The sequence below is a fragment of the Oreochromis niloticus genome, linkage group LG13, assembly GCF_001858045.2.
Source record: "Oreochromis niloticus isolate F11D_XX linkage group LG13, O_niloticus_UMD_NMBU, whole genome shotgun sequence".
NCBI classification, from domain to species: domain Eukaryota; kingdom Metazoa; phylum Chordata; class Actinopteri; order Cichliformes; family Cichlidae; genus Oreochromis; species Oreochromis niloticus.
In genome coordinates, this window is record NC_031978.2 from 23,848,792 (window position 1) to 23,908,910 (window position 60,119).

A 60,119-nucleotide genomic window follows, 5' to 3' on the forward strand; every position below is an offset into this window, starting at 1 on the left:
TGAAATCCACAATTAGACTATTTAAATGTGATACTATATATTTGTGTATACAGTGACATAAAATCTATTTATATGATGCATCAAATGAATATTTTGTGAATACGACTAAATCAGGAAACACGTAGCATATGGTTGTGGTTATGTATGAAATCAAAGTTGGATGTAAACGTGTAAAGGTTTGATGTAAAAGTAAAAACGTGTACACACACTTTTGGGAAATGTAAAGAAAAAAAGTTGCTTCTTAACTTATTGTAGTTGATAAACTAATATATTATATCTGTGTGAAGTCTGACATCTGCTGGTCAAAGTCAGCAACACAGCTACGGCACTGTAAAAATGCATTTGATGGATGCATTGAATGCATAGCTGATGAAGGGAAAGAGCAAGCTAAACCTAACAGAGCAGGAACTAATGTGCTATTAGTCAACAACTACGTGTTTATCCTTTGATTAATTCATCTTTTATCCTTGCAATCACTCTTTTCCTGACTGCTTAATTATTTCATAAATGCCCTCATACATAGAACAGATGTGATTACATCATTTTTATACGTTTCATCTGCTCCCTCATAGACACCGTGTGTAATTTTAGCATCTTCTTTCTGGGTTTTTCACATAATATGGTGTTTCTTATGTCTTAAAACAAGTCATCACAAATGTGCCCTGTCCTTTTAGATGCAGTGGCACAGAGGTAAGCCAAAAACTAAAACTTGAGAGGTTAGTCAAAGGGCTTCTCCTGGAAACCAGCCAGCCTGTGGGGCAGTGCGCTGATGTCAAAAATGCATTAAGGGCCTCTAATCTTTAACAGAGAGCAGGTGATGGCACTCTGCATGCCAGGCGACGTGTTTCATCCCTGCTCTTACCCTAGCTGCGTGTAAGTCCTGCATTCTGTCTGTAGAACAGAGCTTTTTGTCTCTGAGTATTGTTCATGAGCCAGGCGAGCTGAATGAAAGGAGAACTGGGATGAGTGGTGTGTGAAGGGGTGGATGAAAAGACTGCGCTATGTGAGGTCTAGGGTTTGGTGCTCACTGCCGAAAGAAAGAAACACATTAAGATGTGTAAGGGAGTAAAGACCTGCTATACTGTGATTTAAATGACTGAATCACACGCTTCCTGTGTGTATAAATTTGAACTTAATAGTATTTGTGACTTAATAGTAGAGAGGTGTTTTTTCCCCCCATAAATTTCCTCCACAATCTTCAGTGACACTAAAATACAGCACATATAAACATAAAGATAAACAACAGCGTTGTTTAATCCGGTTCCGTGTCCGCTGCTACTTCCACAGTGTGCCCGCTGTGGTTATGAGGCGGTCTGAAGGAGTCTGGAGTCAAATTCCTGAACACGTAAGAGCTCCAACGCGACGCATGACGCAAGGGCGCAGCGACTAACGGATTACTGATCAACTGATCGATGTGTCGACTAACAGACAGATTTGCCTGGGCTCTGTACTTCTGCCACTGCACACCACCGCTGGTTGTGTTTTCCATACTTTTCCCACAAGGAACAGCACGACGTGAAGTCCATCTTCTTTCTCCAGACCGTCAGTTCAGGCGCAGCGGGACCCACTTTTTTCCAACAGGGGGGAGAAATGTAAGAATCTGATGTACCATAAATGTTTGTGTCAAGAAATTTTCATCAGGGACAAAACAGCGCGCTGGGAAGCCGTTTTCACCCGTCACTCACTGTGTGCAGTGAAAATATAGCAGCCCGGGTTCACTTTTCCATAACGGAAATGAGATCAGTCCCTTTGCCTGGCTCCACTTCTTCTAAAACATGGTCGATGTAACTCTATGCAGGCTTGTGCCACCGGGGTCTGACTTTCTTTGACTTTTCAACACAAACAGCCTTTTTTTTAATGGAAAAATGTTCGCTGGACTGATGGGACTGGAATGCCACAGCAACTCTCTACTTCACCGCCGCGAAGCCATTCAAGGTAAAACACAAGATTTTTAACTATCAGCTGATGTTCTCACACTAACACTGGTCTTTTACAGGATATATATACCCCCCAGGAACTACATACAACTTTAATACACCGAAATTGGATAAAATAGTAATATTAGGATGTACTAAGCCGGCAGTTTTTAGGGAGGGATAATCATCAGATGATTAAACAAAAGCAGAACAGCCGCAGTGAAGACTCATAGCCTGTTTAATAATGCATTGCCCGGAATGTGTATGAAAGTTCACAGTTCCCTGGATCATAAAGGTTTAAAGTCTCCCTACCAGTCACTCTTGGATGAGTAATGATAGATGATGAGTTGGAAATGATTAAATACTTAAATAATATGTTCCTCACCTCTTTAGACAAAGTAGAGAAGCATTTTCCTGGATATTGTCTCTATTTGGGTCTTTTAACATGTTTTACACAAATAAAATGGGCTTAACTAATAAATAGAAATGTGATCCAAGTCTGTTCATGCAGGATGCCGGTAATCAGACCTCCATTAGACCCATTTATCAGACTGTTATGATCTCGCTACATGCAACAGGGTAACTGCTGCAGTTAAAAGGCTGCTAGATGTGGCAAACCTTAGATAAAAATCTATTTCCCAAAGTGCTTTCGAAACAGCTTCTGCTGTGAGTAGATTTTTCCCTGGTCTCTGGTTTCTGTTGTGTGACATTTTTGAATGAATCTAATCTACAAAAAATATCAAAATGTCTATTAAAGAGTACGTGCAGTGTGTAAATGAATCTCTATAACACAGACTCAACTGATCCTCATGTGATTACAGTCTGACAAGAGCATAGCAGAGACGCAATCCTTGGAATATCCCCACCCTTTAACCTACCGTGCAAAATGGAGAGATAAGGGCCAAGATTTAGGACCAAAGATAGGACTTGGCATTGGAGCATACTGTATTGTTGGGTTTTCATCCACTTATGTAGTCATTTCTTTAGTAAGATGAATAGATATCACTGCTAACTTTCACTTCCCCTTTTTGTGACGCTCTGTTTGGTCACAAGTGGCGAGGTTTCGCACATCTGCCGAGCAGTGCTGCTTCTCAGGAGGTTGCTGACATGCAGATCCGCTTGTGTGTGTGTGTGTTGTGTGTGTGTGTGTGTGTCAGAGGGTGCTGAGCTTGTTCCTCAAATGTTTGTGTTTTTATGAGATCCCCTGCATTCCTCTCTGTCTTTGGCTCAAGCACTTTCAGTGCCCAACTGGATGCAGTGTTTAACCTAAGGGTGCTGAGGAGGGCCTCTTTAATCTCCAAAGGTAAATAATCTCGCCTCTTCTGGCTGACATGCTTCTTTTTCTCAGGCTCTCTGCACAGTTTCTTCAGCACTGATAACATGCTACAGTGAGAATGCTGTCATTGTGGCAGAGGGACTGTTTTATCTTTGGTGTTGAACCACAGAACGTCACTGCTTGCTTGTTTGTATTTTCTGCCTGAATTCCTGGCGAACTATTTTAGCTCAAAGCCCGACAGGAAGTAGAAAATACCTCTGAGGGGGTTCAGCCAAAAAATAGATGCCCCTCTGACACACACACAAGCCAGCAGACACAAAACAATAGGCCCCGAGGCATTTCCTTCCCCTTAAACCGGGAAGAGCTCTCTTTGTGTAATCGAAGTATGGCGAGGATACAGTAACGTCCCTCTTCTTTTGACTGCTTAGTTCTTGATAGAAGGCTTAGTATAACATCTAGCCACACCAGATGGTAGACAGTGTGCGGTTGTAGCTGTAACCCACAGATAGTGTTGGGTTTCTTACATCAGTTATGGACCAGTGGCCACGTCTGCAAGGACCCTCTAATGGACCTGTGTGTAACCCAAGCTTCGGTCCCAGTGGACAGAAAGCTCTAAGTGGCACACACACACACGCACAAACAGAAAAACACTGTGTCTACAATGGGAGCATCCCTGTGTTACTCTCACTTGAAATACTGCTATCACTGGTCTCTATTTGAGTCTCTTACAGTCTCATGGGATAGTTTAGGAGTGGCATCGTCGAGGTTACTGGGTGTTGGGAAGTGGGCTGTGGTTTGCTCATCGGTCATGCTTTGTTCAATGCCCCGCATTCCTGTCTTGATAATTGTGCTCCCACTGCAAAAAACACATTATTTGTAGAGGTTTACAGTTGTGTAAGATGTTGTTTTTATGTGTTTGTTTGCGTTTTCTACTTTTGGATTTGTTTTTATCGTAGTTAAAGCGTTTAACAGGCTTTTACACTGACAATAGTACAACTGATCCCAGTGTTTTCAGCACTGTCAGTGTGCCTCTGTGTGACTTCAGTGTTCGTGAGTGGGAGGAGAAAGCAAGAGCCAGAAGTGAAAGAAGGAGCAGCGCAGCTGTACACAAAGGGGCTGTTGATCCCCAGCGTTTGAGCGCGCCTCCTCGTCTGAATCCTAAACATGATATGTATTAATCACGTGGCCCTGCAGCAGGTGTCTGACTCCCATCACAATCTGGTCTTTATCATTACGCTCCACTTTCAGACCAAACGCTGTTTGCATGCATGTTTGTATCACTTCTTGATACTAAGATTGGCAGTGTCTGTGCTTCACAAGCTATTTCGGTTACGCCCCCTTTACAAAAAACATGGATTTCGTAATAACTGAAAAGTTTTGAGACAAGCCACCTCTTCTGTGAGTGCAGTCCAAGTGGGTTTGATAAAGCGAGGCTAATCAGTATTGTTTTAAACAAAGGTGTTTTCCACATCCTTCAGTTCATTGCTTTGGCTGGAAGACTCACAGGTTTTAGCACCCCGTCAGAAATAGATCTCAGTTAAACTCTATCAGCCTTATTGCTTTAAGAAAAAGAGAGAAGCTGAATGGTTATAAAAACAATAGCATCATCAGTGCCGGTTTGTTAGTGGACCAACATGAATCAGACATTGCCTGTGTGCCCTTTGCCCTATATTTCAGTGAAATAGACCGATTTAAGGCTCCAGATCCAGGTGTGAGCCCCCTGCTATGCTTTGAGAACCTGCCCTCTGAAGAATTTTGCTATTTGCAAAAATAAAAAAATGCAAATCTAACCTCAGAATATATTGTTCATGCATCTGGTATCCCACAGAGAGGAATGTCTTAACTTATAAATGACTGTGCAGCTTTGGTATTTCCCAACAGCTGGAGCAGAACCCTGGGAAATGTCACACATCTGCCCAACTTTTTTAATTCAGTCCATTAGGCACTATCTTTAAAGAACAAGGTCATTTTGCTGGATCACAGCTGCTTCGGGTACTTGTGTAATTAGCACATGTAGCATTACATCTTCCTGCTGTAGCTGATGATTACATGGTTAATCCTACCAGTTCTATGAGGTCATGCGTTATCTTCCTCATGGCCATGTTGTCAAGCTTAATGGTTAATCTCTGCATCGACAGGTGGCAGAGCATCAGGGACAGCTGGCAGCTCCAGCCGTAAGAGGCTCCACCGAAGACCAGGGTACATGAGAGGAGAGCAGTGCAGACTGCAGAGCGCCACTCAGGAAGAGGAGGAGGATGTTGGGACAGCCACTTTTATTACCAATGGAAAATCAGGATGTGACGCTGATATAGATGATGCAACTAATGCTCAAAGGCCAAGTCCAGCTGCTGCAGACAGTGTGTCTTTAATAAATCATCAACAGCCTGATAAACACACGTGTAGCTCCTGGAAGACTCAGAGCTTTGTCTGCTCTGTTACCCACCCTCCTTCCCCTGTGAACTGCAATTCTAAGAGTACATCCAGCCATCTGGGCCAGTCCTCACTGCCCCACAATGAACTCAGGTTAAGTTCGAGCCTGGACACTCATTCAGAGCCAGAGGACTCTTTTAACTCCAGCTTCAGTTTCATCCAACAGTCACTTACCTCCAGCCAGAAAACAACCGCCACACCCACACAAGAACAAGAACTAAGTTCATCAACAAAAGCATCTGACCTGCCTCAGACAAAACCTGAAACCTTACCTGTCGAGCACAATTTCCCTAAGCAGTCGTCTCCTGCTCAAACACTACCTGGAGGAAAGTTTTGGCGAGAATGCCTGTTTGCCGCCCACGTAGAAAGATCCCACGTGCCCGACTGTGAGGCCCAGTCTGTTGATATAGAGGTCACCTCCTCACTCTCCCTGGACTCGGACAGTACCTCCGCCTCCTCTGTCACCTCAGGCTACGAGAGCGCTACACCTGCCTTGGAGCAAGGCTGGGACAACCTGCTGAAGAAGTACGAGGGCGTGCTGCAAGACTGCCTCCAAAACAACCGCACTCACACCAAGGTGGGCATGACAGACTCATGAAATTCACATATCAGTCATTTAAATTAATCTCCCAACAAGGTCTAGAGCAGCGATGTCAAACTCATTTAACACTGTGGGCCACATACAGCCCACTTTGATTTTAAGTGTGGCGGCAAACTAGTGAAACTCCACTTTCTGTCTGTGTAAAGTTTAACTAAACATTTTTCCCAGCAACATCTTAATATAAGAAGAAATTTCAACAGTATGTCTGTTCTATATGATAAATATGTAAAATAACAGAAAAAGTTCTGGTACCCCTCACTGTCCTATATTTATAATAATGTTCTTTTATTTCTATAGTAGAAATTTTCTATGATGGACATAGTCGATACAGGAACTTCTCTGTCATTTAATTGTTTTTCTGTTATTTCTGACTATTTGGTGTAGTATAGATTGCAATGGGGGGTGGTCTTGGTCAATGGAAAAAGCTGTAAAACTTAGGAAAATACAGTGAAAAGTTCAAAATCTATTCAGTCCTTGACATTTTCCAAATTCTTCCAGTGGGCCAGATTGGAGTTTTTGCCGGGCCTTAGGTTTGACACCATGGTCTACAGTCAAGATGAGACTAAACTACAGAGAGATGAATACTATATTAAATCAGGAAACCCGTATTTGCTTTCCTTACTAGTTCCAGCTCATACCTTGTTGGTAGATATGAAACTACAGCTAGCAGCTACTTAGCTTAGCAAAAAAAAGGGGAAAGAGTTAGCGTTGTTTTGAGTTAGTTGAGTAACTGTGAAACTCACTAATCATCTGTTTAATCTATACTAAGTATCAGAACTAAGTAGCGCTTTAAGACCTGGTTGAGACCTGGTTAAGTATGTGTCTTTTTGTTTACACTTATTTTAGACGTTCAAGCTAACCAGCTAGCTTTTTCTGCAGAACATTGTACTTACAGACTCATCAGAGTGATGCTATATTGATGCTTTCTTATTTTATTAAGAAAGGCAAAAGCGAGTAGGTTTAGATTTTTCTGAAAGAGAAAACTAATGAAGTAATGTTAATGCTTGTTAGTTATCCAGCATAAATCTACAGCTCCATGTCTAAGCATTCAACTCACCTACTTAACAAAATTTTTGGTTAACACTTTGTAATACTGCACGGACATAATTCCCCTGTAATTAAATGAAATTTAAATATAGTTTATTTGAAAAATACAAAGTCATTAAATTTACAAGGAAATACTTAAAGATAGGTACACTAGAATAAGGGAGTAAAAGGGAATAACTGTAGGTATTTTACAGAAAAGAAGATAAATTATTCTGTAATTAATATTAAGTACTACCTAAGTACTTTTAATTAGTGCATAATTTATGCATTTTGCAAGAAATTAGAAATAATTGCATTGTGAGTATTTTACAAAAAAGCAAACAATATTTCCCTATCTTACATTCTAAGCTTGAAAGTGATAAAAATGATAAAAACAGATTTGAAACATTTTTCAGTATTTGCTTTAGTGTTTTACATCTCATCGAATCTTTCAGGTCCTCATCAAAAAAAATTAAAGTCAAAGTAAAACGCTGAAGTACTGTAGTCAAGTTATTGTTAACGCCCTTTCCTCAGCTTGCTGACCCAGTATCACTTTGACCTGACAGTCATTGCACCCACCTTTTTTTTGCATGTATTGACTCTTTAAAAGGCGATGAACTCTGGAGTTACTGTTGTGTAACCTGTTCTGTCTTCTGTTTGCTGTCTCTCAGATTGAATCCATGATGTTGAAGCTGCAGAGGCTCCAGCAGAAAGCAATTCTGGACGACGATTATGACGCAGGTAAACCAGTTTAGCCATTTCAGTTAAGGTTGACAAGATAAAGTCTTTATGAATGATTTGATAAGATTCTATTTATCTTTTTACTATTTGTTTTTAAGAAGTTAAAGTTTTATATTACTAAACATAATAACTTAAAGTTATAGAAAAGCGCACTGTTCAAAGTGAAAATATTCTGACTCCGTGACCAGAAAGCCACAGGAGCTTAACACGTGTTGTCCTTCTAACTCATGAGTGAGCTCTCACTCACATGTTTGGATGACATCATTTATCACTTTGATGTCAGCCTCTTTATTAAATTTCTTGCTAATTTGCTGTTCACCATACTGACATGACCTGTTTGAAAGAACATGTGAGAGATGAGGCACAGAGCTTTTTAGCGCTGACTGTTTCGTACATACCTCCGAAAACTTTACATGGTTGACTTACCTTTTTTTTTATCCTGTAATGGTAGTAACTAGAAAATCTTCAATTTATGTGGTTTAAAACAGAAAGTAGCACAGTTATTACGTCGACCCAAATGAAAATAAAGGGTATTTACAGTGAAATAAGGGAAGGTTTTACAGAAAAGTTTACAGGAAGGGGTTCCACGTGATTATTGCAACGAAACAACAAAGCCTCAAACCTAACAAATATCATTTGTACTTGTACCTGACCTAGATATTGCAAAAAAATATAAACAATCAAACCAAAAACTGCATTTTAACCCATTTCTTTTATTTTGTGATAGAACAAATACATAAGATACATCTGCTTCTGTGGTTAACACATTTGCATTACACACAGAAGATCCCTGGTTTGATACCAGGAGACAGAAATCCCTGGGAGGGTTTTGTCAAGAAAGGCATCCAGCCTAAAAACCCACCATATTAAAACCATGTGTGTCTATCTGCATGTGGTGACCCCTGTGAATAAGGGAGAAGCTTAAAAAAAGGTTTAAATACACATGTTTCTGAATCCTGTAGATCTGTTCGAACGTGCTTATTATTTGGGTCAGTGTTGTTTGCCTTGGCTGGTGTTCTCCTCGTCTATTCATTCTCTGACTTATATGTTTAGTTTTCTGTTTTTCCACTTACACAGTGTTGGATTAAATAGCTGATGAGATGGGCTCTGTAAATTCTGTCTGTGTATGTTGTGCCTCGCCTCTGTCACTGCGCCCCAGGGCAGCTGTGGCTACAATGTAGCTTGCCATTACCAGTGTGTGAATGTGTGTGTGAATGGGTGGATGACTGAATGTAGTGTAAAGCGCTTTGGGGTCCTTAGGGACTAAGTAAAGCGCTATACAAATACAGGCCATTTTAATTTAGCTATGAACCCGCCAGACTGGGATAATTCTAGTTTTAGGGTCATATGTGTTTAAAGAACCAAGAAATGCAGATTTTTATTCAGGATTCATAAATACAGCAAGTTCAGAACTGTTGTCAGAAATGTGCCCCCTTTAAATGACTTCTAGTAAAGGGCTAGAACACAACACCACTTGCTGATAACTGGACTCCTCTAGCTGATGTTTTCTGCATGTTATTGAGCATGTGTGTATGTGTGTTCACAGCTGAGCGCTTTGGGAAAAAGTTAGAGGAGCTGTCTAGAGAACGAAGCACTCTGAAGCTGGGTTTACCCTCCCAACAGCCCAGTGTGGCGTTGTTCCTGGAGAGGCTCAGACAGGCGGTGGACAGCGCCCTCCAGAGGGCAGACTGCAGTCAGCACAGGTCAGTGCTGGTTTGATCATGTTAACTGAAACACTATATTTAAAACTTTAACTGCATACAGTATATAAGTGGAATATGATATGAAATGTGGTTACACTGAAAATTACTTTTCCTGTTTTGTTTAGGACCTCATTTTATATTGTGTGTCACTTAAAAAACAGATCTACTTTTATTGCAATAAACTCCCTTTGTTCAGGATATAATGGGGTTTATTTGAGTTCATAAGCTCATTCACTCTCTTTTGTTGCAATATTGTAGCACAGATCAAAGAGGGAGAGCTCTCCAAAATAGCTCTCGCGACAGGAAGGAAATCAGGTGGGGCCTCTTCAGAGAGTATCCCAAACAAATATAAGCAAAAGGATTTTAGGTCACCTCAGATAAACAGTAGATTTTCCACTGTCACAGAGTTATTTGATGAGAATCAGTGGGAAAAAGTGATTACGCATAACCATACTGTATGTTACCCATCTTCAGCTCTCTTTAGCTTTCTCTTACAGAGATTGAAAACAACATTAAATGTGGATTAACCTCCTGAAAATGTTAATCAAAGCTGTTGAAAATGGTGTCATTTTGTGGCAGAGAGTGTGCAGAGCCTGTTGCAGGGGAGCAATCCGGCTCATCACAGGGTCCACTGCAACGAAGAGAACGTCTGATACGAGAGAGACGGCTTGTCGAGGTAAATTCGGCTCACGTCGTTCCGCTTTGTACGTCAGGCTGGTCTGAGTTAGGCTCCTCTGAGAATTTAATAAAACAGCTTCTTTCCTTTCTCACAAAAGTGAATGAAATTTGTAAAATATGCATAGCTGTCAGCAGTATTTACACTGACAGTGAATGAGTGTGAACAAGATTAGCTAATCTCGCTGCTACTTTAATATCAAACAAACTATTGATTAACAATTCTGATAAAAGCTAATAACTCACCAGTCAAGTTTCTTTCTGTTTCAGATTAGGTATTTGAATTTTTCATTTAATCTGCTGGCTTGAAAAACTGAAGTACTACTTCACTGTTACTGATTACCTTCATAGAAACTATGTTATTTCTAACATACATGTAAAATGAATAAAATGAACATTGCTCCACCTCTGCAGGAGGAGATCGCAGAGCTGCAGCAGAGACTGGTGGAGCTGAAGGACCGGAGCCGGTGTCTGGAGCAGCAGATCCAGCAGGAAGAGCAGCAGGTGGAGGCTGAGGAGCTGGAGGGCTCCGTGCTGAGGAGCTGCAGCACGGCTCAGCTTCGCGACATGAGCCGAACCCTCCAGGACCTCGTCGCTTCTGAAAATCGCACACAAATCTCAGTCTCTCGTCCTCCCTCCATGCTCAGGTCAGCGCCATATATGTGATGATGTGACTTTTGTGACATGAAAGGCTGTGTTTGCATGAGCCAGAAAAAAAGGAAGTGGAAAAAGTGCAAGTGGAAAAATAGAGAACTAAACAGTTGTGTCTTTTTGAGCATATTTAATAATAATGCTTTCATCTTATCCGAGTGATTGCATGAAATAATTTCAAATTTAGAGCCTCCTTTAGCCTCCCTTACAAAGCTGCAGGTAATGAATGAATCAAATATGCTGTTCCCAGGAACAGAAATTTTACAGATGAGGATAAAATTATTTGCCTCTACCACAAATCTGTCATGCGCAATGACATGCTTTAACTCTGTATTCCTCAAAGCTTGCAAAAAGCAAGTTAAAAATGAGAGTTATCCCCCAATGTACACACAGTATATACATCTTCTCTGCCTCTGAAAAAGCACTGAGAAAGACCGGAACGAGAACTAGTCAGAGATGAGTCTAAAGAGCCCAGAACAGCTGCCATGCTGAAATGTGCTAAGGATAACCTAGAGAAAGATTATTCATACTGGAAGTGCATCCTTTGGTGAGATGAGATGAAACTAGAGCTCTTTGGTCACAGAGAGAAGGGAGAGGCGTATAACCCAAACAGCACCGTCCCCACAGTGAAACACAGTGGTGGGAGTGTTATGATGTGGGGATGATTCAACGTTTCTGGAACTGGTAATCTCCTCAAAAGCATTTCATCACTAGTAATTCTGTCCTCATCTGTATTTAGGGAAAAACTTCAAACGAGAGAATCAAAGCTTTCACTGCAGATCTTTGGACGTATTAAAGGCGTTTTGCTGTCCAGGATCTGCTTCTGCTGGGAAGCAGAATAGTTAAGAAAATGTGCAAATGTATGTGAAAAATGGAAATTGAGGTCTTGAGCATTGAGAAAACATTTTCACACCTTTTGAATTTTGCACGTCGGTATGACAGTTTCTCCTGTCGGTCGTTGGACTCTCAGTTTGATTGGTCGAGCCGGATCTAACACCTAAACTGTGAAAAGTGTCCGCTGATTGGGCCTTTACATGCATAACCTTTACTCACAACTAGTTTGAAGGTAACATAATTTGTGTTGTTGTGTTAATTTGATGTATTTCTACATACACATTTATATACAATAGAGGAATCGGCACAGCCTATGTCAGGGATGAGGAAAACAAGCCCTGAAGCTGAGCTCCATGACAGCATCCTCCATGACAGCCATTTGTTTATCCACTTTATGATGGTTTCCTCCTCTGACAGCAGGAGGACTGGAGTTTTAAACATAATTCTTTACTGTAAATGTAGAAGAAGTATTTTTGGTACCTGACACCAGCTTAATAGACAGGTAACATTTATCCAGTGCAGTCAAAAGGTTTTGTACTCTTTCATTTTTCATCAAAACTCCAGGAGATGCATCTCCTTATTTAATCCTACTCAAAATGTGCAATAAAAGCCAGATTTTGTATTTAATATTACTTTGATAAAAATATCAAAACATCAATTAATTTGGGCAAAATTAGCCACAGTAATGATAATTTAACCTTGTGCAAGATCTTGGTGTGGTTACTATGCATAAAGCATTTGTTTAGTACAGTCTGTCAGATGTGCTCACTTCTTATGCAGTGGTTAGTATTTGTATCTGTGCAATACCTGGAGTGGCCAGGTGGGGCTGCTGTAGAGCTGCAAATGCTGGTGACCATGCAACAGTCTGTCCATAGGGTTTTTTTTTTCTTTCCTCATGTTACATGCATTTAATTAGCCCATTTTGAAGTTGATGTGTCAGGGGCGATCTGCTGTTTCTAAGTCGTCGCCTCCCAGCTTCATCCATCCTCAGACAAAGTGGCACTTTGAATAAATCTTTCAGCAGAATTGTCAAAATCACACCATCACGTTTCAACCAAATCAACACCTCCAGTAACAGCACAGAAGACACCTAGCCTTGCATTTACATGAATCATTACCCTTTTTATCAGCTTACAGGCAAAATTGCTCACTTTGTTCGGTGATCGACAGGTCTGCCCATGCAGCACTGGATGCCTATTGTTCCTGGAGAGGTTCAGCTCATGTATTTCAGGTCTCTATAAACAAAAGCCACTGACAAATGGATGTAATGTAAAGCAGTTTGCAGCCCTTTAGGAGTAACTTGTTTCTTAGATTTAGAGAGGACAGCTACTTTCCCCCCTCTTATCCCACGTGCCTTCAGTCTTCTTCTCTCACACCTGCTTGAACCTGCTTTGAATTTTAATGGCTTTTTTCTTAGATGCTAATGATTACTTTGCATCATATCCTCTGAAGTTAATAGCTTGCAAGGGAGCACTGTGGAAAGCCTCTCCGTCTTGCCACTCGTTAGAAAGACATGTAAATTGTACTTATCGCCTTCTTGGCGGCGTGACCCACCACCACTGGCATAATTTGATATCTGGCTTATTCTCACCCCGGCTGAAACGCATTTATTCTTGTTGCTGATTGAAATTGCGACCTCAGATTGGATATTCAGCTGCACATCTGTGGGTGGCTTGCCACGGGTCACCGTGATGATTGTGTTGCAGTCCCCCTTTTCCAAACAACACAGGATATTTCTGTCTCGTATCAAGTTTTTTTCCACACGAATACTGAATTAAAGAAATCCACTCGGTGCTATAAGACTGATGTTCAGAGACAACATTTAACTCTGACTCGCTCTGAGCATCAGCTTGAATAACATGGAGTGGACATAATGATTTTTGTGAGACAATTGGGACTGTCTCAAGGTGACTGTACTGTGCATAATGGATTTTATGCTCCCTTTTCTCCATCTTGTAATTGATTTAGATCTGTCACCTAATAGTGTGACCTTAATGGGTTGTCCTGTTTTCCCTTATTGTCTGAAATATTGGGCTAGAGTTGAATCCAACAGGCCAGTTAAAGAAAAGGTTCAGGTTCAATCTTCTCTTTATTTTGATGTAGTTTATTCCAAAAAATCGGCACACTCGCTCACAGCGTTTGTCTTTCTTACGCTAAAGTAAGCCACCCAGATGCAGACTCAAGCTTCACTGGTTACAGCATTTGATTTCAAATGCAAAATTTAAAGCTCATGTCCTCACAATGCAGGTCTCTTATGCTCATGTTTGCACACAGTATCAACTTATATGTATTTTTTACAACCAAAGATGAACAGTGTGCAAAGAACTTACTCTGTATGGAGATACCTGCAAGTCTTTTATCTTCTGTATGCCAAGATGTTTAGTATGAAGCTAAGAGAAGTAAGAAAGTCTTGAGCTAACCCACATAAACTTGAAAATTGGTGGTGTTGGTATGGACACCTTTATTCTTAAACACAGCCTGAGCTCTTAGGAAAACTTTCTTGTAACTTCTTTAAGTAGTCTTCAGGAATAGTTCTCCAAGCTTCTTCAGGGACATTCTACTTTGGATGTTGGCTGCCTTTTGTTTTGTTTTTTTGTAAAGATGATCCCACAACTCTTCATTAATGTTGAGGTCTGGGCTCTACGGAGGCCAATCCATGACTGATAGTGTTCCACTGTGTGTTTCTCTATCTAGGTATGTTTTTATTGCATTGGCAGTGCGTTTGGGATGATTGTCATGCTGAAAAATGAAGCTGTTGCCAATCAGACGCTTTCCAGATTACATGGTCGATCAAAATCTGATGGTACTAAATCTGATGGCGTTTATAATTCCATCCCCATCACCACTGGCTGAAATGTGGCCATAAACCATGACAGAGCCTCCACTGTGTTGTACAGCTGGCTTTAGACACTCACTGTTGTACCTCTCTCCTCACCTCCTTCGTATATGCTGATGAAGACCTGTTGCCAATGAAACTTTCTTCTTTAACTATCTAGATAGACAATTATATGTTTGTTTTCTCCTCGACTTGTCAAGGTTTTTAAGACACTGCACACTATGTCTGCACACTAAGTTTTTGGCTAATAGCTCTTTGTAAATCACCTTGTTGGTGCAACTATTCAGCTAAACAAATGATGCATTTTCATGACAGGCTGCTATATTATCATATGTGTAGAGTACAACACTGGTTCAGACCTTAAATTAGATTTATTTTTTTGTCCGTGAATGATTCATAGGTCGGTTTTAAGTGGCTTAACAAATAAAAAACTGTTCCTCTGAGAGTGGTCAGGTAAAAGGACTGGACTAGAAATGATAAAAATATGGCCAATGTCTAAAGAAAGACCTTGAAAGACCTTTAGAAAGCCAGGCGAATGATTCCTCAAGAGCACTTTAAAAGATTGCAATCTGAATAATTAGCTGCAAAATATAACATAATGTCTCATTTTTGTGCATGGCCGAACTGGTCATTGAATATTTGCTCCGATGCACTGGACAAACACTCAAGACTTTCCTTTAAAAAGTTATCCAAGGTTCAGTTTGATAGTTGTTAGTTTGCAAACCCTTAAGCGGTTAGCTGCCAGATGAGTAGAAGCTAAAAGAATAAAATAAAATAAAAATCTAGATTGGAACAGGAGATAACTCCTGATTTCATCTCCAAAATGAAAAAAATTACCTTTAGTCCTGCACTGTGACATTTATGTTTTTATTTTGCAGACTCCAGGAGCAGGAGCAGGCATTAAATCTGTCCATTAAGGAAGCCACTGCTAAGGTAAGCCACTGTTCCGCTGACTTGATTTATTCTATAACATCTCATTCTCCTCTCAGCATGTCGACGATGACTGAATGTGTGTGAATATCTAATAAGCAGTAAGTCAAAATACACATTATGTGTCTTGTGCGAGTTTCGGTGTTTTCAATATACGCACTAAATGTCAGTGTCTGTATTCATGAGCTTGTTTCTGTTTGACAAGGCAGTAAACTCTCCAGTTTTTTTGTTGTTTTTTGTAAGAGTCACAGGAGTTGTCATTTTGAATAAATCCTCCCTAAATTCTAAATCATTTGTAAAATTATTGCAACACCTGATGATTAAAAAAAGCTGTCCGATTTGCTTAAATGCACACTTTCAAAATCAACTGAATGAGTAAAACTTGGCTAACGTGGTGATTTGAAGCCCGTGTCCGTTGTTTGTGTGTATACCTGGGGTTTGCATGCTGCTGTGTAACTAGAATTCACTCATGCTTATCAAGGGTTTACTTTTCCTTTGTGCTCCCTGCACAAGGTGTAATCAGAAGACCATAAGAAGCAAAAACTTGATTTGGATGTAGCGGCGGTTCCTGTTAATGTTGAGATTTTGCACTGCTTCTGTGCTGCTGCTGCATTTGGATCTCTCTTGCACATATGCATCAGTACAGACGTCAAATGTGCCGTGAGAGCGGTCAGTGTCTGTCTCAAACTGACCTGAATTTTTCATGTCAAAGATGATCACTGGTGATGAGAACTGAGTCTCCAGCTACTGTAGGTCTCAGAGGCTCAACAGCAGTCTTAAGCAAATAGCCTCGGGTATGACTTTCAACATGGAGTTCATGTTGTTTAACTGTAACATCCTGAGGCATCTGCAACATTTAGCACAAACAACGTCAGCTTTAGTGTGTTTCAGTGTAGCACCGTGTGGGTTCTAAAAACCCTAATCCCCACATCTGTTTACCTGTAACTCCTCTCCTCTTCCCCAAAAAGCAATTCATCATTTGGGGTTGCGTTGCAGCGCGTGTTGTCAGATTGACACTTTTAGGGTGAGATCCAAACAATGAGCTCATCTATACCTTGCTAGTACTGGATGATGTTGGACATCCATTAGCCTTTATTCTTTGTGGCACAGATTCAACAAGCTGCTGGAAACATTTCTCTGAGATTTTGGTCCATATCGACATGACGGCATCACACAGTTGCTGCATATTTGTGGGCTGCACATCCACGATGTGATTCTCATGTTCCGCCACAACCCAGAAGTGCCCTACTGGATTGAGCTCTGGTGACTGTGGAGGGCATTGAGTACAGAGAACTCACTGCCATGTCCACGAAACCAGTTTAAGATGATGTGATCTTTGTCACATACGTTATTCTGCTGGAAGCAAGCATTAGAAGATGGACACACTGGTTATAAAAAGGTGAGCGTAGTCAGCAACAGTACATGCTCAGTTGGTAATAAGAGGACCAAACTGTGCTAAGAAAATATCCTCCATATTATTACACTTCACAACATCGATTTCCTGTTCTTAGCTGACCATTTCGTTCACCCAGTGGGATCTTCTGCTGTTGTTGCCCATATGCTTCAAGGTCAATGTGTTGTGTGTTCAGAGAGGCTCTTCTGTATACCTTTCTTTGTGACGAGTGGTTATCTAAGCTATGGTTGTCATCCTCTGTACTCTGGCATCAACAAGGCATATTCATTCAGACATATGCTGCTTACTAGTTATTTTCTTTTTTCAGATATTTATATCCTGAAACTAGATGCATGGAATAAAGAGAGAGAAGCACAGTTAGCTCTGTAAAGCTACTGTCGCTGAGTCTTTCAGAAAGCCATCATCAAATGACTGATTGATGTTGCCGCCGCACCTGAAAGAAATGTCGTGGGTTTCTACCCAGATATACATTTACCATCATCACAAAGTAGCCATTGTTAAGCTAAAATGAGAAGTTTGGTTCCTAGATGATATATTCACCAAGTGGAAAATTGCTCACCTGCTGTGACAAAATGATTGCTGACATGAAAGTAACTTTCGCTTTCTCCGCTGACTTTTTCGAAATTGACAAATAGCCTGATGTTTTGAAATTAAATCAGCGATGTCAGAATTTCTACAGTTTGAAAAAGCACTCAAAAAATATTTCCATTTCATGTAATGCATGAAATAAAATTATACAAGCCCGTTTGGGTAAAAAAAAAAAAAAATCCGCTTTCTACATTTCTGTGCGGAGAAAACTCTCCGGGGATGTTCTGCCTTGGAAATAACAGTCTATTTGACTGCCTTTTCAAAGTGTTGCACATAACTGTGTCAGATTTAAGGAAAACATGCGTCAGAAAATCTGGATCCAAATCTCTTTGAGCAGTGAAAAAAAAGAAAAACAGTTCCTAAAAAGAAGGAAGGGGATCGTGGGGATTGTAGCTGTGGTTCAAAGTGTATACAATGGAAATAACAGAGGTTTAAAGGACAGGGTGAGGGCAGATGAGGGCCCGACGGGCTGATGGAGACCATCAGCTTCTTTGTGAATACTCAGGGCTGAGGTGCCGCATCCCCATCAGGGTGTGACATTCAGGGGCCTTTTCCTCTCTGACTTTCTAATGATATCTTTTATGAGGATTTCACATTTTCCAGTCTGTCCATGTGAAAGGAGAAGCACTCTCTTTCTTTCTAAAGGTTATAGACAAAGGTAACACATCGGCGTTGATGCTCTGCTGTGTATTCAAAGCAGAGCGAACACAGAAGGACGGAAATGAATTTGTAAGGTCTTGTAAGAATGAGTGTCAAAAAGAAAATGAAAGCGGAATTGGAAATGAGCTTTGCCTCCTGTGGGATCCATGTGTCTGCAAAGGTTTTGTTAGTTACCGCCCTCCCCCCCCTGCTCTCTCCTCTGCATGTTCTTCTCTTTCTTTTCCCCAGGTGGTCATGAGTCAGAGACTGGGCAGCAGCCTAAGGAGGAAAGTCAGTGAGACTGAAACACAGCTTTTGGCACTACATGAAGCCAAACTGGCAGCCATCTCAGGTAACTTTCCACTCAACCACACCCCACTACATCCCTGCTGCATTACCCTTTTTTTATTTACCCCATTTACTTGGCTCACCCACCATTAGCCTCACTTAATTACGCTATTAATGATCAAGAAGCTCGTTAATGGACGCTGTAAGCATAATGTCCTCCTGTGGTGCACCGGTGCAGGTAATGACTTCAGCAGTGCTAAGGAACTGAAAGCTGAGATGAAGGCGGTGTACCTGGAGCGGGACCGGCTCGAGGCTCTGGCCAAGAGGCTGCACAGCCTCAGCTCAGGGAGCAGCCAGGAGCTCGCCAGGATGAAGGAGCAGCGGCAGCAACTCAGACAGGAGCTGGAGCAGAGGGAGGCCCAGCATGGTGAGTCGCAGAGGCTACCCAGTATGACTGATAACATCAAACCCTTGTCTTTACTATTGTTTAATTAATATATAAATATACAACACTGTTACTTTATTAATTTTTGTTTGTTTTTTACAAGGAGCAAGACTTTATCGTAATTTTTAAAAAGTGGTCTCGAGCAATAGTTCTGCAGGTTTTTCTTTGGGTGTTGGCTGCTTTTTCACTCATTTTCAGTCCAGTCCTTGTACCTGATCATTTAACACTGAACTACAAATCACTGAAGCATAAAAAGGTGCCTAACGGTGCAAAGGATGAACCAGTGTTGTGCCTACACATAACAAACATCTTAGCATGAGAACACAGTTTGAAGGGCATAAAATAGTATTTCTGCACTAACAAGGTGATTCCCAAGAAGCTGTTAGCTGGAATCTTAGCATATTTCAGCATGCTGCTGGATAAAAGAAAAAATTAGGCCTAAAAACTGTGTACAGTAGATGAACGGTTTCTGAGCATGTTATGTCCTTAGAAAAAGACCTGACACAGGGCCTGTGAGAAACATCTGGCCCTTCAATTTATCCAGCTGCTGAAGCCTCATCAGAAATGGTCTCAGTGAAAGGGTGGCTGTCAAGAGGAGGGAAACAGTTCAGCCAAACATTGACTTTCAGGCTTGTTAGAACTGTACAGAGTCTGTTTTGGGCTTATATTCTGTATTTCCATGTGTAGATTTCAATAAATTGCTACATCTTTTGCCCATTATGGTATTACTTAAAAATCTACATACAGTTAGATTAATAAAATGTTCCTACTAGCTCCAGTAAGCCTCTGAGTGAAGCATAGCACCTTGTTTATTTTGAACCAAACTGAAGTGTAAAAAATTACCATTCGGTTTAACGGGGGATTAAATCTGAAGTAGGGGCTAGATAGAAACCACTTTGGTTCCACAAGTAAAAGTCCAGTTAATTTTATTCACATATGCAGGATTCTGTGGCTCATAGTTGCAGCTTTTACAACAGTATCCTGGTTAAATTGTCAGCAAAAACGATTAACTGTGCTAAATAAACATCAGGTTTTTGGAGAAAAGCTCCAGAGTACACACTTATGATCATAAAAACTATACGGCAATTTTAGTTTTATAATTCCCGAGGCGTGATTAACTACAAAACATCCAGTCAGTGAGCTCAGGAGTCACTTTCATGCTTCTTAAGAGGAAAACCCTTCGGTGTTAATAAAACTAAGAGCACTGCTTGCTTAAATGAATCCTTTCCACAGCCGTCTATCAGAAACAAAAATGAATAAAACTGGTCGAAGGAACATATTGATATGTTTGTATTACAATTATGAAGCTAGTGTGAGCAGTATTCTTTTGCTTTTTTATTGTGTACAGTTTTAGAACTTAAATACACAAAACTAACATATTGCCTTTCAAGTTGACGTCATAATGTCATTCATTCAGATTATGTTTCTGGCCTTCAGCTAGCACAGCTGCCTGCCCTTAGGTGCTCGGCAGGTTGTGTACACTTTGCCTTCTATGATTTTTGGTTGTTTTTTTTGCTGAGAACAGCTGTCCGCTGCATCTGGAAAAAAACCTGATTCGAGCAGCAAGAGTGAACGAAACCTGTACAATAAGACAAAAATCAGAAAAACTGTGAAAAAACTCAAGAAACAAAAAGAAAGCTTAAGAGATGCTTGTGTAATAATTCTCTTTGGGACATTACACGTACACATTTGTTCCATTGTTAACATACAAACAGTTAATATAGTAGCTTAGAATAAACATTTTAAAGCATGAATATGAATGAGTGCAGCATTACCTGTAACAGCGCTGTTCTTTTTTTTTTCTGCCCACTGAGGCGTGAAAGCGTTTGTTGTGTACTTGAAAGGCGCCTCTCTTTTTCTTTGAATACACTTTTTAAATATCAGTTCAAAATGTGAATCATGAGAGCTCTTTGAAAGACGAGTCGCCTCTTGATGTTGCTCCACACTGTGAGAGGACATCAATGAACAATGACTTTTTCTCCCAAATGAAGCAAAAGTGATCTGCTGTCAGCGGGGAATCGGCTTCAAACGAGTTACCAGCAAGGATTGGCAGTCGCGAAGAGGTGAGGTGGCGAGGGTGGTGCGAGGGAATTGAGCTTTAATTGTGTAAAGTTAGCCGGTTACCTTCGAGCCAGTGTGCGCAGACATGATGCATCAGCGTTCACACGCTCTCCAACTCGATTAAGATCTTAAGGAACGGGGGCTTGTTTTTTTAATTTTTTTTATTCTTTTTTTTTAGGGTTCAGTCTTTAGATTGATTTGGCGTGCGGGCATTTGGTAGAGATCTAAATGGGTTTTGACGGCACCACCTGCAGTGGTACTCTCTCTAGTCTATCAGTCACAGGGAGATTTCTAAAAAAGGTCACTTCCCTCACTGAGACACGGAGACGGGAACATGAGGGGAGGGCGGGGGAGGGGGGTGGTGAAGTGATGGGGCTAGAGCAGGAAGTGAAGCGGCATCAGACTGAAGCTAATGCTACAACCTCCCATCTACCATATGGTGTTACCCAGATCATAAAGATTTGTGGCTGGAGCTTCACATTTAATACCATTGTCCTGTCCTGAATGCACCCTTTCCTGTCACTAGGGGGCACCCTTTTATTTTTGTACTCCATTGTTCAGGCTCAGCTGCATGAAGTTTTTAGGGGGTTGTATAGTAATGCATAGACTTGCTATTTTAGTACATCCAGTCTATAATTGTATATCATTATACGAGAAAGCAGCTCTTTTCATTTCAAAGTGATTATGTTTCATCGACCTCCACTGGATTTTTGTTGTGGAAGCACACCCAAGAACACCTCGGTCTGCTTGACAGCCGGGGATAACACTGATCTCTTCCATGACAAGCATCACCACGTTCACCTCAGCAGCCTAAACGCAGCGTGTGTGTGTGCCTCATCTTGAGTAATGTAGCTCTGCAGGCTGGGAAACCAGTGGTACGAAACTGCAGCGGCTAAACAAAGGATTTGGAGTCAGGTGGTAACACGTCACACAGAAGACGGCAAGTTAATGATTGGTTGCGCGGCGTGCTCAAACGCTCAAGTGGGCGCACACAATATGGCAGCAGGCGCAATTTCAAAATGTGTTGCTGACACCAAGCAAGGGGCTCATTAAACTGTCATCCTATTTGGTAATAAGGGGCTGGCACACACTTGCTGGAAACTGATAGCCCACCAACAGCACATTACCATTTCTTTAGCTGGAGGGGATTAGAAATTACTGTCTAAGTCAAAGCCAAGATGGCCATCCTTTTAGGTTTCCGAGGCATTTCTAGCACGCGCGCTTGTGGTATTAGTGTCATCCCGTACAAAGAAAACAGCGTGCCCATTGTCATCGCGTGAGCTCCGAGGCAATGAATAGTCCTGCTGATGCCATGGAAAGATAGACATTCATCAACAAGCTGAAGCCACACAGCTTCAGCTTGTTGAGTGCTTGCGGTGTGGGGGCTTTTTGGCCTGGGAGCCATTATGTCCCTAATTGCCGTTGGCACGTTTGCTGATGAATACCACAGCCATTATGGCCAGAGGTTTGATTCCCCGCTGAGAGTATAATTTTGTCCCCAAGAGAGATCTCGAGCGATGCTAAATTTACAAATAAATAATTGAAGAGCTGAATAAGATGCGTAAATGACCCCCAGTAGTGAGGACTTTCATATGGGGAAGCTGCATCAGACTGTGTTCCTCTTCATTTAGCCAAGTAGTGTGGTAATGCCTGTTTACTGCCATTGTTACAATGCCAGCAGTTCTCTTGTTTTCTGCTTCACGCGGCTCAACTGGAACCCATTTAATTACTGTACCAGCTATTGTTTCTCCATACAGCTCCTGTTGCTCGTGCCGTAGTTTAAAGCCATTCAGTTCGAACCCAACTGTGCGGTGCTAGTCCGGCGGCTTCAAGTGCACATCAATACAAGTCACTCTGTGTTATTAGACAAATGCAATTTTCTCTTACAGTAAAGGCGAGGACGCATATGATTTATTCATGGCTCGGGCTCTTTTAGGGTGCTTCTGTTGAGAACATGATGGAATGTGTGACAGCTCTTCTCTGAAGAGCATCTGAGTGATTGAGAGCGGCGCGGTGGTTAAGTGGACCTGGGGGGGGGTGGATGTTTTCTGGTCTTTGTCTCTAAAGTTTCAGCAATATTCAGTAGTTTTTTCTTCCTGTCATTCCATTATGAATTTATCACTGAAAGAATTACTGCAAAAACACAATTGACTGAGGTACCACTCCAATCAGGCTCCGTCAATCAATCAATCAGGTCTTTTCTTCAATTACATACCGCTGAAACAAATGGTTTATATTCCTACTGTGCCTTCCTTCTCTTCTACCTGCACTGCAAACACGGTAAAGCTCAAAAAATGTTTGCAGCTGTTAGTTTTGGGATGTAATTCCAGATTGTCAGTCCACCACACTGGCTCACACTGAAAGCAGCCGACTTTCCATCTTGTGGAATTACTTGGTATTTCTGTAATATTGTATTTTTAATTTCCCCTAAAACGACTGGAGGTTCTCAGTATATTTAGCTCATAATCCACAAATTTGCAGCTAAACGAAAACGCCAGAGTAAGATGATATATCGCTCGCTTATACATGTGGGAGATGATGGGGGAAGATGCATTTTAGTGAAAATGTACTCCAAGAGGAAACCTGGGGAATAATAGGATGCGTGGTTAATGGGGCGGGATTGTTGAGCTGGTGAAGCGTCGAGAGTGCTCTGCACTTTTTTGGGAGACTTCCTCATTGCCGAGGAATGTTGCTTCTTAGATTCAGTTGTCAAAAACAAAAAATATATTTGCAGCTTGCTTCAGTAGAAATATAGTTTAGAGCCTCTTCTAAACAGTTTCTATTTACTGACTTACAATGACAGTGAACATTTCTTAAGATTTCAGCTGAGCAGTTTAGCACCCATCACTTAAAAAAACCCAAAACACAGCCCAACTACAGTTTTGCACACAGCCAATTATTTGTCAAGTGATTCTTTTTGTTGTGCATTCAAGCACAACCCAACAATATGCTCCGCTATGCCAGCTGCAATCTGTGCATGCTACAGCTAGAGCATCATGGGTGATTGAGCGTCTGTCCTATATCAGGCTGTCCCTCCGTCAGCTCTGCTGCTGTTAGGTTCAGGTATATATGGTGGGAGTGGCTCCATATGCCCACTGCGTGTTTGTGTTTTACCTGCAGCGCTGTCACACTCAGACAGACCTAGCCAAGCTTAAACACATTAATCACAGTCAGTGCCTTCAGCTCAATTACAGACACACAGTTTTGTCTTCTGCCTTATTATTGCGCAGGCTTTTATAACAAGCATATCACCGGTGCTCTGTTAGCGCAGAGCCGCCTCTAATTTGTTTGACAACAAGAAGGCCTCACAGACGTTTGGGTGCTTTTGTTGTTACAAGGCGCTGAAGAAATGACCACATTATTCACTTTGAGTTGGAGAGCTCTTTGAATGCTCGTGATGCCTTTATTAACTTTTTTCTATAAAACCCATAACTGTGATTGAGTTTTGAAATTTTAAGTTCTGTCTATTATTGAATATTCTCTACTTGACTTTTGGTTTCACCATGTTTCTATTCTTAGCTTTTCTTAGTTTTATTTTCATCATATTTTGTAGCCTAGTTATTGTTTATATTTATGGACATGTTTTATAGCTGACTCCTGGAGTTTCAGTTTATTCTTTTTCCTCTGGGGATAAGTCTCCGTCTCTGTTTGGTGTTGTAATCTCTTTGTCATTTCCTGTTTTATTTTGTTCATCTCTTATTTGTGTGCATGGTGTAACCCTGGAGAGTTACTAAGAGTTTCAGTGTGTTTGAGTGATGTTAATATGTTGAGTTCACTGTTAAGTTTTATTGAGTGAAATTATTTTGTTGAGAGGTAATTGAATAGTAGGTATTTATGATGTCCGGATGGTCTTTGAAGTATACAGGGGAAAGTGTTTTGTTTATTATTTTCCATGGTTTAGGCCCAATTTTTCCTTTAATGTAATGCTGTTGTTTCCATTGTATGTTTATGAGATTATTCATTTGTGAATACAAATTCATCAAACCAAGTTCTCTGAGCGTTTCATTAGTCATCCACTTTGCTCTAGCAGTTGAACCTTAGCTATAGGACCAGCACCCAGGTAAACATTCAAATCTGTATCCCAACTATTGAAAGGGGTGTTACAGTGGTATTTACTTTTACCCTGTGTCATTAGTCTTTGACTAGTTTCAGCTGTGTCTTGTCACCCTGGCGTTTCCGATCTTCCTGATTTCCTCGTGTCTATTTAAAGCCTGTTTAAAGCCTCAGTTTGTTTTAGTTCTCTGTTGTGTCATGCTGTTTTCCTCTTGTCTTTTCTGGTCTGCGTTTCTGTTTGTTTTACAGAATTTTCTGTGCTGCTGTCTTGGATTATGTGCTCCACCTAAATAAAAAGTCTTTTTTTGTGTTTCCTGAGCTCATTCTGCTCTTTGGGTCCCTTATCAGGACACACTGACAGAAACTTGGTAAACTCTGCTACAGTTGTGACATCCTGCTTTATAGGTTTGTCCATCACATCAGCGATTGTAACCATCAGATTCATCTTTTTCTGTGTTAGAGTGTTCGAGCTATTTAGCTGAAGCAGTTTAGCTTCGATTAGTCTAACAAATTCCGATTCCTATATAAAGCAAATGACATTGTCGCAGCACCCAGTAACCCATTCTCCACATCCTTCAATGGTGTCTCAGTTCTGCTTGTGTTATGAATGAATGGCCTTTTCGATTTTGGCCGGGGTCCTTGGCAGCAATCAGTGATGTTTAATGCCTGCTGAGATCACTAGTGTGAAGGGAGTCTGAGCTCATGAATTTCCGATGCGGGCTCTGTGAACGCCTTTGTGAAGTTCCTTCAACACCAAATATGCCACGGCACGCATCAGGGAGTAACAGAGCGACTGTCTTCTTTATGGGCTTTTTAGTGCCGATTTTATTCGCATTGCCTGCCCATGACAGCAGCCTCCCGCAGTCTTACAGGAAGTGGTAATATCACCCAGTGCTCTGGTTCCACTCTGCGCAGGAGGAGGCTCTGCCGCTTGATTTCTCGTCCCATTCTACAAAGAAAAGATTATTTTCATCCGTCACGCCTGAAAAACCGCCATAGTTTTACCACTGGTTGGCATGGCGACGGGACGGCGCACTCTCCTCTGTGTATAGCATGGCAAGAAATATTAAGTAAACAGTTAATGCACTTGTGTGTCAATCTCTCACCTTCATCTGTTTCTATCCGTCTTGCTGTTGTTCAAGCTGTAGCTCAGTTTGGCAACTCGCTCTCTGTCGGCTAAAGTCAGGCTTAATGCCCTCCATGTATTATTCAGTGGCTATCTGCTTGCAAGCTGCTTAACAGAGCCAGCATGAATGGAAGTTGACAGGGGAAGCTCTATCAGGTAGGATAGGATCTCACGTGGCAATTAGAGGGGTGGTAAGTGAGCTGACTGGTCCACATACAGCAGATATGTGATAGCTTCTCCAGCGCCCTCTGATTGCACAGATTTGGCCACTTTGACTGAAACGAGTAACATCCCTTCCTGTGACTCCCGCATTCAAGCCCCCATAAATAACCCAACTAGCTTCATCTCAGCTCTTCCTCCAAGTACAGACAGGAATGTGTGTGTGCGTGTGTGTGTGTGTGTGTGTGTGTAAGAGTGTGGAAAGTGTGTGTCACGCTACTGTCGTTGACATTTTCCTTTTCTTCCTGCTGTGCCTGGCCCCGAGAATATGTCACCCCCAAGCTGATGCTGTCTATTAACCACCATCAAGACAATGATGCAAATTATATTTCAAACCGCAGACTTTGTCTCTGTGTGAGCAGCCTGAGCGGCATCACATAACATAACAGTTTCCCAACCGTTTTTGGCTTTCCTAGTTCTTCATTAAAGTTAGTCTTTAAGTAGGTAATACGTAAATATAATCGTACTCACTTTTTTTAAACCAAAATTTAGATGAAAATTTGACACCATACCAACAAGTTCATCGCTTCTGTATTCTGTATTTTTCTTGCCATTAACTTTCACTATAAAGTAGCCTCATTATTATTGTCTTGCAATGTCTTTGTGATCCTTTGACTCCAAGCTTGGTTTCAATGGATTGTTGAGAATGAATAAATGTATAGGAATATCTATGTTTCACTGAGGAAGAGTAGGAAGGTTTGGATTGTATGTTATAACTCGGGTCTATCTATCTTATAGATATATATAGATCTCTCCTATGTTTCCTATTCCTATTGTGCTCAAGGATTGGACGCTCCTATGGGCAGGGCATGTTCTCATGTTTCATACATGAGCTCATTAACGCAGCTCAGTCCTCCTCTCCATCCTGACTACTGCTCAACCAGCCTCCTCAGGCACAACTCACTGCTGGCAGAAGAGCACAGGAAGCAACAAAAGCAATCCATCCAACCTCATGCCCCACAGAAAATCTGGCAAGATATAAGGAACTATGCCATGATAAAATCCCCTTTTATCCTTAGGCCATCTACAGTTTTATCCCCTCTGAGAGTAGAGGCAGTGATCTCTCCTCATTTGTGTGTTTGTGTTAAGAGAAAGCCAGCTGCTCCTCTAAAGTGAAGTGTACTGTTGCAGTTTCTCTGCACAATGCCGTCACCAAGTGATGAAAGCTAACTTTTCTAACATGTATATCATAGCTATTGATGCGTCAGTGTTAACAGTATTAGAGGTGTGATGTAATGTGCTGTTGTTCTCTTTGTTCCTTTTTTCTCACTCAGAAAGCCGCCTGAAAGAGAACACCAGCAAGTATATTGAACTACTGGAGGACAGATTGCACAGGTAAGACTTGTCTGTGCTCTCTGCTTCTTTTTAATACAGACGCGAAGACTCTGTGTTCTTCAGACTAATAAACAAGGAGACAGAAATAAAGCAGCAGCCTCCAAGGAATTTCCTCTCACTCCTGCTGTCCTCTAACCAGAGCAACGTCTCCTCAGTGCATCACATCACCTACCACATCATGCTCTCACACCTTTTTTCATACGCCGTTGTCTCCTAGAGCCCCTTCTCACATTGCAGTCTGTCTCTCACCTACACAATTTGTCTTCCTCTTCCCACCTTCTCACATACCTTTTGTACCTTTTTTTTAGGCTTCAACATCAGCTCATCTCCCACCTTTCCGCTCTTCCTGTGTGTAAACCATTTTAGACAAAACAATATCTTTCTTCTGACTGGTTCATTGTTTCCGTCGGCGAACTCAGAGCTTCTAAAGCGCAAAGGACGAGTCGTGTTACGGGTTGCCACCCATCTCACCTGACTTAAGAAGTGAGCTGAGGAGCTGAGAGTGTGGATCCTGGTAAACATTTGAGTCCATACAGCTGCTTGTGCTTCTTTTATAGTTACTTCAATCACCAGATGGATAGACTCTTTGGCAGACAAACAGTGACTGGCTCTTATTCTACAGGTTGTTGGAGCAAATTGTGTTTTACAGATGGATAAATATAGCCGGTAATGATTTTGTGCACCACATATGAGCTGTTCTTTCCACTCAGTCTATTCTAGTTGTGTTCACAAGAGAAAAGGTTAGGTGGTATGGGTTTACTTTGAGCTTGCAAAAGCCTTTATTATCACAGACCCTGTTTGTCTACTTGACCTTTGTCTCTGTTTGTGGTGTGTGTAGGGGGGCACAGCTTTGTGTGTTGCATCCTTGGAGAGGCAGGGTCACCTCTTTGGATGAGAGCCAGGACTCAGTGACATACTGCAGGGCTCTTGCTTGTTGAAGGATGCACAGACTGGGGGTCTGCATGGTCAAGGAGCAACATGGCTGCGATCTCAGCGCCCAGCAGGGAATCGCGCCTCAGGACCATCGCTGTCAATAGGGCAGATGGCTGCTTTGTGTTTTGTTTGTATGATGGCAACACTTCTGAGTTTCTAGCAGAGGCATTTTTTTGAGTATTTTAGAGAATGGGATGAATCGCTGCCTAAATATAGAGGACAAAAGGAGGTAAAACGTTTGTTGAGGGCTAGGCGCACACATGCACACAACAGATGACAAGCAGCCTATGTAGGATACTATCAAACACAGAAACTGCATAATGAAAGTGTGTTAAAAATATCATCTAAATACAAGAACAAAATTTAAGACTGAGCATAAAAATGCCAGATGTTACAATACAACGTCTCAGTGGTATCACTGTGGAGACCTTCTCTGTCTGTCACCGACAGGCCTTCTGTTAGGAAAGTCTCCGAGCTTAACCTGAGATAACCCCGATGAAACTGACAAGGTTATATATTAAGGTTCTTCAGTGGGCTACAGAAAATGTTATAACAATATAAAACCTTTTCCACAGGCTGAGCGCTGCTCCTCACAGCAAGTAAATGATTCTTCACACGTGTGCCCCATTAAACAGCTATAAAAACATCTATAAAATGTTTAAGTCTAAAATCTCCTTTTAATTTTCTTTTACGCAAACCATCTGAGATTACAAATCCTGAAAGCTTAGTACTGCTGCCCGAGGAAACCATCATTAACCACCATTACCAGTAAAACTGGTTTGCAGTGGAGCAACTATATACTGTGTTCCTGTTTGAGATACTTTGCTACAAGGGCAGATGATTACATACTGTAAATCATAAGTATTTCACCCACAGAGTCTGCAAAGGGAGGATGTAGACACTATGACATCACACACTGATCATTGAATTGCTTTGAAGCCTCATGTTTGGTGTTATTTTTCATAAGCGAGGGGTGAATCCGACTGAGACACAGAGGATGCTGCTCAGTTGTATGAAAGTGAATTGTACATCACAAGGAGTACAAGTTGCCCTACTTGGTCTTTTCCCCCAAAGACTTCTTTACTATTGAAGAGTCACCCCCTTCCTGCCATTAGAAAGAGTGCAGATCTGAGACACTTGTGCATGCATCCATACATCCCTCTTCCTAAATACTTATTTAACTCCATGACTTCCACACTGGCTTCAATTTTCAGAGCCGGGTCAATGATATAGTCACATCACTCTGAAAAAAGAGAATTTCCATTCAAGGACACCTTCTTGGGTGACTGTAAACTAATTTTCTTGGCCATCACATTCTATATTAATTGATTGGCTCTTCAGCCTTAGATCGGCCTCCATGACCAGAGGCGGTCTAGATAAATTCACAAATATAGCTCTGATTTATGGCGTACACCAGTCCCTTCCACCAGCTCCCGCTTGGCACAGTGACACATATTTGCCTTGATTGAATGTGCAGTTTTCCCCACATGTGCATACACCACTAACCCACGCACACACACACACACACACATGCACTCATCATGCACTGTAAATGTTATCAGTCAGCTCTAATGTACATTACCATTGATAGAGTACCGTGGTGATGGGAAGTGAGGAGAGGAGGAGGGGAGAAGGGTGGAGAGAGGCAGATTAGTGTGCTGAGATGTCTGGTCTCCGTGGAGACGGATGGTGTTGAAAAAACCAATTATCTTTTCCTTGCTAAAGACTAGAACAGGATGTTAGAACAGCGCAGATGCTGTAAGTGTGTCATCAGAATAAAAAACATTTTATTCAGATTAGCAGCACCACACAGTTGTTTAATACATTATGCAGATGTTTCATTAGGAAATGCTTCTCGTTTTTGTCCCTCATTTATATATTCATTCTCCTGCAGAGATTTTAGCGGCATATATCATACGCGACGGATACTGGCACAGAAGCCATTAAATGCTGAGATGTATAGTTAAATTGAAGATGCTCTGTGAAAATCGAAATGAGAAAAAACTGGGATAAAATGTGCTCCTCTCTTACTTTTAATATACAAATTCTTGAATCTACATTTTTTTTAAAAAAGTGTTTGGAACACTTAAACTGGATTTGCCCATCTGGCTCCTGTAAAAACCTCCTCTAGTCTTCCACCATACAAACCCCTCCCAGTCCTCCATCTATCACACCTCTTTCAGTATTTCACTATATTATTAACACCTCTCCACAGCTGGTGTTATTTGTGAGGCTAATGTTAAGGTGAAACATTATCACATCTCTTTTCCTTTCTGTTGTGTGAAATCTTATTTTATAGCTTTTATGTTTCCTCAAAAAACAAAAATGCATCAATGATTATATTTCCTTTCTCTCAATTTTCTAAAACAACTCATTTTACCCAGAATATGATTTTTATATAATGATGAACTATGGCTCAAGATCTGAGCGAGTTTTCATGCTCTGAACCTGAAAACCATAGACTGTATATAAAAGATGGTCTCCGCCACTCCGACTCACGTGTTTTGGACTGCCTTTTTTAAAAGTCAAATTTATCATTTTGACTTAAGTCGTGTTAATATTTTTGGAGGCAGAAGTGACTGTATTTGAACAAGAGGGTGACGTTATAAGTTAGCAGCTAAAGCACCTAACTTGGTTAGCGTGCTGAATTCATAGACCATATGGGTGCATCGCCCAGACACTGCAAAGGGTTGTAGCTCCCCCGCCATTTATGAAGGATTTGCAGTGCATACACTGCCTTTGGTACCTTGAGTACTAAAAAAAAATAAAACAAGTACAAGTAAATTTCTTTGACATTTGTTAGTTGTTATATGTAGTTATTTATGAGTTCTTACTAAGATTATATGACACTGAAGTTTAAAAATAATCCTGTTTTATTGTCACAGCAGGTTGTGTAGGTGCAGGTTGTCTTGTGTTTGTGCCGTTCCAAACATTTGTGTTGCAAACAGGGTGAACCCTACAACGCCCTCTGGTGGACACACTATGTCACGTCAACACTCATAACATGATTCAAATGCGTCTTTTCTTTACTTTTTAAATTTTCATTTACCGTCCATTATAAATTTACTGATACTGATGGACTGGCAAATTACTAATGTCAGTTAGCAGTGCCCTAAAAATGACCAACTCCTCAAACAATACTCATAAAGAATATGGTGAAGGAGGTGTTGTTTTTTTATATTATGTTTCTGTACTTAAGTCTTTATTTTCTTCAGGTCTGTTTATGCTTATACTTTGTATGTTAACTGTTGGCTTTCTTAGCCAGGACACTTTTGCAAAAGAGATTTTAAATCTCTTAAAGTCTAACTTTCCTGGTTAAATTAAAGATAAAAAAAAAAAGGATAAAAAAAAATGGTCAAAAGGTCCAGTTCAGTGACTTGCATTGGCTGAGGTAGCACCTACTAGACAGCTACCAGTTACAGCTCACTGCTTTGGCATCACCTGTTAGTCAAAGCATGTAATATAATTTATAACATTAAGTTTTAATATTATTTAACATTGAGTTAAATTCACAAAGCTATAGGGACAAAACAAAATAAAACATGTTTTCTTCCTGGCTGTAAATGAGGTTGTTTCTGCTGTGAAGTTGGACATTTTAACACAGGAGTCAAGGGGATTGACTTGCTTTTGGAGCCAGCATCGAGTGGCCATTTCAGGAAATGCAGCTTTTGGCACTTGGTTGTTGGCTTCACTCTTCAGCCCTGGGAGGTTTTTGAATGATGGTCAGACCGGATGTGAACCCATAATGTGCCTCTTCTCTCTTGAGACGTCTAACTGAACCTGCTGGTACCTGCAGGACCCAGTCACTGCCCCGTCGTTTAAAAGTTCCAGCAGATTTATAACCCTTCCTCAGCAGCAGTCTGGATTGAATGCCTTGAGGAGAAAGAGGAGTCCTGTCAGTCAGTAGTCCCACAGGGAAGCGAGGATACTATAGAAAGAGTGTGCCTGTCTGTTTCTCCTCCTTATTACTGGGCCATCAGCAGCGCAGCACGCCCACACCCTGCCACTGTCAGATGGCAGTCGGAGCGGCTGCCACCAATTAACCCCGTGGGCGACGAGTTCATACCGGCGGGCACCAGGACGCCACCATCACAGGGATGCTTAGGCGCTAACATGTTGTCTGAGTTTTCAGCAGGCAGAGCCCTAATGCCAGCGCCAGTTGTTTGTAATGAATTGTGGTTGACACTGAAGAGAAGCCGCTTTGATCGATGAGGCCAGCTTTGACATTTTTAGAAGAATTTATGATTTTTATCCCCACAGAGCGTGATTTATGGGCATGTAAGTTAACACATGTGTGCTCACCCATATCTGCGTGTTGCATGTGTTCCTCTCCACTTCGGAAGAGACAAATAACAATGGCACGGCTCATTGGGTGCATCCCCACCGTAGCAGAATTCAGAGGCAGCGAATTGGTGAGGGCGGGGTGGGGGTGGGGGACTGGGCTGAGCAATTTTTCTATTGTCTGTCTGCCAAATGAAGGTTAGAGAACGACTGAGAGGCGTGCGTTGGCAGGGTACAGAGGTTGGCAGCCCTTTCAGGCAGGAGATGGGCTGGAAAACAAGTGGCATTCAATTTTTGGGATATTTTGGGGGGGGGGGTGATTCAACCCTAAGAGAGAGAAGAATGAACAGAGGGAGAGATTAAACAATGTCATCTGGGTGCATTTTGCCTTTGAGTTTGTTTATATATCATGGAGAATGAGCCACTGTGCACTGTTCAGGTGAAAATACTATTTTATAAAGGTTTCCATGTGAGTTCAGCGCCTGACATTGCTGTGTTTTCTACCATTGTGAGTCAATCATTTTGAGTTTATGTTTGTGACAGAGTATTTCCTCCTAGGTTGGAAATTGGCATGTGAAGACAGACAGAGGACATTTCTTCCTTTAAGAGATTTGATAAGTCTCCTATGTACAAAGCCATCATCTTCTTCCCTGCATCCTGTCAGCTTTAGTTTGATTTTTCTACATGACATGGATTCACCAAAACAAAGTTGCGCTTAATGCACAGAGACTGAAAGTACTCTGGTTTTTTAGTGTGGAAACTGTTGCCTTTTGTGTTTGGTCTAAAAGCCCTAAAATCTATTAAAGGCTGCGTGTCTGACAAGCTCAGAGATCACGGTCATTTGTGAATGTTTAGTTATCTAAAGGTTGCTGAAAGGAGAAGGTCAATAAACAAGAAGATTTTAAAGGTCAGAAGGCCTCAAATCTGACTCAGTGAAGGAGCATTTCATTTAAAGGAAATGGAAAATGGTTTCTGAAAATAAAAAGATCAATGTTTCCATCCTCACAAAGGCAGCGCCTCTCAATCAAGGAATCTCTGTATGTGTGTCTGGTTTTCTTGATAAAAAGTGTATTTGATTGTATTGATGTAGTGCATAAGGTAATCTGGATGAAGTGTGGCGTCATTTTGGGCATTTTCCCCAAGTTTATATATATATAGAAACTTCTACTTACTGTGACATTTACCTTTGCTTGCTTTGTGTGATCAGCTTAACCTAAATAATGGAGCAATGAGATAAAAGTCAGTAACGGTGTAACTCATTTTTAAGTATATACGATCCATTTTTACCTGCTTTAATTAGTCTCTGCTTGGATCTGAGGTCCTGCAAAGGTTGGGGAAAAAGGAGTGAAGAAGGCTGACTGATCATAACTCAATAGGTAGATAAAGCAATCTCCTTGCCCTCCCACTGAACTCGTGCTCAGTGACCCCAGTAGAAACAAACGCATCCAGACCCTGTTTTCTCTCCACGCTGCAGCTCTTTTGAGTAAAGGGCATCCTTTCAGGAGGAATATCGCTCTTGTTACATTTTGTGAATGGAATTTTATTCTTTGAATGATTCACTCCTCGTCTGTCACTCAGAGGTTTATGTGGTTTATTTGAAGAGATGCTGCTGTACCTGCATAATAGGAATGTCAAACTTACTGTACAATGTGGGCCAAATACAGCCCAGTATGACCTTAAGTATGCCAGACCAGTGACATGCCCCCTTTCTGTCAGTGTAAAGAAGTTTAACTGCACACTTAATCCCTGAGATATGTTAGTATTTTTAAAAAAGCACTGCACTTTCAAAAGTACATATCAGTTTTTCTGCATAACAAAGAGATGCTGCTCTATTTAATGAAAGAAATCTGTTGCTTCAACTTTTTGGGACATAAATTGTATGAAATAAATGTGTAAAATTGTAAAAACAAGAAGTTTCTATAGTGCTGAAAAAAAAGGTCCTTATCAGTAGAAAAAGCCATAAAACCTTTAAAAAGTTAAAGAGACAAGTCCAAAATTTATGAGTGTCTGCAGGGCAAATTTTGGCCCCTGGGCCTTATGTTTGACGCATGCCTCTGCGGTGACGTGAGTGGTGTGCATCAATGTATTTTCAGTTTTTAGTATTATTTTGACATTCTTTTATAGCACATTACATTTTATTTAATAGCTTAACATATAAGATTGTATTTATGTATGTGACTACATGCTAAAGTTAAACTATTTGCTATATGTTGTAGTACATTTTTAAAATTTCACATCACTGAATAACATAAAAAAACATACCTGATGTTAGTTTTCCTTCAGCATGCAGACAGCTCCAGATAGCTCTGCTGCTTCTACTCCCTCTACCCAAAAGCCCGTTCTGACCACTTGGACTTTTATGATTTAAATACATATCTCAAACTTGCACTGAGGGCAAACATCAAGTTCTCTTTCAGAATGCATAATATACTTGTCTCCTTCCCTTGCTAGTTATGGGTCTCCCAGCTTGGAGCGAATCTGGGAAGCCGACCTGGAAGCGTGTCACCTTTTCCTGCGAGGTCTCCAGTTGCGGACTCCCAGCTGCAGTGGAGCAGACATCGAAGACCTCCCCACTGCAACAGTTTATCCTCCATCCCAGCCAGGCACCAAAGAGGAAGAGGACTGTGCCATGCTGACTGCTTTAGGAGGGCGATGGTGTCCTGAGGCCAACTTACAGAACTCAGAGTTCACTAAGGTAACAGTAAATTGTCTTGTGAAGAGCACACTATGTATAATTCATCTAAACACCTCTGTATATATGCTGGAATGCTTGACAGAGGCTGGGATTTAGTGTCTTGAATATGAAAGCTTCCCAAGTGACACTTAAACGCTGAGGTCTTACATATTTTCTGCACATAACCCATGTTTGCCACTGAAAGGTCAAACGAGAACAGCGTGCTTTCAGAAATACTTGCTTTTCTTTATTGTGCTGTGAAATGTGACCTCAAAATAAAAAATCTTCCTGCTCTGTCAGCCTTAGCGCTTGGCTGGAGAGGACAGCTTCAGTTTGTGCATGGAGCCATTGTGAGAGTCTGAGATTCTGCCGACTGCAGTGAGATGAGCAGCGGTCTGTTAGCCCATTTGCTCGAAGGGATCTCTAAACGAGGAAAACGTGGGCGTGAGGGGGGCAACCGTTTGGAAATACTTTGACTTCCTGATTAAATGCGTTTAGTGGGCATGCATGTGTATGTAGGTGCGCGTGCACGTGTGAGTGTGAATTCTCTGTGGCGGTCTATCCCACAGTGAGCTGAGGTCCACTGCCTCAGGGCCGAGTCCGACTCATTCTCTCCTCTTCTCACACTTTCCTCCACCCACGGAGTCTGACTAGTCTGAGATAGGAACAAAGCCAACAGATCCAGCACTGTGTGTGTGTATATGTACATATATATATATTAAAAACACAGAACATTTTCCAGATATGTTTCATTATACTTTCCTACTTTGGCTCACAGATTGTTGTTTATCATAATGTTTGCTTTACATTTTCCCCATAAGTATGGATTTACTGGATTGTGCCTCCAAGCACAAACATTCATTCTTTTTGGATCTAATAAACAGGAAGCTGTAGGGTTTCATTGCCGTGTTTAATTCTGCCGCTGTTGCAACCTGTTCAGCTTTTCTCACAGACCTGTCCTTAGCATGCATAAACACACAGTTTTCATTAATGTCTTCTTTCCTGCCTTTCCTTGACCGCATTTGATAAACTGCATGAATCTATTTTCTGCTCCCCCTTTTGTCTTTCTTTGCTTTTCTTTCTCCTCCTAAAGCCTGGAACCTCCTAACATTTTACCAGGAACTAAAAGGTGAGACAGCCAGCCATTTCTCTCTTTTGTCCTCATCCTGTGAGCTGTGTTTTCTGTGTAACCCCCCCCGCCTGAAACCCAGTGTAGCAAAATACACCCTGTAATATTTATGTTGGGTATGACTTTATCTTTGAATTTCTTCATAATAAAAAGCTTTTTGGCATGTAAAAAAGTTTAATATTTAAATGAAGACTTTTAAGAATAACCTTCTTGTTGTTGCTTATAGGAATAGAAGAGGCACATTTAGTGGGTAGGGTTTTTGTTCAGCAGCAAACATTATTTTATCTTGGTAGATATGAGTGTTTTCATCTCAAGGCAACAAACAATAAAAGAGGAGCTCGATGCTGGTTAATCTTTACAATCTGCACCTCGAAAACTGTATGAGGCAGATTGTACGCTGCTGTGAGATGTGATTAGAGATAGCAGTGGCAATCCAGTTTATATGAGTTGTTTAGAACTGCAGCATTTGAAACCATCAGATACTGTATGAAGAGTTATGGATGGGTCAGTCGTGTTTGCCTCAGAGTAAAGTAAAAAGGCTCTTTTGAATTTAGAATAATAATTAAAACTTTGCTGATTATTATTTGTTTTCACTCTGCTTTTTAAAATCATAAACAATATGTTAGCCTCCAGTAGGTAGAGTAATTACTTTTTCCTTAGTGAAGAATGTACCATTACATACTTTGAATGCTAACAAAGGAAACCTGCAGTACAAACGAGTCTGTTAATCTATTTTCTTGTTGTCAGTTTTGCTGATGAGTAATTACAGCCTCCTTGCATTATGATGATGCTGCACACATACAGTACACAGCCGACATAATTGTATTTTTAATAATTCATGAGCAGGCTTACGACTGTGTGGCCTCAACAAATGTTCCCCTTTTTGTTGCAGAAGCTGGAGGAGTTTTTGTTCTGCATGGAGGATAGTCACCCAGAGGTGCGTGATGCTAACACTATCACTGTGTGGTTCAATGTTATCAGTATAATGCTAACCTTATCTTCAACATGACCCCTGTCACCTGTTTCACCATCTACGTGAGAGGCACCATGTCCCTTTTGCAACATGTTTTTTATTTACTCAATTTTGAGTTTGTTTGATAGAAAAAAGAATATTTTATTACAAATTACTTAATTCTGCAACTGGCAAAATAATGCATCCTCATGAACTTAGAATTAATCTGTTAAAAATACACAAGAGCAGGTTTTGTGGAGGCTACCATGTTGTCCTACCATCTTGAATACAATTTATGTATGTGGCCACAGACTGGCATTAGTGTGCAGTGGAGGTAGATTTTAATTTGCGTCCGGGCCTTCAAACTCCAGATATGAAGGATCATCCTTATTGTCAGCCAGCTAATGTTAGGGTTGAAATTGCACTTCTCCTCTGGTAAACAGTTTGATTACATTGTCACATTGTATAATAGTTTATTTGCCATTCCAAGTCCAGGAATGTTAGATCCACTTCAAAAAAAATATCACTAACCTTGGCTAACAGCAGCTAACCGAGGCTAACAGCAGCTAACCAAGGCTAACAGCAGCAAAAACAACACGCTTACTGACACAAAAGTACATCATGTCCTCAAAAACCCACCTCATTGTTGCTGTTGTTAAACAGAAGTGAGCTTTGCTGACACAGATTCCTTTCACAAAGCTTTACAGCCTCCTTCGATTAAATAGATGTGGACGTTTCTCATCCGGCATTGGCAGCTGAGGTAAACAGTAGGCAGAAAGCTGAGCAAAAACTATGGTTTGGAGTCATTTTGCTGTGAAATCAACAGTGTCCATAGATTTTCAGGTGACCCTTGGTAAAAACATAAAATTTAGGAAAGTATTAAACTGATAAATATCTTTTTTTAAAACATTTTTTATTTCCAGATTTACTGGCAAGTGTTGATATTATTTAAATATTTATATTTTTGTGTACAAAACAGGTAAGAAAACAGAATTAACTTAATTGGAATCTGCATCTTAGTGACATCTAGTGGTGAAATCTTACACACTGTAACTTTAAGTTTGAATTTACAAATAAATTCAGTGTATTTGTACTTTACAAGTACAAATACACTCATTAAACAGTGGCATTCGCAGGAATTCAAACCAGTAAATGGCGCATGTCGTGTTTAACAGGTTCACAATGCTATAACCTGCAGTACCAGTGATAACATTTCACCCAAAGCTTCTATCGAACGTTGGCTCAGTTACCTTCTAAAATCTATTTTAAGACACAGTAATTTACCTGAAATTTTAATTATGGCACTGTAGAAGTGAGAAGCCTTCCCTTTTTCTAACTTTGTATGACATTACATGTAATTATTAAAAAGCCAGATACCCTAGAATAGGTAATTACAATAAAGTACAGCGACATTACAGTGATACATCACTGAGTCAGATGATGTGATAGCTGTTTAATGGCATCTTTCCAGTGATGGTGTTGTGATAGCATCGGGAGGAGCTCGATTCTCTGCCGCGCGCAGAGCGTCTGACCTCTTTCTCCTTTCCATAATGACTTTAAGTAAATGATTTCCACTTAGCTGCTGCCCTGCTGCCACAATGGAGATTGATTGGTGTGTGTGAGTTTGTGTGGTCATGTGTGTTGCTACTGTTTTCTTCTAACCTCCATAATTGTTCTTTTATCCTTTCAAGGTCCTTGCATATCTCTCGTTACACTCACCCGTAGTTCTGAACAACAGCAGAGACGTCATTAAACTGGAATGTTGAATGGTTTCTGTTGAGATTTGTTTGACTGCTTTGCAACAAGTTCCTACATCATACCTTGTATTACAGGAGCTACTGTATACTAATGGTTGTTTTATAATGTTTAACACTGCATTGCTTTTCCACCTCTGAAATGAAATGTATCACTTCGTAGGCACAAATGAAGAAGCACACGTACTGTTGGATGTCAGTCAAGCTACAGGTTTAGAAGTTCATTGCCAAACAAACATCACAAAGAAAAAAAATAGCTTGATGTTTTTTTTTTCCCAAACTGAACAATTGTGGAGAATCCTGCAGTGTAGGACAGAAGTGCTCAAAAACTGAAGCTGTGTTCAAATTCCACTTCACATTTGAATAGCGACAAAATTAAGTATACTCAATCCTGCGCATTATAAAAGGGCTGATTTTTCCAGTTCTTTGTTGATGGCAGCTATTGTCCCACAATGAAAAGCAAAAACATTAAGGTCAGTTAAAAATGACAGTGACAGCTCTTGGAAGATGAGGGGGGAAAAGGAAAGGAAAGATTTTTCTTTGTTTTGGCAAAGCTTGTTTGAGCGACATCCCCAAAGTTACCGTCAGCTTGGTGTTAAACATTACACATATTGTAAACTTTGCTTTTAGGAAAAAGTAAAATAGAGCCCAAGTTTCTACTGCCACATTCAAACTCACTTGATTCACCTCTCTACCCATTCTGATGCTCGATTTGAACTTCAACGTAAACTGCAAAATAAGGAAATGGGACAAAGCTAAAGATTTGCAGCTTTGTCTAATTTCTTTATGGTTTGGATTTTGGGACAGCTGTGTGCATCTATGGCACGTCTGGGAAGCATTTGAACATATGATGCATGCCGACTTTTTGGGGCTCAACCTACATACTGCCTTGAGAATATGTAATAAAATAACTGCAGTACAGAATTCTCTTATTACTGCACATATTTGTATACGATGTTCCTTTGCAGACGTATTTGTTGGCAAGGATTAGTGTTGAAACCTAAAAAGCAACCTTTTACATTACAAGGTAGCTGCAACTTGAATACACCTGAAATTGATCATTGTTAAGAAAAGTAACTTAGAAAGTACTTCAAGTATGAGCAAATGGCTTTCCTTCAGCAGCAGTGTCGTGGATGTGCGTAAATTGCAGGTTGCTGTTCACTGTTGAAGTTGCCCTCTTTGCAGCAGAAAGACACCTATTTTTTGGCATTTTACTGTGATGATGTCCTTGAACGTTTCACCTCCAAATTTGAAATAAGATTTCTGTAACTTCCACTGCAGACAGCTGGCTGCCAAAAGGTAGGCGAGAAACAGAATCTGTGTGAATGCAGGGACCAAAAGACAAGACAACACACTAAAAGTTCTTATATGCAATTTGTTTGATGTACTTTTGATGTGTTTTCCAGTACATAAAAAAGTACTTAGCACATTAACAAGGATAAAATCTTGATTTATGTTTGATCTGCTGTTTATAATATGCTGCAAAATACAGACTTTTACCTCCTGCTGAACTTGTTTGGCATGAACCTCCGTATTACTGGCCTTTCATTTTTATTCATTTAGTTTTTATTATTATTATTTTTTTTTTATGAAAAAGTCAGCCACTCCAAGTTTAATTTCTTATTTAAAATAAATTAGCCGCTGTATTTTTTAAGCAAATACTGCCTTGAGTGCTATGCCAGTGCAATAATATTGCTTTGTATTGTCCGCCTGGTGCAAAGTGGGTAGAACAGCACCCATGGGAGCATGCACAATTACCTGCTGCCTCTCACTCATTATTGCTTAAATAATCATACTACTGCATACATGAGTTTGAATATTGAATTCCTAAATAATTTCCTCAACACCACGCTCCTGCAGTCTGCTTTGTTTACTTTGGTTTAATAACATTAGCGCTAATGTACAACAGAAATCAACACGCCAATACACGCAAGCCTGCGATTCTATTATGCAAATTGACATGTCGGTGAAATCTGTCGCCTTGTTTGTCAAAGGCAGAGATAGCGAAGAAAGCTGTTTTGATCACCACCTGGAGCAACATAACAATTTGTGATATTTTTTTTTTTAAAGATTTTTTTTGTTTTAATGGTTTTTAAACAACCTGTCAGGCGTGTGTTTTAAAGAGTGTCATTCTGCACGGGGAGCTTTTGTTTTCTGTCCTGTGGTTGTATTGACTTTACAAAAGCTGACTGAAGGCTGGAAAGTAAAGAATCAATTAGCTACACAAACCCAGGGCCCTTATCTGCTGGAGAAGCCCCTAACCTGGATAAACAAACAGCTCACTGAATCTGTGAGTTGAGGGGAAAGGATCCAGGACGAGGTTAAGTGAAGCCAGAGGAGAGACTTGTGACAGTGATCGTTTGTTCATTCAAAGTTCCTCAAGCGCTAAAACATCTTTTCTCTGAATGCTGTTTCCTGTGGGCCACTCTGCATTAAAAAATCTCGCTTAATTCCTTAATTGCGTCAGGATGTCTCGCACATATTGCCACCCCCAACACTTGCTGCTGTGGTACGTTTCTTTTGTGGTGTTACATCATCCAGAGTGGGAGAGCTATTCCAGGGCAGAGACCAGAGACGCGACTTTTCAGTGATTGTTCTGACACCTCTGAGCTGCAGGGAGATGATTTTTTTCTTTCTTTTTTTTACCTGCAGCTATGAGTCAGATTAGACTCTTTGTGTTGTTTAAGGAGAACACTGAGTCTGTGTGCGTGTGTATGTGTCTGTTTGCTTGAAGTGAGTGTGCGTGTACTCTTGGGTGTGCGTTTGTGTTCTCTATGCTTGATAAGAGAGAAGAAACTAGGACACGATGTCTGCAAAGGGGCCTGTTCTAATTATGGCCAGCTTTGCTCCCCGAATGCTCTGCCCTACTGCACTCTGAACTTCCACCAACCTGACATCCCTGCCATTCTTCAAAATGCGCCCAGCCTTGCAGCATCTTCTGGTGTGATACGCAGATATCTCTTAATGTTGTAAGCACTGCCCCCCTAGGTGTGTGCAACACCAAGCACAATGATAATTTTGAGGTTTATTATTTGTCGCAGTCTTAATGCTGCATTATACGCACGCAAACACAGTTTGTCATTTTTATCAGGCAAGGAGGGGCTAATAAAACAAACTGCCCAGTTGCATTATGGGAGCTGTAGCCAATGTTTTTGTAGCTTGGTGCATGCTATGTTCTAGGAGGCAGAAATCTTCTGTGAGTTTCCCAACTCTGTGTAAGTGTACCACTAAACTGCTCTGTAAAGCTGAGCTGTTTGTCATATTAATTAACAACATGCCAAATAATATAGCTACATTTAAGATGTTTTTGCTTTTCTTTGGTTGAACTACATCAGATTAGCACAAGCGGTCATTTACTTTTAGTTAAACTTGTGCTTTGTTCATTGTCAGTATCAAATCCTTATATTTAAACAACTTCCCTTGTTGACCCTTCCTGTCCTCTTACCCAGGATGGGTGCAGCGACACTGAGGCTACCGAACTGACGGAGCGCTGTGAGCAGATCAGCAACAGGCTGATGTCCTTGGAAGATGAACTGCAGATGGCCATACTGAACCGGGATCAGGCCCTCACCCATATCCTTTAAATTAACTGTAAATATACATCATGCTACAGTCACAGTGGGGAAAACAGGAAAACACAAACATAATTATTGCTGTTGTGGGTGTTGAACTTCCACTGACTTTGAAATGGTTGCTTGGAAAAGGTCCAGGTCTCTTACAACTTATAGTCAGTTGCTGTCTACAGACCAACATTGGTGCATCAAGTTGTGGATAAAATGGCAATAAGACAGTGTGCTATTAGTTTGCAACTGAATGGGGTCAAGTTGGCAATTACAATCTGTTTCTGATAATATCGCAATTAATTGTGAAAGATCAGTGAAAATCACAAATCTGTTGCAAACATTAATTACTTACATTTAGAGTCCAGCCAGAGTCTCACAGATATGAAACAGAAAACTGCTGCACAAATAGTGACATAGTTGCTCCAGGACAGCAATATAATCGCAAAATTACACTGGTGCTGGCTAGCTCTGCTTTTATAGAAGAATATTTGAATTGAGTCCGGTATTGTAAATTAGTTGCACTCATTGATTTAGAGCAGCGGTCCCCAACCCCCGGGCCACGGACCAGTACCGATCCGTGAGTCGTTTGGTACCGGGCTGCGAAAGTTGAGGCTCAGGTGTGAAATTTGTGGTTTTCAGTGTTTTTATCGGTTTTCAGCGTTATTTTTTTTAATCGTTTTTATCATTAACTCTGTTTCCCTGGGTCTTGTCCCGTGTGTTATGAATAAATCTTCTTTTGTTTTGGTACCAGTACTGGTTTTATTTTGTTGTATTTATCCGCGACACCTTACAGGCCGGTCTGTGAAAATATTGTCGGACATAAACCAGCGCAAAAAAGTTTGGGAACCACTGGTTTAGACTGGCTCAGATTGATTGTGACATGCTGACTAAGTTCCTCTGGTAGATTGGCATTATTTGTAAACCTTTACCAATGAGTCTGAGAGTGATTGCAGTCAGATTTGAACCACCAAGTTTTCCTAGTTGCAATGAGTTTGGTGTCCTATTTTTCCTCTAGCGTGACTGACCCGACAATTCACACCTTAGGGTCAGTTATGTGTGTCTATCCATTCATCTGAAACACCTAGTTTTCCTCAAGACCTTCCAATTCTCCAAAGTAGACATTCAAACTACCTTGCTTAACTGCTGACTGACTGATGTTTGCATTTTGTGACGAAAAAGGGGAAAAAAGGAAGAAGAAATCAGCCTGTCTAATCTGACATTATTTGTCCATTCAGCTTCAAACGTAAGCTGGGTGCACAGGATTTTTCTTGACAGGTTGGAAGTGCCAGCTGGAAAATGAAACGGTAAATGTCCACGCGAGGTTATTAGAGGGCCGCTGATGCGGGCTGCCAGTCACCATGGGCTGAGATTAAAGCCGGTCGACAGGGGCAGTGCCGCAGCAGATAGAAGAATGTCACTGTAATGACTCCCCGTCATATCTTAACGTCTATTCTCCAAGCTGACCCTCCCTCTCTTCACCCGTCCTCACCGCCCCTCCCTTTCTCCATTTGCCCACTTCCACTTGCTGGATGTGGTTTGCAGGAAATTACAATATCCATGATAATGACTCAAATCAAACTGTTGAAGCTGATTACAGGTCACAATACATCATTTTCTGCGCTAATTAGAAGGCTGATTGGAAATAGATTAGTGTGTTTTTCTCGCTCCACTTTTCCCCTCTGCATGGTGGGCGTATTAAGACAGAATCAAAAGGTAATATTTCAACATTGGCGTGGTGAAAATTTGCCACCTTTACCTGCTGTTGCTTAGTTTCTGTCACGTCCCATTTTTCTGTGCTGGACACGGGCTGCAGGTTTATTTAATTTCGAATCAGTGTGTTCTGCAGTGCCCCCCCTCCCCGGCTCTTTTTGTTGATCTGTGGTTAGTCTGCTTTTATATCTTTTTAGAGCGTCCCCCACTGTACTGTCAGGGGCCAGCACAGACCCCGTTTGCATGATTTCAATGCAGCCTGGCAGTCGGAGATAGACAGAGACCGGCGCACCTCTTTCCACCTCTCTGCTCTCATGTCCTTATGTGTCACTTATTTCTGATATTTGAAGTCACTGCACTCGTACAGAAGTGCAGTGGACACTTGAGGACACTGAAGATACAAGACAGTATTGTCGGTTTGCAAGGAAAATTGAACCGAAACTGAACTAGCGATGCTGGGACTGTTGCCATAGTGACAGTACGATCAAACCGGCAGTGTCTAAGGGTCTTAATTGAGTCCCTGCTCTCAATAACAGGAGGTGTATGGACAACCGCGGAGACTGGGATTGAAGAAAACGAAGACGAGGGTGGGCAAAATCCTGTCGGTGTTTGTGGTTAGTTTTAAGTGGTTTTAAGATCATTCTGAGCAGTTTCTTCCCATTTGGACTAGGCCGCCCTAAAAGTCTTGTCGAACCCTCTGCAGTATTCATGAAAAGCTCTTTAATAGCTGTTTAATTATGAATGAGGACAATCTGTGTCCATTCAGACAGCAAAACGAGCCATCAGGCCCCATCTGCCATCAAAGCCATCCCTTTGATTTGCCACTTAAACTGGACACTCACACGATTAATTTGAGTTTCTAAGCAGGTTAAACAATCCCCCTCCTGTTGACGGCCTCTATCCCGTTTCATTGATGGTTTATGAATAATTTAGCTGGGCAGTCTGTTTGCTTGGGTCCCCACATTGTCACCCAGCCTCACGGTTGAGACGAGCTCATGAATAGCGAATAATTGGATGGGGTTAAATTGAGTATGACTCGATGATCTGTCCTGATAATCTGCTCGTAGGCCAAAATTGGAGATTGATGACTTCATCACGTTATGGCTGTCCGCTGCTATCGCCATTAACCGTCCGGGGGCACACATCAGGGCACATGTGACATATTTGTCTGTTGGCATGCGTTTTATTTACATGTTAATGTGAGTGTGTCTGCAGCAGCAGCATATTCTTCCTTAACTCCCTTTGCACAGTCTTTAGAGAAGGAGGTTCAGGAAGTAAAATCCACTTTACAAACCATGCTCGCACAGCTCAAGGTGGAAGAAGAGGACGAGGAGGAAGTGAATGAGTTGGATGACCTCATGAAAAATGGGATTGAGGAAGAAGAAGAGGAGGAGGAAGAGGACCAGTACTTCAGTGACAGCTGGGACATTTGAAATAGATGTTTGCAGTGTTTTATGAGCACTTACACACAGAATGGCTACCTGATAGGTTGACCTCGGCTTTTGCAGTAGAAATGACCCCATATCCATTTACTGTAAAGCCTCACTCGAAGCACTCGACAAGCAGCCGCCGTGGTGCTGCTGAAAGTTTCCATCAGATCAGGTCTGTGTAACTTTTCACCTGCCGCAAAATGAAGAAACGTGATATAAATACAACACGAGACACTTTCTCCCTTAAAGAGTGCCTTTGACGACTAGTTCACATAGAGATGTTTAAGAAGGTCAAATGTATTTTTCACTTTTTAAGAATTTAAACATCACCACTTTTGTTACAGTCCCATTTTATAAGCAAGATTTAAAGTCTGTGTAGCCTGTGGCTACAAATGAAGGTTAATGGGTTTTGACCAGAAACCAGAAAGACAATCGGAAAACGTTAAAATTTGTTTTCACTGCTAACAGTTTTGCACATAAAATAACATAAAATGTATGCTTATTAATTGTTATTGTTATTGTTATTAGTATTATTATTATTTTGGTCTGCTAGCGACTTTTGTGTGTGTTCTGAACGACTGGACTTTCTTGTAACTGTGTCCATGAAGTAACTCATTTGTGGTGCTACAAAAATGTGAGCTAACTTGAACACTTTATTATCTTGTGGGTGGAAAATGCAATATTTAGATTTTTCTCTTGTTTTCGTACGACATTGCGTGCTTTAGGTTTTTAACATTTTTGTGACATAAAGGACAAATTACGTCTACGTAGGAATTATTGAGAGATAAAACATCGGTGGGCACATAAAAGGATTAGAAACTGCTGTTTTTGTTGTTTTTTCCCCTCTGTTTGCCACTGGTTGTGTTGTTTTATTCATATTTGTGCTTTCACCTATTATTCAGTTTGTTTTTTTTTAAATTTACTAAGCAGCTGTACCTTATTTTATATTTATTCCTTCCAGTTTCTCACTAATTACAGCATGTACCGTTCAGTCTAATGTTGCCTCCTGCTGTTTTCTACTTGCATTGAGTTACAGCCTCTTTATGGATTGTTTTTTTTTCCCCTCATCGAAAATTTGCTGGCACGCTGCCAGGCAAGTGAGGGCAGCGGTGACAGGCAGAAGATATCAATACGGTAATAAAGGTCCTAGTGAGGTCTTTGGGGGATACACGGGTTTCTGTTGTTATCTCACCTCAGCAGCAGCGGTGGCTAATTGGTAGGCAGCCTCACGGAGGGCATGTTAGGGGAAAAATGGGATGGGAACGGTGGTTTTTTTTCTGATTCTGTGTTTTTTGGAGCGGGGGGCTGTTGGGGGATTCTGCCGTGCCACGCTCTGGGCTGTAAACACAGCTGAGCGTTCAGGGGTTTTTCTGCAGAAGCACAATGGGCCGTTCTCACATTACTGCCAGTTTGCCAAACCACTTGCCAAGCTAGAAATCTCCACATCTATCAGCTTCAGACAGAGCCCAGTACACACACACACACCGACACACGCGCACACCTTCCTGCCAAACACCCCAACCTCATAATTGAATCTATGCTTGCACCATACTGTGCCCCACGTGGCAGCTCTGCTCATAAAATGGTCACAGCGAAAAACCCAGATGGTTTGCAGCAGGCAGGGTGAGATGTTTCTCAATGTAAAATGAAGCATCACGCAGCGCTGGATCCCTTTCTTACAGTTTGGTTGCTAGGATATTGTACCATACCTCGTTATTATAATATATTATTAAAATCGTTCCACCTTTTTCCTGCACAGTCCAGTCAGATCCATCTCTCTTAGTTTCAGTCCTTCTCAAGCTTTATAGTTTCTTTTGCGAGCTTAGTCATACATGGAGAAGTCTGTATAACTTCAGTGTGACAAGAAGAAAAATGGGTGGCAATTGAGATTACACCGTGGTAATAAGACGGGAATAATGGGGCTAAATAATCCATATAAGAATGAGTTAATAACAGAGTAATACCAGGAAATTACTAAAGTACTGAAGCAGCATGATAGTGATCACCTTTGCCTCACAGGAAGGTGGTCCTGGGTTTGAATCCAGCCGTGTCTCCAGATACTATGGCTTAGGTTAATTCATTATTCTAAATTGACAGAAGATGGACTGATGAATTGATGGATAATAAAGATATAAGAAATTGGTGCTATTAGAGTGAATTTGACAACATAAATCTAAGTTTAATATTACCAGCTATCTACTTTGATATTCCCAAGCTTATTACTTTGGTAAGTAAATAATATTTTATATGTTACCTTTCTAAAATCAAACTCTTACCACACTCTTTTAATATTATTTCCATGTACTGCTACCAAAAAATTCATTAGCATGTGAAAATGACATGCAAATGCAGCTGATATTCCATCCCTTGTTTGAATATTTCACTGATTTTATGAAGAATATTCCATGCCCAAAAATAAATGAATGAATGATTTTAGGAATGTGTTTGTATCAGGGGATTTGGGTTCTGGATTTGTTTACTAGATTCCCTGCTGAATTGTTAAGTTGTCTGACAGGTACATGTACAAACTCTCTGAACCATGGGAGAATCGGAGATCGTGCTGATTTTTCTTTCCTCTCTCGCGCCGCTTCAGTTGGCGTCACAGACACCACTAATGAATTCAAATCGAGGTTTTCGGCGTGTTCGCGTCTTTCATATCCTACGCGATCTCGGCATCCTCCTCTGAAACTGACACCGGTGTTCTGTGTGAGCGACTGAGTGTCAGTTCTGGTCACTGAGCCAGTGAATATAGTTCTACCGAGAGGCCACGCAGACATGGACCCACTGTCTGCAAATGGCCCTTTATTTCAGTCTTTCCAGCCGTTTGAGGAGCTCATTCAAATTCACCCTGCACTTTACTCAACTGTTGAATAAATTCAAATGAGCAATTTAACATGAAGAAATTTTCCTGTGGAATTAATAAGCATTTTAAATCAGTTAATTGCAAGTCCTCCCAACTCGAAATCTGCATATTTCTCTCTTAAACCAGTGAAAAAAGATGGGCACAAATGAAAAGCTGAGCAGCAACTACAGGAAATAGCCTGCCTTATTCTTTTTCCTGTGGTCTGATGTGGATGTAGAAAATCACACTTAATTATAAACACTTTCCCACAGGGAGCTGCAATCTCCCCAGAAACAGACTGTTTCCCATCGCTTACAGTACTGGACAAAATATACCCAGAGACACGCACAGTTTCTTCTGCATTTTGATGTATCCCATATACATTCATATGAAGGGACACAGAAGTCTGGGAGAACATGAGTGGGTGTCCAACAAGTGCAGAACGCAATAAAACTGCACTCATATAAACAAGAAAAAGGCACCAAAAGCAACATCTTGTATGAAAAGACAATCTTCAGTGATCCAAGCGTGGTATAATTGATATCCTTAATACACATGTGAGTTTGACCTATGGGACTGGTGAATGTTGCATGATGATATTATTATGGCGACAAGAATCCAATGAAGAGTTTATTGCACAGCTGTGACAACAATCAGCTCCGGCAGACCCCATTCCAGCTAACTTAATTTCCAGCGAAGACCAAACAGTCTAAGCTGTTTTCAATAAGCAGTAACACACAGGTAGCATCAAAAATGATAGCAACGGATTAAAAAAACAAAACCCTAATTACAGGAAAGAAATTGAGGTCATGACCACATTTTTGAGGGTGTTTTAACAACCTGAGGAAACTGCATGTTGTATCCTAAAAGCATACATATGGGGAGTGTTACATTACGGGAAGATTTGGGTATTTTTAGACTCATAATTTAAGGATTCAGACACCCACTCACAGCTGTAAAGATTTACTTTATGTTTCTGCACAGCAGAGCTTTAACCTAAATCCCAATTTGAGCATGTGAGGATATTTACAGTGAGAGTGCAAACATACATTTTTACATGTAAGTAACACAGTTGAGAGCACTGAATGACGAGGGTTGAAGGTCATCCAGTGTTCAAATATCTGAACCGTGAAACAGAACAACTGATGCTTATCAGTCAACTCCCAGTCAAGCAAGTGGTATCCCTTGGAGTAATTTGACCTCACAGTGATGCTCCAGTAGCGCCAAATTTCACTGTGAAGAAGATCAAAATGTCCATGTTGGGAGATGGATGGCATAAACACTTAACCTTCAATGTCTTAGCCAGAGAGCCCTATTCATTTTATTTTCATTGGTAGCACTTTATAATACAGCAAGTGTTTAATTATCCTAGAGTTAAATGGAATTTCACTCTATTTTATTTGTAATTAAATTTACCCACAAATGCTTATTGGTAGATACATAATGATGTAATGTCTGTGAAGGTTCTCAGTCATCCAGGTCATCGTACTCTAAGAAGCTTGGAAAGAAAAGCGTTGCTTGAAGACGTTTCACCTCTCATCCGAAAAGCTTCTGCAGTTCTAGAGTCAAATGGGTCATAAACACATGGCACAACATAGAAGAGCCACCTCCACGGGACAAGACTCAGCTGTCCATCTGCATCTAAAGGACAAAGGTCACTAGGAAGCCAATGCCAATGTTCACATTTTGGACAGAGAGGACAGATGGTTTGAAAGAGGAGTGAAAGAAGCCATTTATGTCCACTGTGAACGACCATCTTTGAACAGAGGCGGTGGTTTACGACACCAACTGTCTGCCATCTACAATCCAGTTTTGAGATCCCTTCCCAGACGCCTTAATGCCCACTCACATCCTGGACCATCTGACCTCAGGAAATCACATGATGTGGTGGGGCTAGGTTTCACAATGAGCTCACCTGAAACCTTAGCTGATTGTGACCTACACCCGTTTTCACACCTTGGCTCATGTGATTAGGTAGAGGATCATTAGGGGGTCCTTTTGTCCCTCTCAGTGGGACACTCCCACGGGGTTTAAATCTGGGACTCTCCACCATTTGACCGTCTTCAAGCAACTTAAAGAAGTCCAGATGCTTTTCTTTCCAAGCTCCTTAGACTAATGATGTAATAATTCATCTTTTTACAGGAAGGAAAAATAATTTTATTGTAGGTAATTGTAAGTATTTAGTGGAAAAACAAACTAAACTCTCCCAGCTGACACTAAAAACACAGGACTTTCAGGGCTCAGACCACATTTTGTGGTGGTTTTAGTGGAGAACGGACAAAGAGAACAGAAGGAAGGAATAACTAAACCCTACAACCAGGTAAAACATTGATAGCTAATTAGAAAAGTTTATTGTTCATTTTTTGTGTTCAGTTTTGGGCTTTTTTATAAATAAAAATCTAATTATTCTATCAGTGTCTGTCTTCATTCATGTTATTTTTGATGGTTTTCTCACGGTCGCTTCAGAAGTTTTCGTTGATGATTGAACAGTTTTTGTGAAAGGAAAAAAATCATCTATAATGCACCAACAATTTACACCTTGAAGACTTTTGACAGAATTGAAGAAGCTTCTCGGATGAGAGGTGAAACATCTTCAAGAAACTTTAAGAAGTCCAGAAGCTTTTCTTTCCAAGCTCCTTAGTCTACGATGACCTGGATGACTGAGAACCTTCACAGACTTTAATGATTTCAGTATTCTTGTAGGAAAGCGAGACCAGTCTTTATATGCAATAAAAGAGGTCTATTGACTTGGAGCACCCATGACACACACATATAATACATAATAAATGTATAACAAGACAAGGTTAAGGCAGCAGTGCTTACAAAATTAAATTAAAAGTTGAAACTTTAATTTAAAGTTCATTCTAGTGCATCTACCAGTGAGGATTTGTAGGTAAATATAATTACACTATAATTTCATATAAAATACAATTAAAATTCCATTTAATTCTCGGGGAATTACATCCTTAGTTGTGGGCTGTCTCATAAAATGCTACCATTGACTTTTTAAGGGTTACTTTTGGTGAATATTTTTCCATCGCAAGATTAAATGCATGTTAAAAACTCTCTTCTGCAACAAGCTTCTTGGACACATCCTTGGTTATGGCAGTTACACGTGGTATCATAGCATCTGTTTCACATTTTGAAGGACTGCTCCTGAATTCTTCTGGAGTAACCTGTATGTTAAAAAAAATTACCAGTGCAGCCCATGGGTTTTGATCAAAACCCCAGTTTATGACATCTTGACAGTGAGAAGAGGTTTTAAAATAAGCGTACTGAAGCAGCCCACAGGAAGAGTAGAGTGTGTGTTGTGGGGGACTTGAACTCGTGACCTCAATATATGTAAAATTCATGCTGGAGCTCGGCATATAATTAGTGAAACCACACTGGCAGGAAGAGAGAGAGAGCGAGGCGTGAAAAGCAATAAAGGTCTCAGAGCCAAAAATCAGAGTGAAGATTTCGCACTGAATTAGTCCGCCAGATTCCCTCAATCATGTAAAATTCTTTATGCTATATAAACGAAACACACTCCCGTCTTTTAAATTTATCACAATGTACCTCGAAGCAACATGTAAAAATATTTTCAGATGGATTTTGGTGAACAGAATGATGTCACATACTATGAATCTAATCCCAGTTTGAAGTATAGCATGCTCTAGTCAGACTGCTCTAAAATGGTTTTCTCTCAGGCAATCGCTTTAAAAGCTTAAGCTTGCTTCTCTGCCCAAAAACCATCAAGGTAATAAGATCAAAGTCAGAACCGACTCTGACTATATTGGATCTCTTTCAGAAGATTTACCGCATCCACATGCTGCTGTGGAACATCACCGTTGAATCCAAAACAATACTTTGCTTTGATTTGAACAAAGATATGTTTGTGCTGCTAAACATATATTGTGCTATGATGTGTGGCATCAAGAAGGGGCTGCAGAGCCATTTTTAGGAAACACCGTGAATAGCAGAAGCAGCAGCAGACTGATTGTTACTTTGATTTCTGCAGAGGAAAAACATATTTTTTGTTAATTCCTCTTGGGAGTGCTCCTTCATTTAGATCTATGAAGAAACACTTCCTCTATGAAACCCAACCTCCAGCTCACCTTGAACATCCCAAGGGGACAGCACTGCCACTGGAAAGCTGAAATATCACGCTAGCTCTGCCATCCTTCCCACTTAGTCTCAGAAACAGGCAGGTACCACACCAAGGGGAGACAGGATCGATAGATGTGATGGATGGAGCTGACTGCCTATAAGAGAGGGGCTGGAGGACCGACGGGAGGGGAGAGAAGTAATGAGAGCTCCTGTGAGTGATGGGGTGGGGTGGGGGTTTGCCGTGTGAGGCGGGGTAGGTGGCCCTCTTTCCTTTCGCTCGAGCTGCCAGTTCGGCCTAATGAGACTTAGACGGGCTCGTGTCCTGGGGAGGGAGCTGAGGAAGTCAGATGCTGGTTCTCAGCAGCTGCCTGTCTGTCTGTCTAGACAAACCCACACCCACAGAGAACGATGAGCACACGATATAGTGTAGTGTTTGAAGTTTACTACTTGAGTATTGTTCTGAATCCAGGGCTCACAAAACTGTGCAAAGGTCTTCAGCCACTCCTCATTTTTGTATTATGCTGGTATTTTGGAAATAGGTATCGAAACATCTGCAAACAAACTGAGTTTTTGCAATTCTAATGAGCTCGAAAGTCAATGTTTGGTATGACCAGCTTTATTCTTTAACATAGCCTGAACACTCTTTCCTGCAAAGTCTTTAATTAGTCTTCAGGAATAGTTCTCCAGGCTTGTTGAAGGACATTCAAAGCTCTTCTTTGGATGTTTCTGCCTTTTGTTCTGTTCTGTGCCAGGATGATCCCACATGGCTTCAATAATGTTGAGGTCTGGACTCTGGGGTAGCCATTCCATGACTGATAGTGTTCCACTGTGTGTTTTTCAATCCAGGTATGCTCTTACTGCATTGGTAGTGTGTTTGAGATCATTTTCATGCTGAAAAATGAAGCTGTTGCCAATCCGATGCTTTCCAGATAGTATTGCATAGCATCTTGTCAGCCACACTTTCACTGAGAATATTTCTGAGGAGGCTTCAGAGAGCAGTAGAGGAATCTAAACTGAAGGGCAAAATGCATCTTTTGTGTCACTGCTGGATTATTTTCTCTGTTTCTTAAGGACACGACTTTCAGAGACTGTTCATCTGCTGTAAATAGCATTTTAGGCCTTACATTTCTTCTTTTGTTCTCCACCTGCCTGCCCAGTTTCCTCACTTGAGGAAGGAAACACTGCACACCATGCCTCACCATGCCTGGTTTTTGGCAAATAGCTCTTTAGGAATCAGCTTGGTGTTGTAAAAATTCTATTTTAAGCCTGCCAAACTGTTATCTTTGATAGTTTCTGTAGATTCAACTAAATAAATCTGAATAGATTATGGGTTGCATGACAGGCTGGTAGTAAAGGTACAATTTAAAATTGATTCTCTGCTGAGTTGTTTCTTATGTGCAGACATAAGAGTGATTCATTCTTTAGGTTAGGTGCCTTTTTTTATGTTTGAATGATTCTGAAAGATTTTACACAATTATTTTTTTTGAATGTCAACTAAATTTGCTTTGGCTGGTTTTCATTCACTCTCAGTTCTCTAATCAGCACTGCTGCCAACTATTTTCATTTTCACTGACAAAAAACTCACTTGCCTTAAACTCAAAATAGAGTACTCGAATATTTAGCAACTAAATAGCAAGATATTTTGCAGAAGCTAGTAGATGCCCAAACACAGCTGAAATCTGAGCAAACATTGGATTTACATTAGTCTGATGGATACAAAGAGGATTCAAAATGAATGCTAATGCTCTTTATGTATAAATAAGCATCTGTATGCCTTAATATCAGGGTTATGTTAGTGATGCTTTGCCACTGCCAGTGAAATAATAGTGTTTTCTTTAGAGTTATTTTTATAATTAACCCCCATTAAGTGACCCAGGTTGCAGACTCTGGTAGGGACACATTTTCAGGGTGGACGATTTCTCACTCTGCTCGCTCACTCACTGCTCTGTGGAGATCTGTGGAAAATATTATGCACTCTAACTGTAAAAATAACATTTTTGCAACCACACCTGCTTATTTTAGAAAATAAAGTGCCATTTTTCACTTTGTAATCAAACATTTAACTCCATCGTTATGTATGGCATAGAGTGGAGAGAGCTCAAATGCAGGACACAGGCAGACATGAATAACAAAAACTGTACATGAACAGAAAAGCAAAGCTCAAAAAGGCTATCCAGAAAGCATAAAGATCCACAGGGAGGACCACAGGACCACAAACAGGATAGCAGAACATGAAGGGAAAAGGACACAGGAATGTTTAAAGTCATTAACAACAGGTGGAACCGCCTAACATTCAAAGTAAAACAAAAAGAAACCAATAGAGACTAACACACACAAAACTGACATTAAACAAGGGAACACAGAGGGACCAAGGTGCTCAGATAAGGTACGAACATGGAAACGAGAGAAAAGAAGGCACAAGGAGACTAACGCTAAAACTACTGATAACAAAGCTGAGCCAGAACACAAGATAACAAAACTAAAACCCATCACTCGAATGAACAAAGTAAACACAGACACCAAAGAATCAATAAAACCAGAACAAAGACTCGTATTATCCCGGAATAAAGAAATCTAAAGATCAAACACAAAGAAATCACCACTTCTGGAACAAATATGAGCATCAAAGATGAACCAGGCTGAAGTGTATTCACTAAGACCCCAAAACTGAATAACATCAAACCATAGTAACAAATCTTGGGGCCATGACAGTTGGACCGATATTTTAAAGACCAACGCTGGACCATACATCACAACTGGGGAATTATGATGTTTCTATATAAACAGATCACCACACTGGCACTGGTTTGACATCTAACTCGGTTTATGTTTCCAGCGTATGGATTCCACATGAAAGAGGTCACTGTGTCACTGATCTGACGCTGTAGTATTACATGTCTTGATATAAACACTACAGACAGAATAAATAAGCTGGATAAATGTATGTTATAAATCTGTTAGTACCGCGTTTGTGTTTCCAGTTTGCCTGATAAACACATCACACAGGTTTGTGGATATCCATTACAATACGGTCACTCTGTGTCCCCATTCATGCCACACATGTGCAGACACACGCATACACACACACACGCTTGTGCAATGTATTTGACAAGAGCCTAACACGCTATTTATAGCAATTTTGCCTTAAGATGTGAAACGTTTTAGTAAATGTGTCAAGCGCTATATAGGTCCCCTTAAATTTCCTCATCCTTTACAGTGCTACCACGCTAACACAACAAACAGCCGATGAAGAGCAGCCCAAGGACATTAGTGCCATTTGGAATTGAAAATGGAAGCAGGATGAAAAAGAGAAGAAGAAATAGAAAATGACAGAGGGAAAAAAAGCAGATAGCGCTGACTGAGAGTATTCCTGTAGGGTAAAGGATGTATATCTATAAAGGATGCTGGCTGTAACACCCATCTGGGAATAGATGTCTGCTAGAATATGCAGCAGCTTTCTTCACCAGCACCTCAAAGCACTTCTGAAATGTTTTTCTGTTTCACAGAAACTCCTGCACTTTGATTTGCTGTTAATCACATTGTTCCATTAAATGTTTGGAATTACAGCTACCTGCATCTGCATGACGATCAACCGGCCGTGAATTATCTAAACGAAATGGAAGTGGCAGATAAGCAGCCTCACAGCTACAGGAGAAAAGATAAACTTAAATAGAAAAATCGTTATTTATCAGAGAGCTCGGGAGTGCGTTAAGCCGGCGTATTGTGGCACAACAGCGAGAAAAGCACATGCAAGTAAACGTGAATACTCAAGGATTGTTGTGATCTTCCAGAGCAGAGTTCTTTTTTTTGCTTTTTGGATATCAAAAACGACCTCAAATTTGAATGTATATGCATCACATAATAAATAAAAGGCTTCATGCAGTTCAATGCAATTGAAATAGGTACCTGTTAACTCAGTGGTGTGAGCAGGTGGTCATATGGAGTGAGGCTTTTGCAGCAGCTTGGGTTCAATTCCACCCTGAGGCTGTTTACTGCACGTGTTCTCTCTGCCCAGCTTCCCTGTCTTCTCTCCACAGTCCTAACATTTTTAAAAAAAATGGCTACAAGCCTGAAAAATACATCTTAAATGATACTTGCAACCCAACTGAGTTTAATTTGATTTTTTTTTTTGTCTTACAGTGGTTCTTTTACAGATTTTCATGTGACTTTCACATCTGAACAGGGTAATAGCTGCAGGGCTCCCAAATACAAGAAACACTGCCTGCTAACATCATCTATTGAATTTATGACAGGTGCTGCCTTTTCAGTCAACAGAGAAAGCAGAGATATCAGATTAAACTGGACCTCAACAATATAGATTAGCACCAACATGAAAAGCTATGTCAAATACCATAATGCATATCCTAAATCATCTTAATCTGAACTAACCCCAATTTAACCTGGCATAAAGCAGGCTATATCATAAGCTGGTTGCACATCTCGTCTTTATATTAACCCATATGTGCTTGCTGTATCTGCCTTTCCACCCCATCTGTCTCTTGCTAATTCAGGTTTTAGTGTTCATAAAAACATAATCTTTTTTTATATATAGAATCACATTATGTTGCTTTATGATACTAACAATATACTTTATTTAATCTGTCTTTCAGCAGTGTTCAAGGTTGGGTGACCATCTGTAAGTGAACTATTTAAAAAAATAAGAACTAAAAAGCAACACAACATGAGTAAGCAAGATAGCATCTTCTCTGATTGTAGCTGGACTTAATAAACAGTAGCGGCTAGATACCGAAAGGTAATTAGTTTTTCTTTGTCCTTTTAAAACCCCACAATAGAAAAACCGTTTCTCATTTTAGCAGTAGTTCACTGATTGTACAAAATAAGGATTTAAGCAACTCATTGTGGTGGAAAACTAATGTAGTGGCCTCAGTTTGACCGAATACTTGCAGCAGCATAAAAAACAAAAAACTGCATTTTGTCCTCATATTGTAGCTGACCTTGTCCTTGTCTGAAACATATTATATAATATTAGGAATTAAGGCCTCAGCAGTTTCAAGTGCAAAAGGAGAAAACGTGCAAACACGTAGGAGCACTTGGAGCCTCTGAGGTTTATTAATATACAGCTATATGTCAGATTAATAACATTCAGCTAGCAGAGAGATGGTGGAGGGAGTGGCCGTGTTCCGTTCTGCAGCAGCTCTATTGCAGAGCCATGAGGTCACTTTGTGCCCCCCTCCCGGGAGTTTTCCAAAGGCAGGCATTCCTCCCGCAGTGCAGAAAATGAACTTGAGGAGCCCTTTGGAAGCACCCTGGGGCCTCTGTCTCCGTCTCACCCTGAGGTCACGGTTATGGTGGAGGCGGCTTCAGCTCTGTCTGGAACATAGGCATCTCATTTATTCCCCATTTCTAATCTCGCAGTTAATTTTTCAGAAAATCTTTTGTTTGTCTGTCTTCCACTGGGCTCCATTTATTACAAAGTGAGAGAAGGAAAAGCTTATTAATAGAAAAAGTATTAAAAAAAACTATTTCAAGGGAGCACTCACACACGCAGTTCATTATTCCAGCAGTATCTAATTAATTTTGCTTCCAGTAGAGGTTGTATCAGATTCAGGAATTATCTGGAATGAGAAACATGGTCAAACTGCAGCTTCTGCTTTGTTTTTCCCATTTGTTCTCGTGGCAAATGTGCAAATATTGCATAGAAATCATGTGAACCCATCAGCATTAACAAGCTGTCAGCTCTGGTGAACATCTTGCTATTGGTGATAAGAGAAATCCAGGAAAAGAGCAGGAACAGTCGCCCTGGGAGTCTTAGCCATACTGCTTCCTCTTTGTTTTTGTTGCCATGGCACTGGTTCATCCATTCCCCTCATTTCTCCCTGGCATTTCACAGTCTGGATACTGCTACTATTACTCTGTAAGAGCCCCCCTCTGTACGTCCCCGTGCTGCTTCCAACTCACCAAAGTGCCCCATCAGCACCACCGTGCCATCTGCAGGTTTAAGCCTCAGAGCAAACCCTCTGGGTTTATCTGTCACGGCGCGCGCTGCAGGACAGGTGAGGTGGTGAGGTGAAAAATAACCTTCTGCCCAGTTGCACTGCAGAGCCAGGAAGAGACCACCCCACCCCCCACGAGCAAAGAAAATGAATTGGAAAAGAGAGGCGCATCATTCTTCTTCTTTTTGATGGGTGCTCTCATTTCAGCGGCTGTCTGCTGGTGTGTGTAGTGTTTGTGACAAAACAATCAGGGGAACTATAATAACCCATTGTGTGCAGGCTCCATGGTTAGGTCAACAATAAGACTATCTGATGTCTGATATGGATGTTGTGCTTAGTGAGGAAATAATACTGACAATACGTCTTTCAGGGCTTGATTTTTCTCTGTCTCTGTTAATACATAAATGCATAAAAAAGACTGAAAAGAGATCATTACATTTAGGATTTTGGCAGCACCTGTAAGGCACGTTTCTGATGAGAAAATGGCTTGCTTCTGAAAGGTGTCCCGTTACTGCCACCGCATCTGCCAAAAATAGTCTTACGTCTCCTTCCATCCATCAGTGCTGTGGTTGACTGCCTCGCTATAAGCAATTACCGCTCCAATTGGACTTAATGACACTGAGAGGGAGGCGGATCTGCAGATTGGGGAGCAGCTATGTGCTATTTATAAATCTTTTGAACAGGCACCTGAAGCTGCTCAATCAGAGCTGTAGAGCTCCAGATTGAGTACCATAAGCCTGTTTTGGGAGCCAGTGATTGGCTCCAGTGTTTCTCTACCACACCGTGACCTATTTCTGTAGCTGGTGTAGCCTGGACATTTCAAAAAAACAAAGCAAGCATGAAAACACTGTCATCGTTTGTATCTGCAGCATCATTCTGACCCAAACAGCTTGGGAAGGCGAGAGAGCGGTTTACCCACGGCTCCTTTAGTTCATTGTAAGCCATACTTTAAATTCACCGTCTTTGAGTTTAGCTGCAGTCGGCTAATTATTCTCCTGTTAAGGATATGCTCAGTGTTGGT

The 60,119-nt window shown here is 40.9% G+C and overlaps 1 protein-coding gene across 3 annotated transcripts; it reads left to right on the plus strand.

Annotated features, from left to right (window-relative positions):
• The first annotated feature begins 1,304 nt into the window (after positions 1-1,304).
• Positions 1,305-48,401, plus strand: disc1 (DISC1 scaffold protein). 3 transcript variants are annotated; one of them, XM_005473924.3, is made up of 14 exons: positions 1,305-1,935; positions 5,331-6,199; positions 7,921-7,990; positions 9,537-9,693; positions 10,273-10,369; positions 10,783-11,015; positions 15,568-15,622; positions 18,510-18,612; positions 18,787-18,975; positions 27,727-27,787; positions 35,453-35,696; positions 37,697-37,741; positions 42,960-43,083; positions 46,032-48,401. In XM_005473924.3, the coding sequence occupies exons 1-14, from the start codon at positions 1,866-1,868 to the stop codon at positions 46,214-46,216; spliced, it is 2,502 nt and encodes an 833-aa protein (XP_005473981.1). In that variant the 5' UTR covers positions 1,305-1,865; the 3' UTR covers positions 46,217-48,401. The 3 variants fall into 3 exon arrangements, 2 of the variants coding, with proteins under 2 accessions (XP_005473981.1, XP_019222459.1); XR_003213475.1 differs by lacking the exons at positions 1,305-1,935; positions 46,032-48,401 and adding exons at positions 3,067-3,219; positions 36,769-36,804 and having other exon boundaries at positions 42,960-43,039; XM_019366914.2 differs by lacking the exon at positions 1,305-1,935 and adding an exon at positions 3,069-3,219.
• The last annotated feature ends 11,718 nt before the right edge of the window (positions 48,402-60,119 follow it).

Excerpts from the sequence above, each read along its gene's own strand:
- disc1 (XM_019366914.2), top strand. The coding sequence starts at position 3,111 with ATGAGATCCCCTGCATTCCTCTCTGTCTTTGGCTCAAGCACTTTCAGT. Across the intron at positions 10,370-10,782 it reads GAGAGAGACGGCTTGTCGAG|GAGGAGATCGCAGAGCTGCA; the intron begins GTAAATTCGGCT and ends CCACCTCTGCAG. Across the intron at positions 37,742-42,959 it reads TGGAGGATAGTCACCCAGAG|GATGGGTGCAGCGACACTGA; the intron begins GTGCGTGATGCT and ends CCTCTTACCCAG.